This window comes from Strigops habroptila, chromosome 5 (genome assembly GCF_004027225.2).
Source record: "Strigops habroptila isolate Jane chromosome 5, bStrHab1.2.pri, whole genome shotgun sequence".
In the NCBI taxonomy this organism is placed as follows: Eukaryota; Metazoa; Chordata; class Aves; order Psittaciformes; family Psittacidae; genus Strigops; species Strigops habroptila.
The window spans coordinates 51,603,842-51,675,930 of record NC_044281.2 but is presented as its reverse complement, the minus strand read 5'-3'; the positions used below and the strand labels follow the sequence as shown (position 1 = coordinate 51,675,930).

Sequence of the window (72,089 nt, the reverse complement as noted above, 5' to 3'; positions counted from 1 at the left end):
GTTTGTCTGCTCGATGCCAGTTTGCAGTGTCACTACAAAGCACTGACAAACTTGCAGCACACCATCTGTTGTGGTCAGTCAGCCTCTGTGGTGGGCTGGCATTCGGCTGGCTCTATAGTCAGTAGCGGGTGCTCAAATTTTCATCCAAGCCAAGCTTTGAAGTGACCTACACAGGAGCACTTGTGGATGTTAAGGAACATATGAGCTCAAGAAAGGGCTCAAATTCACATTTAAAACATAATCCTGGTGTAGTCTATGTGAAATAAGCCATTCCAGTTCCAAAAGAATAGGTGTCCTCAATACCAAGAATTAGCAAACTGGGAAGGGTTGGCTCTCTTAAAATCCAGTCACCAAGCAGACATAGGGTAGAAGCCAATTTCTTGGATTTTGTTCCTCTGTGTCAGAATCACGATCCTGTACGTCAGAATCACACCACTTTGGTCAACAGGAAAGCCTGAGTTGTGCCTGCAGTGCTTGGTTAGCTGGAGGGTAGCTCTGAGAACCTCTCTCAAGCTCTCATGCCATTAGTATATTCACTGAAGACAAGCTATACACCCCTACAACCAAACCCACGCAGTATTTCACATGGCTCGTCCCAGCTTAGCAGTGCGAATAACAGGTTCACACTCTGTGTTAACTTCATAATTGCCTTCAATTTTATATTAGCAATTAGGTTTCCTTTTCACACATAACTTGTCTTCAGACAGAGCAACTTCTCAGGAAAATAATTAATTTACAGCAATATTACTTAGTTGATCCAGCTTGTTGGTTGTGCCTTATTAATGCCTAGGTACAAGACTGGGTTTTTTCTTCATTCTGACAGGGATTCTTGGAGTTTTAGTGAGCAATTAGTTTAAAAAAAGCTGTCCTGGGGAGACAGAATTAATACTTAAAAACCCAAGTCCAAACTTTTAAATCTTCAACGTGTCTGTAATTTTGCATATTTTTTAATTCATTAAAAGATACATTATTAAATAACAATCTTACCCAAAATGCATATCCGCTATTAAAATAAAAACTAGTAGCTTTTTCTTGAATGTTTTACAAGTTAATTAAAAAAAAAAAATCATTTAAAGTAAAAAGATATCATATTTCAAGAGATCAAAGAGTGTTCTGCTTAGCAGATGATGCTTCCAGAGTTGTTGGGGTTCGTTTGTGTTGGATGGTTTGGGTTTGCTTTTTTTCTTTTTGTAGAACATTTTCATAAAGAAATTTCCCAGAGCATAATTATCACAGGAGTTTCCATTTGGACTTTCAAAGAACTGTTGGCAACATCAGTTTCTTCTTTTTTTAGAGCTGGTGGGAGCCATAACTAGATTATTGGGGTTTTTAATATCTATAAACTGTGCAATACCTTCTGCAGTAGGAAAAAATAAAGAAGTAACAGCAGTCCATGAAGGCATTATGTGTAACATAGCCCAAACCAGAATCTCACTAATGTGTATATAACCTGCTTTATAGAACCATATCTTACCAAGCTAAGGGCTTAATTATTATTGATTAGTTCTGCCCACTGTTCCAATATCAGTCGTTATTGGAATAATCTCCATACCCCTCATTAAACATGCTTCTGTTTCTATGGGAATGCATTTTTAAATAAGAAGTGCAATTTGAATATTATTGGTTGTTCAGGCACTTGGTACTGTGGTCGCCCAATCTGTCATAGTTAATCAACTCTCATCTCTTAACACTGGCTGCAGTTATCAATGAGTTGAGGATTAATATTCTGGGCGAAGCAGATGATAAATCATTTGTATATAATTAGTGTACAGCAAGGTTACAGCTGACATGAATTTTTATCTTAATTATGAGAGAAATTTGTTCCATTAATTTAATTTAGTTTGCATGAGTGGCTAGACACCTAACAAAGTTAATCTTACACCTGTCATTACAACATTAAGGAGAGTCTCATTTTCAAGCTGTAGACACAGATACTCTAGCATATAAGGATAATGTTGCTCATTCTGATGTGAAAATAGATGATCATAGACAGAAGATATAGAGCCTACTCTTTTTAAAGTCTTCCCAAAGGATTTATGTGTGAATATTACAGATTCAAATCCAGTTGCCACTGTACTGAGTAGACTCATTTTCCCTCAGTCTTCATTCTGTACTTCCCCATGAAAGAAGCATGCAGTACTTACAAAGAAAGGGAAAGATTTCCCCTTATTTTTATAGATACGTATTTGAATTGCTTTAACTATATACATATAGTTAGCATGTGACAACACTGTAGCATTTGTATGGCACAATATCTGCGTTAAGGGCAATGGTAACTAAATATGTGCTGCCTGCAATCCAGCCTTCATGTTTCTGTGAAAAAGAATTATTCATAACTTCATCTACTACCCAAACGGCAATTACGCAGGCATTTCTGAGGTTTCAGCACACTGAGTAAACCTAAATTCTGTGTTAATTATCGAAGCAATTATCAAGTCTGATAGATCATACATGATTGATAGATAAGGTGGGGCTGTTTGGGTAACAGGATATGGTGTTAGTTATTTTGCTAATAATTAACCAAGCACCTAAATGAAGAAAGACCATTCATGGTATCCCTTATAAAAATGTTTATCTTTATAGATTTGTTGATTATAGTTATTTTATTCTGGTAGGATGATTTCGGGAAAAGAAAAACCAATACTCGAGCCTTTTTACAGCTAACGAGATGAGACTGAATACAGTGGAGATGGAAATATAACTGAAAATTGCATTCTGCACTAGCTTGAGTCCAAATACATATTTGTAATACAAGCCATAGTCTCCTTCACATTTGCAGCATAAAAATAACCCTCGAACAGAATCATTAATTGAACAGTAACTCAGATTAATGTTTTGTAATATTAGTTCACAATTATTATTCTCAGCTAAGGTCAAGAAGTATATAGTTGGATATTCACAAAGAAATGACTGATTTAAAAACAAAGAGCTCTAATGGAATTCAATAGTGCTTTTCAGTCATTCCAGTTGGCATCTCTATTACCTGAAATGATTCACAGTCCATTATGGGAGCTTCCATGCTAATAGAATGTCTATCTTCTGTAATACAGACACATCAGGGCACTAACTGAGAATCTGTCACAATGAATTTCATCTAGATTTCACTTCATCTCTTCATGGACTGTAAAATTTGCTCTTGTACAATGCCTAAATTTACTGTGGGTAATTGAGAGAGATCTATAGATGCAGCACACGGTAAAAAGCAGTTTTCCAAAGATCTATTGTAAATTATACAGGTTTGGTTCAGTTGGGAAAAGATTACGAAGTGCTGGGCACCTGTCTTTGCTAATTAAGTGTTTTTGGTGAGCTCTGAAAATATTTAGAATGGATCATGGTGAATAGAAAAGTGAAAAGAGCAGCCTGGTAAAAATGTCTCACAGATAGAAAGGCAATGAAAAAAGCTTTTGAAATTTAAGAAGCCCCCCAAAGAGGTAGCTAAATGAGTGAAGGTAGGCTCCGTTACTCCTTGTAAGACTTACGTATCATATCAAGTAGACCCATGATATTTTTTATTTGCCTTGTGTTTACATAGTGCAAAGTGGGATATTACCCACTTAATCTGACTTCCTCTAGTTCTTTAGAAAATCCTTCTTAAACAGAGCAGGCAACTCCATTTTATTTTTGCGACTGAGATTATTCATCCCTAACTGAAAACGTTGCTGTTAAGTTCTATGCATGGATTGTTGAAAAAAAATTAAAATAACATCTAATGCGTGGCTCATTTTTTTTCCCAGCTGAATACTTACTGCCCTGCTCATGAAATAGATATGCTGAACATTTACAACCCTTTTTTTTTCTTTTTCCTTTTTTTAAATTTTACTTGTTTCCATTAAAAGCTAAATTAAATTATTGGTATCCTTACTGATCACAGACTTTAATATTTGTTAGCCAATTACAATTGTGATATATTCTATGGCTTTTTTCCTAAGCCACAAACAGAATAATAGCATCACGCTCCACTGCAGGTGAAGTGATCTCAGCCCTTACATTAGGAGAAAATCAGAATGGTATGACTGCAGTTCATTACTGAAATAGGTAACTGATGAACTGAAAAGACAAAGGGCATTGTTAAATGAAATGTCATTATTAGAGCTGCTCATGTTTAACAAATGTACTGTAAGTTAATTCAGTAGTGTTTTCTCCAAAGTTCTCTATAGGATGTTCACCGTTCATGCTTATGTTCTTTACATGTTCAAGGTATTTTTATTTTCTTTGAGGAAACAATGCTAACTAATCTTCAATAAACACCAGTTAAACTGTTGCAACAAATGATATGTCAAGTTTTGTTGAAGGTTTACCTCTAGAGCTATTGCTCACCCAGTGATCTCTGAAAGAGAAGCCTTTTTGAATGTTTTTAAATATTTATTATTATGTTTGAATAAATGCCTTGTTTTCCTCAGATGAAAATGAAAGGTAAATTCTGAGTTTCATGGGAAAAAGATTTAGTCTTTAGGCTCCAATTCAGCAATCTATGACTATGCAGCAAAGCACTTTGGCACGTGTTTAATGTCAGGACCTGAAGCATCTGTTTTAATATGTTGCTGAATTGGGGCCTTAAAGAACAAGCAGAATCTTGGACCACATATTTTAAGGGCTGTGTAAAAGTGATGTTCTGATATTAAATAAAAAAACTGTGCTTTCAGCATCTGTGGGAAACTGTTTTCATTGCCCCAGAAGTGATAAAAATAATTTATAGACCTCAGTATTTTTCACAACAAGGAAATGACCTCAGCTTTGGCAATCTGAGGTAGTTAGTGAAGCTTTTCTGCTACATTTATGGATTTATTTGAGCTACATATTCTTTGACCTATATTTTAGATTTATTGGCAGATACATAAGTCACAGTAAATAACCTAAAAAGCAATTGATGTGCTGCGCAATTTGTGCATGGATTGATTGACAGATTAAGAAGGGCTGCTTCTTCACAAGAGATTGAGACTTGTGCCCTTGCTTGCTATAAATATATCTGCTGGGGTGTCACACACAATTTTTAACCAAAAATTCTAATATAACTGGAAGATTAAAAGCATATTAAGACTGTAGTATGTGTAAATATGAGCTTGAAAAGAAAATATGTAGTTATGCATGCTACAGTAAGGGCAATCAAACTCTTGAGAGCAGCCTTGAAGCCCTCTCTTCCCTGAGCAGTCACACTGGCTCAATACCTCAGGAACAGAGCCAAGTCTGTGTTGCAGAGCATTAATGGTCTGAAAGAGAGGGACAAGAAAGGTTCCTCTCCTTCTGCTATTGCAGTATTGACATTCAGATTACCACTGTTAATAGCTGAGGACTTCAGCCTGAGCTTGCTAATATCTTGAACTGGTTTTGAAATTAAGATCTGGGCCTTGAGTGCGGTATGCAAGGCACTCTTCAAGTGCTTTGCATAATCATACAGGATTGAGTAATTACCTTGGTACATGATGGAGGGAGAGTCGTGCTGTGCTTCCTCAGGTGGATCAAGCACTGAGCAGTAAATAAGGGAAATAGATACTCTTATTTGATGGTCTAGCATCTGATGGGAAATCACAAAGCCTGTTTTTTTTCATGAGACTGCTATGGAACTAAGATGTAAATGACATTAAGTAGATATCTCTAATATCTTTTCATTCCTTTTTCACTTTAGGTGAGGAACTTAAAACTTGCAATCAAATATCTATACTGACATCTTCATCATTTGCCTGCTGGAAATTGGAAAAAAAAACATCCCCCTCTCCCATCCTTCTACCAGAAGTGAGATTAATTTAAAGTGTAAGGCAGGGCTGTAAAAGTTACTCTCAATCTCTTTGTTCTTGTGGCTTTAAATTGATATCTTATTAACTCTTTCACACACCTTCTTTGGCAGTAAAAAAAAAAAAGCATTATAAAAGTTATAAAGCAACCCATGGTGACATATCTTCATTCTCTCAGATGCAGCACAAGATGCATAATAAAGAATAAAAGTTTACTCACTTGAAACTGAGCTTCATCCTCATCTGTTCAGCTATGCATAGGTTTTAAGTATGGATGTAAGAAAGAAATGGTAACAGATTCTATCTGTTCTACTGTTTCTGTGACCAGAAACATCACAAACAAAATAAACATGACTTGGATTACAAACAGCTATGGATGAATTAATATTTTCTGCTTCCTGAATGTGCCATGGGTGATCGGTGCACTGGAAATGAACCTTGCACTGTCTGAATATGCACGGAGCTCTATGAGCCCTCAGCAGCAACCCCATCCACCAGGCAAAACACGTTTTCCTGAGTTATTGCCACCATTTGTTTAACTTCACCGCCATCTGCTGTTAAAAAAGGGAAGCTGTACCGCAGGCCCAGGATGTATGTGTGATGTGATGTGCCCAAGTATGGATTGCCATAGCACTTCTAACTCTTTTACTTTTGGTTGTGCTGCAAAGGACAGGAGGCAAATATTTGACCATTAAGTCTTGTGTCCCACAGGACGCTATGCTGCCGCTACCATTGGCAGGAGTTCTTCCAGTAGATTAGGAGATGCTGTGTTCCTTCTAAAACTGAAGGAAGCCGAAGGAAGTACAGACTGCTGCTTGATGCTATCCTATGCATGCTTATACCCTGCCCAAGGGAGCATTTTATCACCCTCACATCTTGTGAAGACTACAGCAACACCGACCTAACGCCATCATTCTTTGTGCACGTTTTCTCTTCTGCATCTTCTTCCCCCTTTTGGTCTAGAGAGAAAGCATTCCTCATGCTCCCTTCTTTTCACAGCACTATTGCCCTGTGTTCTTTCAGTCAGACCCTGGAAAATCCCATCTTTTCCACCTAGCTTAGAAGAACAGCTCGAAAAGTAAACAGTAATTATAACATCTCTTATTCTGTGCAATAGAAGTACCAGCAGTTTATTAGGAAGAGAGGACCAGACCAGATGGATCATCAGCTCTTGTCATTCAGTATGTCAGATAGTTCCTTCCAGTCCAATTTCTTGATGCTGGTATTTTCACTGTATTTAACAAATAGAAGTACACGCAGTTTGGGTAATAGGTTGCACCCACAAAAAAAAACAGGCTATACATAAAGTCTATGAATTGAAAAAAACGTAGAGTTTGCTTATGGAAAAGATGTTAAAAGTGGGATATATTCTACCATTGATGGGTACAGTTAGAGATAGGAATATGTAAATGCATGATATTTTCCATTACTTCCTATGTACATTTATCCAGCTTTGACTCAATGACTTAATTTTTTGGCCTGATTCAATAAAAAGCAACAGAAATCTTTACTTCAGCCTCAGTAAGCTTTGGCTGAGGCTTTCAGCAAAAATACTGTGCTAAAGGGCTACTTGAAGATTAACCTAAATACTGTGTTTAGATAATTAATCTGGTGGCCTTGAAATGTAAATGATATTATACAATTATATACATTTGTTACAAACAGATATTTTTACTCTGCAGTGTTAGGGATACACTCTTGTCAGAAGCAGGTTAAGCTCTAGTTAAACTCTTTTCCCACGGCAACACCTACAATCTCCTTGCTTGTCTGATTTTATTTTTTTTTTTAATTACTAAAAGGCTTGATAATCAATATAGTGGTAGAAAAAGCAAGATACAGTCTATCTCCTCTTATGCCGTAGCAATAAAATTGCAGTTCAGTCCTGATCACAGAATATCTGTTGCTATCAAAGCTAAATTATGAACTATATGGCTGTAGAAAAATGTAGCTCAATTTTCAGATACTCTGCTAAATGCAGGCCTGGCAGTTAGAAAAATCTTATTTTGCCTTATAAATGGAGTGAATTTGATATGGAATTTAGTGAAGAAGCATCAGAATGAAACACCAACATGCCAGTTCCCAAGTAGAACAACATCTGTCAGGGCAATTAGATTTGCATGAAAAAAGTATTATCCAGCATTGGGTTACCTGTTATCACCAGAGTATGTTCTGCTGGTCAGAATGTATTAACAGTCATACTCATGTCCAGATCACCTGAAAAACCTCTGTATGAGACATGGAACAAACTACTCTTAAAAGAGTTAAGTAAAACCACCTGGAAAGAGGTTGGTCTAGAGCTGACCAAGGAAAAAAGGTCAGAGATATGGGGGGGTGTTTCTTAATTTTATTTATTCTCTCCATAAGGTTAAAATGACTGTTCTGACTCTAACTCTTTCACCATGCATTTCTTCTTTTCTTTGGTTTCCCCTATGAACCGAGCGGATTTTCCCCTATGGATATGCACTCTTTTGCACAACTACCCAGCATACCTGCAGGCAGACTTTGACAAACCAGCATCTCTTCAGAACTGGCTCAACACTTGAAATTCTGCCTCTGCTGGCAAATTCAGGGTACTGGTACTTCTGTCTTACTGCATGGAGTTTGAGCCACTGATTGCCATCTCACTTTGGAAGCTCCAGTTCACTTTGTCTTATTGAAAGCAGACTTGGGTTTTCTCTCTCTCACAGATCAGCACAGACCTGTTTTCTCTGAGCAACTGTGAAGCATGCTGCTTCACTTCATATACACTTCCAGAAATAAAGGCAGGCGAATCCTGATGTGATGTTCTGATAGAGAATATGCAGCTCATTTCATCCTACTTTCTAAATCAAAAAATTGCAGGATTTTTTTCTGCTGTACAAAGGGAGAAGTATAGGAAAAGGATTGACTACAAGGCAGCCAGCTAGGGAAGCAGAGACCGATGAAAAAGAATATGCATTGTCAGATTTTTCTTTAAATCTGCAGTAAAAAAAGAGCTGGCAGAGACTCTAGCCAGGAAAGGTGAAAACAGAGAAGTGGCTTTAAGCTCAGCAGAACAATAGTCAAGGTTAATTATTCACTCTGTGGAAGTTATAGTCCCCGAATTAAAGGCGGCAACTGCATCTGCCACTTAGAAGCAGTTGCTGGATTCAGTCATTTCTGTTCCACATGAACTGTGCTAAACTGCCAATGTATAGCAATGCTCAGTGCTTACTGCTCAGCTTCCCACCACCCCTAGGCTTCCCAAAGTGAAAGGAAGTAATATCTGCTAAGTCCATGTGCAGGGAATGGACAGTTTTATAGGGTGGCATTCTAGTTTACAAAAAATCTGTATAAGAGAAGCAACACGTCTCTGCAACCACAGGTCATCATAGCCAGGGGTACGGTGCTAAAGGAGTACCAGTGAGTTCTAAGACCAGGGCCAGGTGACAGGAAGCTGGAAGAAGTTATATTCCCTACATCGAAGCAGATTTAGGAGAGAAGAGGGAGTTGCACATCTACTTCTTATATATACTAAGCAAAAGTAACACCGATCCCAAGAAAGAAGGCAGCAGCAGTGGGAAGCAGAGCTTGCTGGAGCTTTTAATACTTGCTTTGTGAATGAGTTGTGATTTTAATAACCATTCTGAACCAACTCTACCGGACAGTGTATGGCATAGCCCAGGTGTTTGTGTACCTGTAGGAACTTTTCTCCTAATTTCAAAAGTCATGGAAGTTAAGAAGGCATCCCCTTTCATCTTCAGTTTCTAGAAGGCATAGTCACTGATAAAACAGCATGCTTTGCGGATATGCAGTATAACTCCAAACATATTACTTCCAGCCTTTCAAACTCACAAGAATATGATCTACTGGAGACAGTGGAGAAATTGCTGGGAGAATTCTACAACAAAAAGACCTCATTAGCCTTGAACTATTAAAAAATCCAACACGGTCACTGGAGTCAGACAAACTGCTGCTTTTGAGTTGACTGATAAGAAAAATGCTAACAACCTTAGAGGTAAATCTTTGCCCTAAGTGGCCCTGCACAAAGGATGTGAAGCTGTGTAATAAGGCATTGCCAATTCCCTCCATTTTTATTATGGGCCTTGCAATATACGATGTTTGTTTAAAGCCCAGCTCCCAGAATCAAGAGATTAGATGAAAGTCTCTGTTTTAATTAAGGAACAAACAAGAAAGGTTTTCTTCATTTTGTGGTTGCTGGAGAAAAAAATCTCCAAGGGTGCAAAACCCCCCAAAAGCGAACAGAAAAAACCTTGATATCAATATATGATTTAGATATATTAAATCATCTGATTTAAGTTGATCACATTATTTATGGAAACTGAATTTTTAATGTCCATTGTTTAATAACACTGATACTAATCCCAAGAGGAGGTTTCTTTTTTAAATGGCCCATACTTTAATTAACATCAAAACAGCTTCAAAGAGATTCAAGCTCAAACCAGTTAATTCCTTTGTAATAACAACTGTGAAGGAAAAAAAAAAAGCAAGTAGCACTGATAGCTGATATTGTACCTTTAAGATTGCAGCTAAGCAGGATATGCAATATAAAGACAGCATGAATCCATGGCTGTTTCCAAACCAAGCTGCCACAATGACTGACATTATATGCACAAGGTAATGGCAATGGTATCACCCTGTGGCACACAGAAAAGGAAATAATCTTGTCTGGAACACATAAATCTGCCAAGGAAGAATCTTCCCCTTCTGCTATGTGACATTAGGTCTTCGCAAGACTGAACTGCAGATATCTGATTCTAAAAGCAAGAACCCCCACTGAAGTTGCCTCTCAGTTGTAAACAACACACCTTTCTGGTCACAATGGCATCTGGTCTCTCCGTTAGAAAGGACAGAAAGCTATCATGAATCAACGTAGCCTGCTATTGCCTCTGCACAAGACAGCTTCTTTCAAGCTGCAGAGAGCACTGAATGTGATGAACCTTCACTGTGAATGTAGCCCTAAAAGGCGGCTTTTTAACAACTGAGCTAGAATGGCTTCTAGCTTCTTCTTGGATCTTCTAGACTTGGATCTCTCTTGCCTTCTATTTTTGGCTTCTGGCCCTCTGAGAAGCTTTAGAAGTCCTGTACAAACTGGAAGCTAAAGCTTTCTCATTCTTTTGGGCAGCAATGGGCCTCTTTTCTAAGTTACCATTTAGTATGATTGATTTTTCTCTGACTCAACAACTAGTGCAACCTTCCTCAATATTGTTCACTGTACAAAACAGTGGACTTACCAGTTGGGTGTTTGTAGTACAGCATGTTCAACATTGAAACAAACTTAACACTTCTAGTCAGCATCACAGGCCGAGGTGGTGGGAGGCAGCAGGACATACCACTTTTCTTTCAGGATAATCACCATACGCTGTGTGCAGGCTTATTCAGACATCTGCACAATTTTATGATAGGTGACATTCTGATTATCATCTTTACGCTTTGAAGTGTAAAAGTGTAAAGATGCTTTATTGTGTTATTAAATAAAAGATGAACTCTACATTATGTGGACCAAGGTCATATGATAAATTTAAATAAAAGTTGGTAATTATATGACCATGTTTTTCATGAATGATACACTTGAGTCACATGTAACAGTTAAGAACTTCCATGGTTCTGACATTCTTCACCTTCATCTAATTTTTGGCAGGATTCCCTGAGGTTTAGGGGTTTTGCACAGCTTTTGAAGTGTGAGAGAGTTAGCCTGCACAAACCACAGCCTTAGAAAAACAGTTTTGTGCAGTCTAAAATTCCAGAAAGTGTTTTCTAAGCTTATTATAGTTTCTAACTGCATTTAATAATTCCTAACTAAACTCATATGAACTTGCCCTTGAACTGTAATAAAATGGGTGCCATCATCATTGTGAAAAAGAACATATTCAGAAAAATAATGTATTTTATTTGTCACCACATTCAGGTTCAATTTGTGCTGAAATTAGCTATGATTTGCAAATCACAGTCAGGTTAAGATTCATCCTTTTTCCTTACTTCTGAATAGCTAGAATGGCAAAAGGTAATTCATTTTTCTTAATAATTGCTTCTGTGGAAAAATAAAATCTCTGAAAAGACAGCTAAGCAAGTTTCTCGAATACTGTAAGAAAATACTTGGATCACACACAGAAAAACCTTGAAATGTCCAGTGCAGTGGAACTTGGGACTACATTTCATGGTGCCCATAAAATCTGCTCCAAAGCCTCCTAAAAAAAATTCAGAAAATGTTTGATTCAAATTACAAGAACTTCTCAGCGATTTAAGGGACAGTAGAGATAGGGTCACTGTCAGCTCAGATTTGTTTTCAGGAAGTTCAGTCCTGTACTCTTATGCACAATTGAATAATGAAATAAAACATTTTAAAACACATTGAGACAGGTTTTCCAAAATACAGGCCGTACATCATGAATATATTTTCTAATGGCAGCAGAATATAATGATGTGCCTGGTGTCACCAGATGGTGCTCTTCCACCATTTGTCAAAGTGCCTTTGCAAGATTTGATTCTTAAAAAGATAGGTTGTTCTAATGGCAGTTCTGGATTATGCCAGACTCTACCGCTTAGAAGTAGTCTGAAGATGGAGGGAGTAGAGTGAATGGTAGCAAAGTTTGCTTTTCATTTAGGGTAAAGTTGCAGTCAGGCTAAAATTCCTGAAAAACAATGTTCTGTGAAACTGTTTCATTTCAGATCTCATACATGTTTAAATTACTCAAGTTAAACTTGATGTCTACCCAGAAAATATATAGCTAATTTTTCTTTCTGCAGGCAAGCTGCATGGTAAAGCAGCTTGTGAATGGTCCTGTATATCTTGAAGGTGTGTTATTACTGCCATAATGAGACACTAGTATAGGAAGAAGATTAAGGATTTATAAAAGTTAACATTTTTCATCCAAACTGTTTCATCACAAAAGGCTGCAGATTATTTTAAAGTTAAATTGTTGATGCAGTGATTGTAATTCACAGAAATGGTGAAGTTCTACTTACTGGAATAAAAGAGAAATCAGATAAGTGAAAATGTATTTGTTCAGTACTTCACATGCCTTTCCACTCAGTCTTCAGCCTATTTTCCTTTTTGCTTAGTTCTCTTCAAGGTTAAACTTCAAGTGTTCACCTTGTATCTCTACCTTTCCGTCCTTTCTACCTCTACATCACTGACACTTTCTCTTGCTCGTCTTACTACTTCCGCGCCTTTTCAGTTCTCTTTCACAAAAATTGACATGAAAGAAAAAGCCAAAGAAACTCCTTCACTTGAGATTTTCTTTCTCTTGGGAGTGAGGTGTACCTGGTGAGAAGTCTCTTACTGTTTTAGATTATCTGACTCTGTCAGAGAACTTAACTGTTCATTCTTAACAACTATTTTAAGTGGAGGATGTGCCATACTATTATGACATAAAGAAGCTAAAGTCTAAATCCATATATTTTGCCTAAAAAAGGCACAGAGAAAATATATGCCTCTGCCGCTTTTTAAGGATTTGTTCCAAGACAGCCAGCAATCCAGCAACCTTTATACTTTTAATCTTCGAACACCAAATAAATTTTAAAGTGTGATTCTGTTGGGAAAAATTTTACCTTTTAAAAGTATATTGTAAGTTCCTGAGCTTTTTGTTTTCCAACAATTCCAAATCAGATTTGCCCAGTCTAAATATAAGATCAAAACAAAAAAATTCTTCCCAGTGCTACATCACAGACACAGCTGCAATCTGAAATTTAGTATCCTGGCCCATATCGAGGACTGTGTGATGCACTTACAGAGTAACTGTTCTCATTTTCTTTGTATCTTCTTAGGTAAAGACCTGATGACTCAGTCTTAATTAGTTGTTCCATGGATAATACGTCAGAAAAACCCACTTAATTCTCCCATAGATTAATTTTTCTTGACTGTGACACCTACAGATGATCCGAGACTTTCAGAAGAGAAGATGTGTAATGGCACTGTCCCAAACAGACTTTGCTATGAGTAATTACTCTGTGTTAAAGTGTACTGCGCCTCTCCTTAAGTGGACTTTGCAATGTGCACCCATGTAGAAACTGAGAAACTCCTCAGCAGCCTGATTTTCAAAGTGGGCACAGTAGGTGCTCTCTGAAAATCAAGCCCCTCGTAAAGTTTCTCAAAAACTGAAGTACCCAAAATGACTAGTTACTTGCATATTCTGACCCCAGACTTGAGTGATGTGACCAAAAGAGAAAGAAGTCTGGTAAAAACTTTAGTATTAATCAGATACTTCGTTATAATATTCTCTTATTCTTCAGACAGACTGCTATGAAAGAGCTTGCACAGATGAAACTGTAGAGGACCAGCCACCAATTTTGTCAACTTCTGTCATGTAGACTGTGATGTGTTTGGGTTTTTTTGTTTGGTTGGTTGGTTGGTTTTTTACCAGAACATCAGCATTTTCACTATTGGACTGTCTTGTCCTCTACAAATTCCCCAGGCCATAAAATTTTGCCTTTTCCTCCTGCTTAAAAAAGAAACTATCACTTGGCCATTTGCTAACTACATCACCAGGAAGGTGACCATGAACAGGAGCTTCTTCTGTTTTCTCATCCATTGCTCCCACTTGTTTTACCAGTGCTTGCCTTGTGTATGGTTGGGATGAACTAACAGCTTGGTGAGCCAAAAATATTCATTGCCAATCTTAATAAAAAAAAATTAAAAATTACACAAACATAATTTTCAAGAAAAATGTCTTCCTGTCTCCCTGAATATTTTAAACTACAAAATGCTGAGAATAGGAATCATTCAGAGGTGAGACTGAATAGGATCTTCGTGAGACTGTACCTTCTAGATGTTATCAATGGATGTGAGAGTGGGCATGTTTAAAACATCACTATTTAACGTTAGATGTTATTGCTGAAATGGCACTATACCTTGCAAAATATATCAGCCTGTTTGATGGGATGCAACATTCTGCTGCAGCCTCTAGCACAATGGCTACTGTAACAGGTCTGTGACTTTTTCATTTCACAGTGCACAGTCTCACTTCCACTGATGATAATTGGGAATTTGCAATTGCCTACTGAATGATTCCTTTTATCTACTACATCTCAAACAATAGATGAAGAGGAGCTGAATAACTGTGAAGAGAAGGGATATGACAAGAGAACAACTAAAAAGAGAAGAAGAAATGTACGCAGAGGATGATATGGCTGCTGAGCCTGGCAGTATTGTTAATTCCAGAAATCTAGATGGAAACCTTCATGGCAGAAGTCATTTCATTAGGGATCAGGAAGTGATCTCTGTGCTGGAGCTGCCAGGCAACAAAATAGGTTGAAACCAGAGCTTGTCCAATAGATGAGCCGCAGAAAACAATGCAAAAACTGAAACTGATTGTGGAACTGGGTTCAGTCACCTACTGAAGTTGGCTTCAGCTTCTCCTGTAACTGGGCATACAACTCAGAAGATGCAGTCATGGCATTACTGAGGTCCATAGTCCAATGCAAGCAATGGGATCCTTTCCATTTACTCCCAAGATCCAACCATGACACTTCATTTTATGGTATACATAAAAGAACATTTAGCCCTAACAAAAAGATGCTGTACAAAGGACCATTGCACAGGGAGCTATACTTACTTTATCTATCATGCAGAATTTATGGAAATAAATTCTTTTAGACTCTCTTAGCACAGTAAACACTGGAAAATTACTTAAGTCTGTCTATTTATTTATCTAACTGTGTATGCCCAACAAAGAGTGAAGCCCTTGCTGTTGCTATTTTAACCCCATTTCACGTCTTAATTCTTGTTACAAGAAAAACTAAGTATGTGCTAAAAGATACACTGAAACCTATTTTCAGTTGTGACCAAGTCTGGCGCTGTCAGAAGTCCAGGCTGAACAGCGAAATAAATCATGTGGTTATAATAAAAGGGAGGAAGCTCTTTAGCCCAGCCTCATGGGGTCAAGATTAATGAAATTCAAAACTCAAGACAGAACTGTTCAAAGCAGCTGTATCAAGAACCAGAGCTTGCTTACCTTCACAGATCAAAACAGAACAGGGAAAGGGAAAGCTGAACCTGCTAGAGATTTGCAAGCCCAAATCTAAAGATCTGAAGGAAGGGAGGTTTGTCTTTTTTAGATGGTACCCTTCTTGGGACTATTTTTAAACCTAATTGGTATTTAGAAGATTGATTATCTGAATGTCATAGGGGACAACAGCTCTGTCTGGATAACTGGGTGAATTTGCATACCAATTAGGTATTGGGAAGCAATGCCTTTGCAGAGTGTTTTATTGAGGTTCAAGTAATCAAATATGAGTTGTGATGACAACAGATACATTATTTTCCTGCCTTTCCTTTTCATTTCTTAACCATGTACCAGGAGAAGGAAAATCCCAGCCTTCACTATAAAGGAGAAAAATGTTTCCAGTCCTTGTCTGATACTCAGTTACTACTTAAGTCCCTAGTTTATACTACCCTTGGCTTTTTATTTATCCTTTTTCTTTAACACGTTTCTTTGAAAAAGATTTTTATGACCATATCATGGTTCAGGAAGCTTTTTTCCAAGTTGATGTTTCTTTTCAGTAGTTATCTTAACAACCTGTGCTGGCCGCTGCGTCTGAAGGTCACATACATCTCTTCCTAACGCTCTTCTGTTTCAACCCTTCTTCTCATCCCTGTGTTTTGTTTCCTTGTTTGTTTGAGTCTTCCTCTCCACAACGATCAAATTAGAGCCATACAGTTCTCTGTGAGAAGGCAAAGAGCAGCAAACAGTATTGCTCTGGTGAGCATGTTAGCCTGTGGGGCTGCATAACAGTTTTGTGCAACTCTAATTAAGACATGGCCTGTGGTTACACCAGTACGCAGCCCGGGCCAGCCTGGCATATTTTTGCTTTTATTATTATTGTTTTGGTCACTCTGTCAGGGCAGCAGTTGGTGTGGACTGGCTCGGGTATGCTCTGCTGTCCTCCAATGGATGGAAACAATGCTCTCGCTTGGCTTTTCTTGTTCCTTCACCTCTCTGGATGTTTCCAGTCACAGCCTTACACAGTTTATTTCTTATAATGCTCTGTGCACAGCCAGGAGCCTAGAAATGGAACACCTGGGGCAGGTGTGAAAAGAGACCTCTGTCAGGTATTTCAGAAGCTGTCATCGACAAGAAAGGTTACCCTGCTGCCAAGCTGTGGATTAGTTTACTACCAGACTGTGGTCACCCAATAAATCCTTGTGCATTGGTGCAATTGTATGGGTGTTAGCAACCAAATGGTGCCTAGGCACAGCCATCCAGCCCCTGGCACTACCAACGCACACCCATCATGCTGTAGGGCCTGCATGATGGGTGATGCTGGTGAACCTGGGATGGGAGTCCAGGCACCAGCACAACAGGTCCCTGCAGGTGAACAGGCACTCATCTTCTTAACAGGACTATGCTTAGACATGGACCCCACAACATGCCTGCTGCCCTGAAGCTGGGGCAGAACCATATTAAGGGGGTGCAAAGGCTCCTGAGCATGGGATCTCTGTGCTGGACAGAAAAACATAGTTAAATCCCCCTCAGCTGTTAGGTCACCAAATGAAACCCAGCTGCTATGGAGGACTGTCAGCACCCTGTGGGGCACGAGGGGCCATGAGGCATCTCTCAGGTCAGAGAGCACTCAATAACTTCTCCTCCATGCCAGTGAGAGGCCTCAGGTCCCCTCGCAAAACAGAGAAGGAGAAGGAAGAGAAGAGCGACCACCAGCAGAGCAGAGGCCAGCGCCCGTGTCCAACGGGTGTACGCAGGGCAGGAAAGGGCCATGCGCGGACACCGCCCCCGCGGCCCAAGCGCGGCGGTGGGCACAGGGACACCAGGCGGAGCGCCTAGGGGCGCCGCCCGCGGGCACTAGCGGGCGGGGGCGGGACGGCGCTCGGGCGGTTACGCTCCATGCAGTCAGTCACATGAGCCGCCGGGGAGCCGCGCAGCCCCCGCCCTCCTTCCCCCGCACCCCTTTGGCCGTGAATGGCACGGCCCGGATGCGCTTGTACGCAGGGAGGGTGCGGGCGAACCATTGAGCGGGGGCGGGGGAACCCGGCAGCCGCCGGCTGGGAACACCCCTTCGCCCGGGCGTTGCGGCGGCGGCGGCAGGGGGGGAAGCGGACGTGACAGGCTGAGCAGCTGGGCGCAGGCTGCCGGAGGCGGAGGGCGATGGTTGTTCCTAGGGGACAGGAGTACCAGGCTCCCCAGGAGGTACCGTATCGGCGTCTCCCCCAGCCTCCCCCCCACCTCAGGTTGAGCAGCGTCGGCGAGGCGCGGCTGCCTGCTGCTTCGCCGGCGCCTCTGCACTGGCTTCCCCGGACTCCCTGCCCGCTCCTTCCCCTCTTCGCCTCCCCGTGGGCTGGGGCTGCGCCGGCAGCCCGGGGCTCATGGCTGTTGAGCGGGCTCGGCCCTGCGCCCGCCCCGCGTGCGGCCCGCAGCCCCGTGAGGGGGTCCCTCGGGGCGTGGGGAGCCGGGCCCCTCTGCGCCCCGTTCCCGGGGGGGCCTGTGGGGCTGCGGGCAGCGCCTGTGTGGGTCACCTTCTGCGCACCATGGCGTTTCCTTGTCCCCTCTGCTTGCGAAGCTTTCCGTATTTCCGTGGGAGGGAAGGGAGAGGAGAGGAGGAGGAGGAGGAGGCCGTCGGAAAGATTTTGGGGAAGAGGGAGGTGGGGGGGGGTGTGTGTGTGTGGGTGCATCCCTGCAGCCTCTGGGGAGATCCAAAGCTCTGTTAGATGTCTCTCTGGTCTGGGTCTGAGGTGTTTAGGTGCTCTAGTAAATCGTATATATTCTTGGAGCTGTGGGGTTTCATCCTATAACTTAGGGACAAAAGTGCTTTTACAGGGTTGCTGCTCTGATAAGGCTTTGGAGCACTGAAACTATCCAGGCGGCTCATCGGAGTTTACTTTTTCGTTGCTGCTGCACTTTGCTTAAAATTGCATTAGCCAAAAAGTGGAATTTCACATGAACTTCTCCTCCTGTTTTTGTAAAAAGGTTATAGAAGCATTAAATTAAGGTGTATGATTTTGTGAACCCTGAAATTGAAACAAGTGTGCAAAAAGGAGACTAAATTAACTGTCTTGTAACAATGGTAGCAATCTGTCTAGCTGGAGGCAAGCAGTAGACCAGAGGTTTGAAGAGCAAAACCAGATTAAAGTATTTAACTGGGTGAAAAAAAAGTGATGTTAAATCCATGTAGAAATGCATTACCTATGTCTTTAATGTCTTTCAAATTAACGACCAAGTTGCTAATGGAAGTCAAGTATTTTCCTGTTGTATGTCTGTGTTAAGATAAAGTTTGGAAAACGTTCATGGAAAGAATGAAAGAGAAACACTGAATTAGTGTTGCATTGTTCATTTGTCAGGTTGAAACGAGAGAAGATGAGGAACAAAACATCAAGTTGACTGAAATTTTGGAACTGTTGGTGGCTGCTGGGTATTTTCGAGCCAGAATCAAGGGGTTATCACCCTTTGACAAGGTGAGACCAGTGCAACTTTTTTTTTTTTTTTTTAATTTTCTAAGTGTATGAGGATTAGATGTTTTTTGCTGGGCAGTTTAGCAGTGCTAGGTGACTTTAAAGAAGAGGCTTGCAACATAGGAGGCTTTCCTATCTAAATAATTCTGCAAATGACCCAGTTTCAGACAGATAGGACCTCCTCAGTCTGAAAAACAGTTTTGTGTAGCAAGGCCTGTTTTAAAGGAGACAATTGGATGCAGCTAATTGCTGGTGTGCTTTTTTGTGGGTGTTACGGCCTAAGTTGTAGTCATGTATGGGGAATTTTGCCCTTCTCTCAGCTGCAGTTAGAATAGCTAGAAAGACTTGATAATTGGAGATAACGTGGTAATTTTAAAAAGAAATATTAATGAGAAATGAGGAAATACTTGTCTTGGGAGGTCTGTGTAAGAATGGAACGGTTAGGCCAGTGAGATTATTTTTCAGCTGTTTTTACATATCTTTAGAATGTCATGTACATTAACCTTTCATTGTCCTAGAAGGGAAGTATGTGATACTGACAGTGAGCAAAGTTCAGGTTGAAAAGAGACTTCTGAATCATTTGAGTGCTGACTCTGTGAGAAATTCCTGAACCAAGTTTTGAAAACACAGAACTACAGCAGCCTTTAAATGGACTCTTCTGTTTTCTGCTGTTTCTTTGATCATTGCACAGCTGTACTTTTCAATGCAATTTTAGTTTCTTCAAACTGCCTGGCATTACTGACCTTAGCTGCTCAGGAGTCTGTACATACGGAGACAAAGTGGTTCCAAGAAGACCGCCTTAGGATGTAATATTGTTGCGTTTATGTGTAGAAATGAATGCATCAGGTTTATACTTGCCTAAATGCAATTGCAAAGTTACCACTTCATGACAATGCCCAACCTATACAATAATGAGAATTGCTGTTGAAAATGATCTGGCTGCTAGTGTAAAAGGGGTACTGGTTAACTCTTGCAGAGGGTAATGAGAAGAGCAATGTGTTACAAAAGCCTGTATAGAACATCCTAAGTTGCTGTGTGATGTTGGTAACTTATTCCACATTTTAATCCCTATTTCTGTGATTGCCTTTGCATACATTTAGGTTAACTTGCATATGTTTATGCAGGCTGTCTTTAAATATTTATGTAATTTGTGTAAAGTTGATGAAATGGCTTGGGAGTTTAAATATGCCTAAGTAGCTGTAGGAATAGGGCCTGAAATAGAAATTTCTGCAGAACTGTGGGTTTTCATTACTATGTTGATACTGTGCCTAGCATTTGGTGTTGCTTATGTCAGCAAGCAAAGAATAATAGTAGCAAAGTTTATATATAAAAAATAAATATATGAATACAGAAATTATGATCCTTGATAAAATTTTTATACAGTCACTTTTTAAAGATCATGTAATTTAAGATACTGCTGTGTTTTGTCTATTGGTTTGGATTTTTTAATGAGCTGTGTCAAAACTAACATATATAGCTAAGAGAGGAATTTAGAATGTCACTAACTGCTGTTTTTTTCTGTGTATGTTTCTTCTTGTATATGTGAATTATATGTAAAATTTATATGCTATCTATATGTATTTTAGTCTCCGTACAAGAATACCAAGGATGGAGAAAGTACTAACTGTAGTTTCTATAATAAATAAAGCCTTTAAGATGTATTTGGTTTTACCTTTTCAAATTAAAATGGAACTAACCATGCTGTTGCTCCTTTGGTAGGTGGTAGGCGGCATGACGTGGTGTATCACTACCTGCAGCTTTGATATTGATGTTGATTTATTGTTTCAGGAAAACTCTACTATTGGTCAAAAAATGTAAGTTGGTTAAATGGCAGGTATGGTGGGGGTTTTTTATCTTCTTGGAAAAAAGTGGGTGATATGGGGGAAAGTTAACTGATACTTGCTTGTTTATAAGAAAGGCTTTTAGTCCAAGCTTCCTGCTTTTCAAGGTCACCTGTTTGTAAAACACTGCACTTGTTTCTGGATTTCTCAGACTGTAGTTCTACAAACTGTAGAACCAGAAAAAAGCTTATTCCAAAAAAGGCAGTGCTATTTCCCTCTGTGCTGCCATGTTCTTATATCCCTACTAAGCAGTGAAAGTATTTGTGTGGCTCTACGTTGAACTGGATTGGGAACTGATCCAGATTAAAACCTACCAAAAAAAAAAAAAAAAAATAAAGAAAATAGTTTTAACATGAATCAGTTCCTGGATCCAGTTCTTTATGCAGCTGCGCAGATGCTTGTGCTGGCACAAGGGGATGATGCAGAGGCCAAAACAAAGGGCAGAGGGAGACCATGCAGCTTGAAACTGGAGTACAACATTAAAAGACCTTCATTGAGGTATCTATATCTGAAGTTTTGCCATGTAAATAACCTCTGATTCGCCTTTATGGCTTTGGGTTGTAGTTGTAGGCGTCAGCGAACAATTTGAAGCATGATACTGTTGCTGAAAGAGTTACTAAGGAGGAGTTCCTTCCTCATGGTGACCCAATGAGACCATTTTGGATTGATTTATTTCTTATGCATGGAATTTGCTCATAAGCCAGCTAATTCCTGTATTAGGGAGGATGTAAATGTTGTTTATGCTGAGAAAGGAAATACATTCTAAACTACATTATTGCTTTATGCATTTCTGTGACAAAAGAGCCATCATTAAACTTTGCAGGAAATAAGAGTAGCCTGTCAAGTTACAGTTGCATGAAGAGGACTGTTTGCTCAATGTAGTTGAAAAGAATGTCCTTCTGTGCTGTTTTATTGAAAGTCATTTAGCATCGGCAAGACTGTAACACATTTAGAAATAAAGATTTCTAATAAGATACTTAAATCATCATGGATAACTAAGTACATAAAGCATTGTTAAGTGCATGGAATTAAGAAGAGACTAGGAATGAAGGTGGGTTTTATAATTGCCAAGTTTTTGTAATTACCGTCTTTGTTACCCTTAAGAACAGCAGGATAGGAAATAGCTAAGTTGTTCTGAAAATGTTCTGTTATTTTGCTGGCTAACTGAATGCAAAACTAGCAAAACAAAAATCAGGCTTCTCTCCCAAAACAGCAACAATTATTTATTTGTAAATCTAAAGTGTTCAGAGTCACACAAGTATAGGCTGTTTTGATGTCCTTGTAATGTTTATATCGGTGGTGGGTCAGTGCTTCTGTGATGTCCTCAAGATAAGGAAAAATTAGGTTGTGTATTCTAAGTATTAATCTGAAGACATTTTGATGGTGTCCTATTATTTAATTGCTGGGTTGGAAATAAACATGGAAACATACATTAGGAGAGGATCTTGCATCTATTGCCTTATAAGAATTATGTCAAGGTTTTCACTTTTCTTAAGAAGTATAACTTTTCAGGCTCTGTTCCTAGACTTTGGTCTCTGCCTCATATCTCTTGCTCACCTTTGTTCCTCCAGAGTACTAGCTGTGCATTTAGGCAGTACTGAATGTCACTGAAGTCAGTACTGGACCAGTTAATTTTTTTCCTTCATGGAAAAATAGTTTTCCCAATAAAGTGGTCATCCTCAGTGCTGACATCTGCTTTACAAATGTGCTTGACAATATTGGCAGCAAAGAAATAGAGAAATAACTTGCCCTAAAATAAGGGATTCAGTGGAAGCAGGATGATGATCTTGTCAATGAATCCCTTGTGTTAGGGTAATCCTTTTGCTTTACCAGCTCTTATCTAAGCTGTTAGAACAAGATTATTGCCAGCAAATTCAGTTTTACTCACTTCAAAACTGTGAAGCATACTGTGTATTTAGCTTTTAGGTGCAATATATATTTAACCTCAAAATTTCAGTAGTAACTTCAAGATATATTCGGGGAGTTATGCTAAACAAATTTTTAAGTCCTGCATTTGATTCTGGACTTTCTTTGCATGCATATCATTTACTTAGTAGAACTGTTCTTAAAGCTAGTGTTTCTTCGTGTATGCATGTATTATAATATGCAAAGGTGTTTGTGGATATATCTAACATGGGTATTTCATCTGACCAGACATGCAGATCTTAAAATTTTGTGTGCAGTACTATAAATGAAATCACAAGCTAGGAGCCTGCAGGAGGGGTTAATCGCCTCTTCACAGACTAATTATAGTACAATTAAAATCTATTTTTTAAATGGAAGTTTGGTTGCTTTTCACAGCTGTATACAGTGGAAGCCACTAGAGGGAACCTTCTAACTTCTAACTGTGTTTGCAAAAATAATTTGTAACTTAGAAAAGAAAATTGTAGCATACATACATATGTTTATTTGTTGTTTTATCGTAGTGCCTTAACTGAAAAAATTGTGTCAGTATTGCCAAAAATGAAGTGTCCTCATCGTTTGGAACCACATCAGATCCAGGGACTGGATTTCATTCATATATTTCCTGTTATACAGGTAATAGTTCTGTGATATTTCAATACCTTGCTGAAAAAGGCCAAAAAAAACTTGCATAAAGAGTTTAACAAAGATATGTATTATTATTTGGCTCTTTATTTAACTTTGGGATGAATAATTACAGAGAAGTAATTTAAATAAATGTTTTTAAAGAATTGGGTGACATTGTGGATGATAGTATTCTGATGTATTGTTTGATCTATATTTAAGAAAAACACAAACCAAACTCTTTACATTTTTTGAAGTAGAGTCAGATTTTGCAGTTAGGGAATGTCTCCTTAAAAAAACCTGAAGTTTAAGCTTGCTTCAGAATCTGATAATGCATTTTGCCACACTAGAAAACAGAACAAATATCTAGCAGTCTATATTTAAGCTTATGGAGTAAGTTACGCACATAGTCATTCAATCAAAAGAATAAGAATAAGGCAAAAGCCAGCTGGGCTTGTTTCTTTAAGATTAATTCATCTTTCATTTGTATCACTCTAAAACTGTATGGGTGGAAAAATAAATTGCTCTGACCTCACTTGGGGTACTGTGTACAGTTCTGGTGTCCGCAACAGGAAAAGGACATGGAGCTGTTGGAGCAAGTCCAGAGGAGGGCCACGAGGATGATAAGGGGGCACTTCCTTATCATATCCCGTATGAAGGGTGCACCTTCATACGGGAGCACCTCCCGTATGAAGGCAGACTGAGAAAGTAGGGGCTGTTCAGCCTGGAGAAGAGAAGGCTGCCTGGAGACCTCATAGCAGCCTTCCAGTATCTGAAGGGGGCCTATAAGGATGCTGGGGAGGGACTGTTCCTTAGGGACTATAGTGGTAGGACAAGGGGTGACGAGTTCAAACTTCAAACAGGGAAGTTTAGGTTAGATATAAGGAAGAAGTTCTTTACTGTGAGGGTGGTGAGGCACTGGATCAGGCTGCCCAAGGAAGTGGTGAATGCTCCATTCCTGGCAGTGTTCAAGGCCAGGTTGGACGGAGTCTTGGCTGACATGGTTTAGTGTGTGGTGTCCCTGCCCATGGCAGGGGAGTTGGAACTAGATGATCTTAAGGTCCTTTCCAACTCTAACTGTTCTATGATTCTATGATGTGATCCTGTTACTGTGTATCAGTTGAGCACCATGAACTGACCATGTGCATGCTCATAGTTCTCCATTTTATTAAGGTTTGAGCTAACACGTAATGTGTTCCGGTTACGTGTAGTATCTTGAGAATTCTTGGTATGTTGTTATCATTATTTTTAGTTTACTTTCACCTGCACAAGAAACGTAACTTTGATAAATAGGGAAAATTAAGACTGTTAAGCAAGCTTCTTTTTCATCAAATATCTCCTTACATCATGCCTGTGAAAGGATTTAGCAAGAGTTTAATATAAATTCCAGCTCGTAAGAAGTGGGAAAACTTCCTGTTGTCTATTTCTTGTAATCTTCTAGTAGGGAGCTTTGAAGGAAACCCACATTCACTGCACTCCCCACATAAAGTTACATGGTATGTGCTACTGTTATACAGGTTTCAAACTGTGCTGATGCTGCCTGAGGTGGAAAGTTTGTCTCTTGTTAATGTGACTTTTTACTTCTAAACTTGTATTTTCCTACCAAAAAAAAAAAAAAAAAAGTCCCAACCCACAATTTCTTGCCCTGGTCACTTGATGGTATTGAATAGTTATATTTATCAAATACAAGATTTTTTTTCACAGGAAAAATAATTCTTCTGCTAAAGTGAGAACATGAAATATTCTCTGACCTGCTTGATCAAAAATCCCACTTTGGGATATTTACCTCTAGAAAGGCAAAACATTAATTCTGAGCAGGGAGGAAATCAGCTTCTGGATTTCTCCGAGAGCACTGACTCTCAGTAGCTGTCCAGTAGGTGGTATATCTAACCCATACTTGGTGAAGAAGTCTTGATGAGCTTAGCTTTTTGTATGTAGAGGATTGTTTTTAGAAACTGTGGCTTTCTGACAGGTCCCTATGAAGTTCTGCCCACTCCAGATACTGTTAGTTCCTTATTCATCCCAACCAAGAGAGGCTTTCAAGAAAACTTTTGTTGGCATCACTAGTATATTGTGTTTTGAAAAAGACCATAGGAGAGCTATAATAGACTGACCATACTATGACATGTAGGATTTATGTATTTGATAATGACATTTTACTCAATACCCTGTGAAATTCAAAATTTCACTTACTATCTGTAAATCTCAAATCGGTCCCCAAATAATACAGAATCTCTTTCATCTACCTGGCATTGTATCCCAAAAGCTCTTGCACTGTGCAAGCTAGTCTGGTGAACTTGACCGGAGGAATTTAGATTAATACTTCCCTACAGGAAAAAATTAGATTGAGCTGGCTCACTGCCATAGACTGTAGCAGAACTTCAAAAAAAAAAAAAAAAATTTTTAGACTAAAAAAGATTCCAGGAGGCAGAAATGGTGCTGTTCTTACAAGTAAATTCTGCTTATATTCACAGAGAAAAGTATGTACACAAACTTGTGTTGAGATGTGTTTTGTAATTAATAGTCTGCATTTTCATCTCTCTCGTTGTCGTCATCTTCCCCTCGTTTTCCGGGGGTTCATAGTTATAGCACAGAAAAACAGTTGCTGGTTCAAACTTGAATCCCAAGATTGATCTGATCTCTTATGTGACCTCCTGCATAGGCTGTCAACAGCCCACAAGATTTATCATCTCCAGCATTATTTAAAATGTACTTCAGTCTTCTGTGGCTTTTTGTGTGGTCTTATTAATGTCAGAAGTCTTTTTTCTTATGTGTGCTTGGTTATTCTTGAGCATTTCATAGGCTTGAAGATATGTATTTTCATGGTGGAGCTGTAGTTTTTGAAAACAATAAGTGACCTGTAGTAGGAAAAAAAAAAAATATTGTAGAAATGCACATAACCTGGCCATATTGGCTTCTACCTGGTGTACAGCCAAGATTAGTGTGATAAGATAATGTTCCAGATGGTTTCTTCTGTCAGAGTATAATGGACTAGTGATTCAAGACAGGTTCAGTGTTGGGTCCTGGCACTGAGAGCCAAGAACATTTTCTATTCAACTTCTAATTGCTTCAAATTCCAGTAGAGCTTCCGCCCATCTCCTCCCACTCAGACTGACAGAGGTGGGTGCTGTGAACAGTTCAAGCTTGCTTTGTAGGAGGATGCCTGTACCATAGCCCACAGACTGTATAAAAGCCACCTGGACTATCTGTTTTAAAGTATGCTCCCAAGGGCTTCTTTGGAGTAGAGTGGGATGATTGGAATAGGTTGCCCAGAGAGGTTATAGAGTCTCCTTCCCTGGATATATTCAAGAACCATCTGGACGCAATACTGAGGAGTGCGGTCTAGGTGACCCTGCTTTAGCAGGGAAGTTGGACTAGATGACCTCCGGTGGTGCTTTCCAGCCTCAAGCATTCTGTGACTGTGAACCCTGTATGCATGCAGACACATTTTTGTTTACGTGCTGTAAATGAAATGCTTCCTAGAACTGAGAGATTTCTTATGTATTCAGTATGACCTGCTCAGTATGAAGACAAGATCAATAGCTTTTAAAGTACAGTAGAGTTTTTGAGTTTTTTGAATGTAGAATAGGATGTACATTGTGCAGGCTGTTACACCTGAGCTCCTGGTTTGGGTAGTTATGAGGTGTGCTGACTATTTCATGGTATAGATGAAAACAAAGCCAGAAAATTAACATTCCTTTGTTTCATGAACTACTGTGTATTTTTCTGTATTATGTATTACTCTGTATTTTCATAATTACACTATTTTGCATTATATTAATGTTATTAATGTTATTAATGTTTTAACAAGTAATAATAAATACTATAGCTAATAAAACTACTTAGTGTGATGAAATGTACTTTTTAAAAACATACTTTTAGCTTAAGTAGTAAATTTCTTCTTGCTAAGATGTAAGTCTTATGCAACTCAGATTTTTGGGAGGGCACTTCAAGGTTTTTTTTGGAGGGTATATCTTGTGGGTTTTTTCCTTCCTTAAAGGTGCAGGCTAAAAGAATAATGCTTAAAGTGGCCCATATCCCTTTCTATTCCACAGACACTCTTCATTTTTCTTGTTTGGAATGAATTTATTGAAGATACAAATACTTGGATTACAGAAATTCATTTGGCAAAATTCCAATGAATTTTGGTTAGGCTTGAGAAGATTTCGTATGGTTTTGTTTATAAATGAATTTGTCAAGTAAGAATTCCTAGTAGTTGAAATTCACGATAGATTTTCTTCCCATACTTACTAGAACAAAAATAATTAGAATGTAAAAGCAAGTCAGTATATGAGAAGTTACATTGCAAGCTAAAAAAGGAGAAATCATGCAACAAAATAAGTAATTTTGCAATACACTATTTACAAATAACATTCAGAAAAGTGGTTTTTTTGGGGGGATACCAAGCTCTGCTCTAGTGAGTTTATAAGGCAAACCAGTTTGTTCTTCTTTGGACTATCGAATCCCATTGTAGAGTGAACAGTATGGCTCGTTGAGGTTTGTATGGTTTGATATAGTTCAGCAAGATGAAGAATATTTAGGGTTTTATATGTAAAACTGATTAGAAGAAAAAACGTGGTTTCTTAGCTTATGCTTTATCCAATTGCTTTACTGAGCTTTTTAGTACATAGAAAAAGAGCAAATGTGAAGTTTATAAAATAGCTAATACTGAAGCACTTTGTTAGAAGTAGCTTTCTGAGTTACCATGTTTACAAATAAATGTTCTTGTTTGTGTGCTTAAAATATGCCTTTAGTTTTTATCATATATTAAAACCAATTATTGATGTTTGCTGCTGTTATTTTTCCCCTCTTTCAGTTAATACAAACTTTCTTTTTTTCCAGTGGCTGGTAAAACGAGCAATAGAAACAAGGGAAGAAATGGGAGATTATATCCGTTCTTACTCTATATCACAGTTTCAAAAAACTCATAGACTACCAGAGGTAAGATTAAGCCAGTTCTTGTTTCTATTATGCCAAATGCTTAGGTTCAGTACCAGCTTCACAGCTCTGAAATCAGCACAGTATACCGGATCTGCCTTTGCTATTGTTTTCATAATCAGTTCTAGAGGAATCCATGTACAAGTTCAAAATGTTATGAGACAGAGAATTCATAGATACTGGTTAACTTTTGCTTAATAGTTGCCTTAGTTTTTCTGCAATATTTGGTACTTTTCTGTAAGTCTGGCTTGCCAGGTAGGTTGCTTCTGGAACGTATACAGAACTCTGCAGTATATACAGTAGCCTGACTGTGTGACTGGAGCTACATTGCCTGAAATGTGTTTGAAAACACCTGGCATGCTGTGGAGAAGCTAATCAAGCTAAATCAGAATTGATGTGTTGTCAGCGTTCTCCAACTTGGGTTTTGTTTTAGAGTGTTCAAAGTCAGCTCTTTTCTCCCTGTATCCAAATGCTAAAATTTGTTCTTGAAAACTAGATTCCTGAAAATCTTCATTCAAAAACTGAATTTGAGGAAAGACAGAGAGGGACAGGTTTGGGTTAAAAGGAAATACATTTGTCTCTGTAAAATATAATTGCCAGAGGAATGATAGGTACAGTTTTATCTAGAAGTGTAGTGGTAAGAGTAATTTTACACTGTTTGTGATACGTTAATCACATTCCTTCTTCTAATAGTCAGATGGTGCCTGTTTTGAAATTACATGCTTAGAACAGTGTTATGATCCTCTCTTCTTCCTATTCTGCAGTAATGATACAAAGTTTCCTTGGTGTAGGAGAAGAGCTGGAATAGGCTTGGATTTGTGCCTTTAGTGCACAGTCCACCAGTTCTGTTCATGCATATCCCAAGGCAATTCCATATTTAAAACCTAGGACCCAAGATTTGTTTCTAGTTCAGTAACAGCATTAAAGGTAGATGTACCTAGTATTGGGAAAGACAGCTGGATTTTATTAGCTTCGGGTGGTTTGGATAATATTGCTTAGGTTTTTTTATTGTTTTAATGCTTAGAAACTAAAATAACAGTAGGGGAAATATCTCTTTTCCACATTAAACCCATCCTATCTTCATTTCTTCACAGTGTAGAAATGATTTGAGACCCCAGTAGTGGGCTGGGATTGCATTTGTGTCATGTACTTTATAAGCAGAGAGCAGAAAGACTGTATTTCTGGATACAGTTTTAAAGATCTACCACCCATCTGATGAGGGAAGTAAATAAATTTCTATGTTAGAGGAAATCACTAACATTTCACCAAATAATTCAGTTAGAAGCTATTTGACAACTTAGTTTGCTAAACTTATTACAATAGTTGAGATTTAATCTCCGTTCCTGGTATTTTTAATCACCTCCATTAATGTCTTGCAGGATGATGAATTTATGCAAAGAAAAGAGAAGGCTATCAAAGCTGTCACTGATATATTTGTAAGTATTTTAGATTTTTTATGATCAACAAACTAGTGGGTTTAGTAATGCAATGGTGGTGGTTAATTCTTTTTAATGCCAGTCCTGGGTTTTCTCATGAGGAGGTCCCAGTTAAGTTACATGTCGAGCTTCATATTTAGAACAGGTCTCAAATGCTGCCATATTAGAAAACCTTTTAGGTGTGCACTGTATGAATATATAATCTGTATCAACAGTCTACATAGAGAATACGGAGTTCCATGCTATCAAACAAAAGTCACAAGGTAGCTTACAAGCTGTTAAACCTTCAGCAGACTGTTTGCTTTGAAGCTGTCAGCGGTTGGACTGTTTGTCTTTATATTTATCAAAATGGTGATGATCTCAATTAAAATGTCTGCATTTCAGCACTCGTCATTTTACTCCTTGTAATTAGCAGTGAAAATACCCTACTTTGAAAACGTTTTGTTCAAGTAGCACATGTTGGTTGCGAAATGTAGTGTCACCTCTTGTGATTCCCTAATATGTGAGAAATGTTCTACCTCTTCAAATGCCTTTCTTCTAAACCTTGAATAAACTTTTTGTATTTTTTGAAAGCTTGTTCATGAACACTACAAGGAGTAATATTTAAAATACATAGACTATATCACTGTCTCATACCTGAACTCAGATGCCTAGCTAGGACTTGATAAATTCTCAGGCCACCATTTGAGAAGGTATGAGAAATCTTGGTATACTTTGAATGGGATACTTCCAAGGCTCTTCAGTAGATAGGAAACCCCACTCTTCTGAGAAAATCAATGCTACCTGAGCCAGCAATGTGCCCTTGTGTGTGAGAAAGCCAATGGTACCCTGGGCTGCATTAGGAAGAGCATTGCCAACAAGTCAAGTGAGGTGATTCTCCCTCTCTACTCAGCCCTGGTCAGGCCTCATCTGGAGTATTGCATCCTGTTCTGGGCTCCCCAGCACAGCAGAGACATGGAGCTCCTGGAGCAAGTCCAATGAAGGGCTACTAGAGTGATTAGGGGTCTGGAGTATTTTTCATATGAGGAAAAGCTGAGGGAGCTGGGCCTGTTCAGCCCATAGAAGAGAAGGCACATACTTACTTCTTACATAAGAAGATACTTACACACTTACAGTGTATGTAAGTATCTGAAGGTAAGGTGTCAAGAGGGTGGGGCCAGGCAATAGGACAAGAGGCAGTGAGTATAAAATGAAACAGGAGGTTCCACCTGAACATGAGGAAGAACTTCTTTATTGTGAGGGTGATTGAATGTTGGAATAGGTTGCCCAGAAAGGTTGGGAGTCTCCTTCCCTGGAGATACACAAGAGCTGTCTGAACATGATCCTGAGCAATGTGCTCTAGGTGACCTGGCTTGATCCCGGAGGTTGGACTAGATGACCTCTGTGGTCCTTTCCAACTTCATCCATTCTGTGGTTCTGTGACTTCAGGTGGCTCTAGCTAGACACCCTGAACTCTTCATCCATGGATATAGGTATTAAGTGCCAATATAACAAGCTGTATGATAGCTTACATAATGGACCACACAAGTCATCTCACTCTTTTTGTCATGTTTTGGAGGTAGTTGGTTTTCCATATTAATGATGAGAGTGCTGTTGAGCCTAATACGTGGTTGAATTACAGTGTATATTTATAGAAAAAACATTGCTATGAATGTCTCCAGGCGATGACCAATGCAAATCCCTTGTGGATCTATTTGTATAATTACTCTTGCTTTGAAATTTTCAATTACAGTCTCTGAGTGTTGTTCCCCATGGTTTGATTGGGTTTTTTAATTATTAGCAGATATACAGTGAGTCTTCTGCACCAGCCAGCAATACTTGTCTTTCTAGTGAGATCTGTTTCCCATTTTACAAGTTAGCTCCCCTTGTGAATGGCTATTATTGTTTTGTTTGTGCACGTTTATAACCCTTTAAATTGAGAGAGAATGCAAATCCATGTAAGAAAACAGATTCCAAATGTGTGTTGTATCAATTAGCACTTGAAATTCATTGAGCTTCTGCTTATTTTCACCTTTCAGGATAATTGTCCTAATTTTTGAAGTGATTAAAATGTGTCCATTTTCTGCCTGCATTGTCTTTAACTAGCACTAAGGATTCTGTGTCCAAGTGACTGATACCAACCTTGTAACTGAAGAGACAGAAACAAAGTAATCACAATGCTGTTATGAGACATCAGGACCTAGAATTTTTGATGTAATTAAAAAAAATACAGAAGATACTTGATTAACAGTGATGACTGGATCCCTTTGATTGCTGAGGAACAGAGGTGGTTTCAAGGCTTAGTTTTTATGTTTTAATAATTTGGGGGGTAAAGTTTATTCTGTTTTATTAATGCATTTATTTGTGAGAACTTGTCTGAAAAGAAGGAATGCAATCTACTTTCAGTGTGCAGTTACCTAGTAAATGTCAGGTCCATTCAAGCGGCTTGTCTAAAGTCCCGTGGTGCTTAGTTGGGTTTCCTTTATGTATCTTCCTGTATGTTTTCTGGAATTGCTTTTTGGTGCTTGAAGAGAATGACATGGCAAAGATGAAGCAGGTACATGTATGCCAAATCAGGTGTTTCTTTGCTGGTTGAAGCCAGTGAATTGGTTTTCACTTATCCGGTATATTAGGGCTGTTACTTTAAAATTTATAGGTTGTGGTCCTTGAAGTGGATATGCATGTGTCTACTTCTGCAGCTAAGGGAATAGTTCCATTTTCAGGGTCCAATAATGAAACAGATAATGGAAAGCAAGGCAAACAAGATACAATCTTAAAAGTTCGATAGTATTTTGCACCACTTGGCTACCCTGTCTAAATAACTCTGAATAGCTCTCCTGAGTTTCGATCTATCTTCAGGGTTGATAAAGGTGTATTCTGTCTTTTCCTCTGGATCACAGATCTCTAGTTTTTAGGTGCATCTTCATGGTAGATAAAGTTTTGACGTTTGTTGTTTTGACATCATTACTCAGGGTATTATTAGACAAACACCTCTTTCTTAAACATGAGCTCTGTCAGAATTAAATCTATTATAACTACAGCTGGCACCTGATCTTTTTAATGGAAGATTAGTTCATGAGATTTCTTAAGGCATTAAGGCATGAGTGCAGTCTAGGAGAACACACAAAGTGAATTTTCAGGGGAGAAAGTGCAAAGCTTTCCAATCTATCCATAGGAGCTGGAAGAAGGTGGCAGCTATTATATGAAGGCTTTCTTGCAGGTCACTTTTGTATCATGCATTGGAATCTAAAGAGAAATCCACTTTCCTAAAAGACCACCAAGTTTGAATGATTAGTGGGTTGTCTGAATTCATTATTATAACTGGTCTAAGGACCTGTCCTTCTCTCCTCAAGGGGATGATACAGTGAGATTTATGGTCATGGTCAGGCTGAAAGGTTAGAAAAGGGGTTATTAAATGTTAATAATGGTTATCGGAATAGGAGCTATTGCTGCTGAAAAGTGACTGACTAGTGGATTCAGATTATTTTGCAGTGGTCTTGTTCAACTACTCAATTCTCTCATGCCAAGACTAATGTTTATGGTATGATGTCTACACTTTGTATAGCACAGGTATAATATAGAATGCCATCATAAAAGCTTGCTTTTCTGTAGGTGTGAAAGTACATTAAGTGGGAGATTCTTGATCATAAAAAGTTTTTTTGTCTGACAGTCAAAAATGTAGCAAGATTTAATACCTGGAAACAAAGATGACAGAAATTGAGATCAGAAATAAAGTAAAAATTGCAAAAGATAACTGACAAATTCAGGAGACACTTGCCAAGGAATACTATGTATTTTCACTTACTTACTAGTTTGGGATTACATGCCTTTGAAAAGATTGAAAGCTATTTTGGCAATGTTATGGTGCAGGAATTGCTTCTTGAAAATAATAGTTTGTGTTTGTACAAAAAGTCAGTTCAAGCAAAAAATAATCTTTCTTCTTTTGGAATCTTTGCATTTTCTTACATTGAACCTTTTGTGCCATGTGAATAGAATTTTCTGAAGTTAAATGTATATGTGGAAAGACCAAGCTTTGATTTCAACTTTGGGTTTTGTAATGTATATGTACTAAGCATTCTGGCCCTCAAAGGGTTCATATATTTCAATTCATATATTTAAATTAATATATTTCAAACATATGAATTTAAAATTATATGTAATATAAATTTGAAAGTACATTTAAACGTATTTTAAATTCATCTCTTTAAAGTTCATATATTTAAAATATATGAATGCGGAACAGACCAGAAGAGAGGGTCATGTTCCTTTTTGATGTTGATTATTTGATGGTGGTGATGAAGTTTTCCTCTGCTGTGATGAGGGCTAGGATTTCATTTCAGGAAAAGGAGAAGAGAAAATGTCATTTAATTGATTAAGGGGGACACCTAAAAATATGAATTGGAGTAAAAAAAAAAAAAAAAAACAAAACCAAAAACTTTGAGATCACAGGTTCTCGTTTAGATTTTTTCGATATCCTCACTATCAGGATAGCACTAAATACTAGACTTCAATCAACCCCAGATCTTTATTCCAGCAACAGAAATGTTGCATTACAGACTCACTGCACCCTAATCTTTCACCAAACAAACAGCAAAAATAATTCCAGTCAAAGTAAATGTTATCTTGGTTCCAAGTGCTAATCTGGTGAAAGCTCTCATGAGAGAGAAAGGATCGCTGATTATTTTTTGTTTAGCTTTGGCTTGTTTGTGCCTGAGTTAGAATAATTTTTCTAATGTTGTTATATAGACTTTTGTAGTGGCACAGTTGATCTATATGGAAGGAGGTAATAAAAAGGTACTTTAATATAGGCTGTATTTACAGTGCTATAACAGTTGCATCTATGTTAACAGTCAGGATAATGGCTCTTTCTTTTTTGTTCCCATTTTGTTTTTAAATTTGCAGTAGCTCTATCAGCACAAAATAGTACTTGTGAATCCTTGTTTTATTTGATGGGCTGTTGTCCAGCTATAGGGTCACTTTGGGATACCATGATATCAAATTATTTTAATACCAAATGTCTTAAGATATTTTGTTCTTAAATTGCAATTAAATCTGTTTTAATTCCATTGTAACCTGTGATCATTGAGTAAATAATACTTACATTTAGTTATCAGAGATTACAAATAGTATTAGCTTGTAAAGGAGGTAGCATTTCTAGACAGTGGCATTATCGGCTAAATCATAGGGCTCTTTTTTAATAGATATTGATTGTGTTATTTTTTACTTTTCTTTCAAACATGATGGAGGAGATGGTTGAAGAAATCATATTTGTTGTTAAATACCCTTTGTAATTTTTTAAAATCTGGAAAGACACATCTTGTAGCAAATTGTTTAGAAGTAAATTCAGTGAGATTTTATCATGTAATTCCAAAAAGAGAAAGATGTTTATTTGGGTAAGTATATGGAATTGGAAAGCAAGCAGTGATATGTATGTCACTCTAGATAACAATTCATTTATTTCAGAAAAGCCTTTTACAAGCTCTGAATTCATTCGCTGTCTTTCAGGAGGTTTACAAACCCCAGAGAAAATATAAACGTCAGAAGGGAGCTGAAGAACTACTAGATGAAGAATCAAAGGTTCATGCTACACTTCTGGAATATGGCAGGTGAAAAGCTTCATTTAATTATCTGTGGGGTTTGTATTGTGTGTATTTAGAAGCATTCTGTATAAAATTTGCATTGTGGTTTTTGGGTTGGTTGATTTGTTTTTTTTTTCCCTGCTAGAGAATCAAACTGTTTCAGATTTACTTGTTTGGTTTCAGATTTTGTTTGCTTACCTTATAAATTTTTGGGGACTGGACAGTCCTCACATGTGTGCACAATGTATCCTATGATGGGAGCCCAAGTTCTGACTTTATGCTCAGGGTATGTTTATTTAACATACTTGTTCTTTGCTTCATAAAAATAGCTTAAATTCATGATGCTTCTAGGTAGCATCTGTCAATCAATGTTCCCTCTTTGTAAGCCATCCCAGAAAGAGGGGAAAAAACCAAACGAGTCTTGCTGTTTTTCTAATGCCAGTAAAGAGTTAAGCTTGATTTACCTTGACCATTCTAGAGTCCAATTCCTTCCTCCCCAGTGAAAATGGAATTTGTAAGTTGGTAACCGAGTCAGGAATTACTCTACTAGGCACATTGGATTTGTTTCCTGACTCTTCAGCAGAAAACATGCCTACTGAAATCTCTAGACTTAGATCAGGTCATTGATACATAAGTGCTCACCACGGGAATGTTTTCCATATGCTCCATACCAAAGAGCTGGTATGGAAAAACAAAGTCCTGGTGTATTCTTAATCTGTTTATTTATAGTTCTTGTACTGTTTCAATGTCATTACTCCATATTGGTGTCAACAGACATCTCCCAACAAAAAAAGTATAAACCAATTTATGACCTTTAAGGGATTTTTTTGTGTATGGTTCTTCTAGAGTAATTTCTGGGGGATGGGGGGGTTGTTTTTGTTTTTTTAAAGGCAAAACTTTAAATCACTATGCAGCTTGAAAATAGAAATAAATGAAAGATGTTTTTTATAGATTCTTACAAATCGCTTTAGCTTTAGGTACTGTGGAACAGTTGAGACCTACGTAAAACTGATTTCTGCTGGAAAAAAAAGATAAATCTTTAATATAAAAATCAGTGAAAATGGATGATGGAGAAAGTTGAAGCACAGAGATAGGAAATAAGAACAGAAAAGTAGGAGGCATTGAAAATCCAAAGGAACAACTCTTCTGTTGTATAGTGTGCATCAGTACACACACATGAGGAGTCGTTTGGGATTGATGAGGTAACCAAGAAATTGTGAACTTTGGGGAAGGAAAATACCTCTTCGAGTCAGTATTTCTGGAGATGATCTCGATGGTATTGCAGAGCCCTAGCAGAAGAACAGAGGGAGAAGAGGTATTTGGTGTTGGAAGGACATTTATTTAAATTGGTGATACGAAGGACAGTACTTATTGAAAGACCATACAATTATCTATTTGATATGAAGAGCTTAACATTAATTGGATGGAAGTTGAAGAAAATAACTGCTGGATTTAAATGTGTTCTAGTAATGATTTCTTAATGAATTCTCAAAACATAAAACTCGTGATCAGAAAACTATCTTTGATATAGTGCAAAAATAAAGAACATCTGAGAGAACGGCAGTAGTGACATACACAAATATCTGCTTCACATGTTTTGGTAGAGAAAGAAACTCTTAGGGAAGGTCATAGTATGTCTACTGTGAACTTAGTAATAAATTATCAAGAGCACAAGAACTCCAAGATACACACAGAAATCTGTGGAGGCCGTGGGGATTACTGTCCACTTTTCAACACTGTTAGGGGAACTAGAATGCTGCTGAAAAAGGCAAATCCTAAATGTTTGTTAGATTTAGGAATAGAGTTGAAAATTTTCAGAATTCAAATAGCTAAAGTGAGCCTTTCATTCTTTTACTGCATGCAGACTGCAGTCGTAGAAGATCATGAGTAGAGGATTTTTTTTTCCTCCAAACTGCCCCTTGGTTGTCATCCAAATGGCTCCTGCTTCTGCAGTAGTTAAGGAATTGGGCAAATAAGAGCAACAGTTGTAGCTGTAAGTTAGTCAGGAACATCACTTCTTTTCACATCTGTGTTCATGCTGGGTTTAGTGCTTTGTAATACCAAAGGTGATTGCTCATATCTAAAATTTCTTTCTGTCTTTTTTCTTTAAGGTAGTATTTCTGAAATAACAACATAGCTCAAATGGCAATTTTCTCTCCCTCAAAAAAAAACACATGTAAAAAAGTCTATTTGAATATGTAATTAAAGCTCTGAATGCCATGCTTCAGAAAGAAACTATGGATTCATCAAAGCACACAAGCATGAATGTTTTTTGGAAATAGAGATTGTATTGACAATTTCCTGAGGCCTTTCCAGAATTCAGTTGTATATAGCTAATACTAGCTCAGGAATGACTTCCAAATGGAAAGAGAGCATTGCTTTTTCCTTTCATGAGCATTATAGGACAATATGAAATGTCTAGATTTGGAAATCATAATGGAAAGAGTAGATGGAGCTGAAATTATTCTGCAAATATGCTGCAGTACCTGCTTATTTAGTTTATTTGAAGCATTCCAAAACTAACCTGAACCTGGCTGTTGGTGCATTTCTTATGTTGAAAACTGATAGAAACTTAATGCGTTGTAAAAAACAATGTGTTTCATTTTGTTATTGTCCTTTTAGGAGATACGGATTTAGCAGACAAGCAGGAAAAACGGAACAGGTAAAAAATACATTATTTTTTAATACTCAAATTGTGGGAAGAATTACATTGTTTTTGCTGAAGTGTTGGTTACCATAAGATCTTAAAGGAATACAATAACTGGCTACAACCTCTATTATTACCATTTCTTAAAAATGGTAAACTGGAACTAAAAACCTGCATGCCATGAAAGATGCAATTTACCTTCCTTTTAGAAAGGGTTTCTTTCATTTGTATTTAAACATCACATTTTGCAAACTTTTTTTTTTTTTTTCTCTCTCCTTAGAAGAAAGGGAGTTTGAGTTTTTTGTTTGGTTTTGTTTTTTAATGTGAGGTAATGACATATCCTGTCTGTTTAATGAGTAACTTTTAACTAAAGGTTCCATGATGTGATCATTAAAGAGTTTTTCCTTTTCTTCTCAAAGAATCATTCAGCTTGGCAAGAAATTTTGTAGGCATTTATTACGTAACATGTTATTTAATGTGATAGAGAAACATGATAGCATGCCGTAAATAAATCATGGTGCCTCTTGAAAAGTAGCATCCTTGCTGTGCTTTTGATGATTATGGAATCATAAAATGTCCTTGTCAGAGTATTTGCAGTTTTATTATTTCAGTGCAGATATGGCTTTGGCTACAAATTTTTATTACAGACAGAGATAGTGAAGAAATGCAGTAAGCATGTTGCAGACCCAGCCGTACATTGAGTATATTGACATTGCTCTTCTTTATTATCTCAATAGTCCACAGACAAATTTAGCATTTAAATTTTAGAAATGGAGATGTTTTTCCAATCTAGGCGTACCTTTTTCTCCTCAAAGTAACTGCCAGACTGCAGTCATGTTTATAGAGTTGATTTTATTTCTTCAAAAGCATTACTGACTCTGAAATATTGTTTATTAGATGGTCATCATGCTTGCTGTGTAAGTTAAGTCTCTAGTAAGGCAGAAGTGGAAGATTATTCAGGCTGGTAGTGCACTAGAGTGGCCTAGAAATTTGTCTGTCACCACTTCTTATTAGTCTTCTCACTGAACTAGGCAATTTAACACTTTATGTTGTATGTTTGTGATATTAAGATAGAAAATATGTTTTATGAAAAATACCTAACCACTTTCTCTTATATTCTGGGGTAGGTAGTTGTCTTGTGAGGTTGGTTGCTCTCAGAAGGCTGTGGAATAAAGGATCATTGCCCCAGATGTGCCCAGATTAAGCTAGATACCTGTCCTGAACAGCTGGAATTCTCCTGAAATCAACAAGGGTTACATTTCAGTTAGCATGAATTGGAGTGTGAGGATGTTCCAGCTGAAATGTATTCATAAAAACAGAACAGCTATGTTGCAATTTTCTTCTTGCTGTCCTTCTTAATACTTTAGAATACTGGAACTAGATATAATGTTGTCTTAATTCTTTTTTAAAAGGCTGAAGACAAAAAAATTGCAGTACCTCCAGGGCTCGCAGCAGCAGGAAAAGCTGAGCCTTGTGATGAAGACGACCTTCAAGCTGCTGAAGAGGTGTGCCGCATAGATAGTAGGCATGGATGTTACTAACCTGGGGAAAGGGCATCAGTTATCACTGCATGGTCCTTCTCTGAAAGAGGGAAAGTCTCTATGCTTTGCTGAAGTGAGAATTTTGTCCCACAGGAGAATATGGAACCTGAAATTGATGCACAAAATTAACTGTTTGTTTAATACCAAAAAAAATCAGCTTTTACATTGGATCTGAGTGGTTTTAAAAGGTCAGGTTTTAGTTGACAGTGGCAGCTGAATAGTCTGAACCTGTTCTACTATAAGGAATCTTCCTTAAATTTGGTAATTTCAGCCACCTCTTCTTTAACTTTCATAGACTTACTCTTTTATTACATGCAATAAAATATGCATATTATATGATACTAATTGTATATATGTGTCCTTGTCACTAAGCAGAAGTAAGTTAAATGACAAAAGATAAATTATGATGTGTAATTCCTCATATTTTGCCCTAATCTTATATTTTGCCCTAAGCTTCGCATTAAAACTCTGATGACCGGAATGGCTGCAATGGCAACAGAAGAGGTAAGCAGCGCTTGAAACTCATAGAGCTTTGTTTACACTATGGTTGATTATGGCAATTATTCCTAAAATTGGGTTAATGATGAGTCTGAAATCTTGGAATGACAGTGTTTAAATTATCATGAAGGGAGTGCAAGAAAAGATGGTTGAATTATGACGACAGTAATTTTTATGAGGCTGATGACTTACTCATTTGCCTTGAAATGATGAAAGCAATATAAATAAGTGCCTCTTTCAAATGGTTTCTGCAAGGAGAATTTCAGGGGAAAGACATTGCTTTGCAGCTACCCAAGAGGCAGTGTGATCTTTATATCTTCTGAAGATAACCAGAGAAGTAATTATTTTACTGAGAAGAGTGAAGGAAAATTGTTTGCGTTTCCAGGTGTTTTTCAAAGCACCTGATAAATATGTACAAACACCACCGTTAGTCTAAAACACTGAAAATACTGTATATGTATCTTGCTTTCTTAATTGGTTGTAGTTAATGATATAATGGAACCTGGCTGAGAGGACTGGGGAGAAATTTAATTGTACACCATTGTTTCTGTTTATGCTGAAGTCACAGAAGCAAAGGTAGTAAGTAGTCTAGTCTCAAAGTTGACTGACATGCTTTCTACTGAAATCCACTGTAGAATTCAGTTTTGCTTGAAAATTGTGTTTGCACATCCAATTTGAAAGGTGCATTCTTTCAGCATCTGTATTGTCGTAGTTTGGCTCCAAATGTGGTCTAATAGTGAGTTTTATTACTGCACATGAAAAATTCAGTGTACAGAATAGAATTAGGTAGGTTTTTGAAAATCTGAGTTCAAGTTTGCTAAAAGGTTGTGAGAAATTTCCAGTTTCCATCAGTGAAGTTTTTTGGGGGTAGAATGGTTTGTGGTCTTTTACAGTTAGAGATTATTACCCAGTGTGAAGGTTTTGTACATTTCTGTTAAAATTATAGCTTGGGAAAATTGCCATGTAAAAAGCACAAGCAGTTCCAAAATTCCAAATTTTTTCTTGACATAATTGCAGGGCAAATTGACAGCAAGCACAGTTGGCCAGATTGTTGGACTCCAGTCAGATGAGATCAAGCAAATAGTGTCAGAATATGCTGAAAAGGTAAGTGTGTTACCTGATTGTGTTTGGTTTATCAAGTTGTATTTGGTAGCTTGTTAATTTAGGCCTTAAGTTTCAAACTTAATTTCCATGATTTTCTTGAAACTGCACTGTTTCATATATGCTGTGGATAGCACAGTCAGGATTCAGGAAAGTATTTCAAAGAGATTTAAATGTGCACAAGCTTTTGGTGTGTCAGTACCTGTTCCTGGATTGTGTTTGATTTTAAGCACCTGGTTAAATGTTTTAATCAGTAAAGAAGGGCCTAAGTTGATATCTGTTCAAATAAAAGGCCTACACTCTTAATGCATTTTAAAGTGTTCAGTGTTAAGCACAGAAGTTCTGTGGTCCTGCTCAGAGAAAAATCTAGGCCTTCTCCACTCAGATTTTCAGACTCTGGGATCTTACTTGTGCTGGGCTCCAATTCTCAGTCGTGTCCTGGGTCTCTAGTTCTGAATTTAGTATCAAAACCAAAGCTTTGTTGCTTTTAGAAGTCAAGGCGATTAAATGTGCTTGTTAGCTCCGTTTATTGTGTTCAACTCTGATTATTTTTACAGTAATGCGAAAAGAAAATCTGGCTCTTCAAGCAATTAACACATACAATACATCACTGCCAGATATGAGTTATAGGTCGCTCTTATTTGTTCAATAGTCATCTCATATTTCTTCGTTTTTGTTGACACATGAGGTATGGAGCTTTCCCATTTGGGAGATAAACCCTATAACTCAACAAAGTCTATCGCAAATTCTTGGCCTTTCTTTATTAAAAGGGATTGGAAGAACAGAAGCCCAAGGGTCATATTTCAATGTTACATTTCTTCTGTTCTGAGAGAAGGCAGCAGGGCCTTGACTATTATAGTAGAACAATGATTAATACTCTGGAAAATAAGAACTGATTCATGTCAAACCAAAAATATATTGCTTTTCAGATCTGTTAGATGTGGCCAAACAAAAAAAATTCTGTGTGCATGCATACACCCGGAAAAAAGAGTTAAGGATGTTATCAGTTTATTGAAGCATCAGCAGTGTTTGGATATATAGAGTTCCAGTAGTTTCAATCCCTTGTAACTATACATAGTTTAAAGAACACAGCAGTGCTTATTTGTCTACCAGAGTCTTCATAGATTCCCCAGTGAAGATAGCTGGCAAAGAAAATTCTAGATCTGATGTTGCCATGTGCCAAGACCTTTCTTACAAGGTGGCATTTTTGCAGAAGGTCAATGCATACACTTTTCTGCATTTGCCTCTTCTTTCTGCTGCTGTGTTAACTTGCTGGGTAAACTGAGAGGAAGATTTTAGTTGTACCTCACTTCCTAAAAATCCTGGCAGAAAATGAACATGGCTTTTATCTGTCTACTCATCACCAGCTTTCTAAGGCCAATTATTCAAAGTAGTTTTAATTTTACTGTGTTAGAAAATTTACAAGTATAGTCATAGATCACAAGTGGTTTTGCTAGAAGTAGCATAGGAGGAAAAGTAAAATGAGGGAATGCTAAAACTGAAGAAGTGGTGTCTCAAAATTACCCCCTTCAAAAATGCCTGAAGGAGAATCCTCTTCAACAGTTATAAATGTAGTTTGTGAGTTGCTTCTATCTTAGGAAGTTGACTCAGAATATTTTTGGACTTCTAGAATCCTATATTGGAGAATACTGTGCACCCTACACAGCCAGTTGAAGTGGCATACAATAGGCATTTCAATCATTTAGTATGTTTAGGGGTTGTCGTTCAAGGAAAATACTAAATTGGATATTTTTATATTTTTTTAGTTTGAGGAGACCCTCAAAGATAAAGTGAGATGCAGAAGGTTCCTGAGCCTAAATAAAGTGGCAAGGAAAGGTGTCAGCAAATTACATTGAAATGACTGGAAAGATTTACCTTGAACTTTTCTGAAAATAGATTTGAACTGTTCCGAGGCTGGAGACTGTTATTTTCCCAGTGGGCTTTAGACAGTGGACTTCCAATTGAGGCAGTTATGATGGAGTTAGAGACAGATCTAAACCTCTGAAATCTATTTGCTAGTAGGAGGTGGTTGAACATGAAGAGATAAACAAAATTATTTATTGCTACAAAGTTGTGGTTTTGTTCAGACTCTTTCGTTGTTTTTCAGTTGTATTTTATTTTTAAGAATGTGAAATTCTGTAATGATTGAATTCTCTTTAATTATAGGAAAGTTTATAGCACTAATGTGTGTGAGAGAATCTCATTATAAAGAATAACATTAATTGCATGTATTTCTTTCCTCCTTCCTATTTAAAACTTTTACATGTGAACAGTGGGAGGCAAGATTAAAGTCTAGAATTAGCCATTTATTTTAGCTAGCAGTTTTTGAGCTGACATAGGATAAGTGATCTTCATGCATAGTTAATATGGTGTTTTAACTTAAATTCTGTCATGGGAAATGAGGATACTACTGTTTATCTTGTTTATTTGGATGGGCTATATCTTTTTAGGGCAATTGAGCAGTTGCAGGGAATGCGGAAGAATGCAGAAGTGAGTCTACACCTGATGGTGGTGGGGATAGTGTGTGCTAACAAAGTTGAAGGATGTATCCATGTATCCCTTTTTGTCACGTGTAATTTAAGTTCTTGTTTTGAGATAGAGTATCAAATTAAGAATCTTAAACAGTCAGACACTAGCGCTCAGTTACAGCTTTCCTAAATTATGTTCAAAAGGCAACTGCTGTTTTAATCTAGTAAGAGACCAGGTAACAACAGTATTGTCAAAAGCAAAGTAGCTTCTATAATTTGTGCTTTCTTCCTTCTCTGCTGAAAGATGCATTTTTCTCCGCAAATTGGAACCCAATTCCTCAGTAACCTTAAAGCTGTAGTGTTGCTGCAGAGCAGATCCTTAGCCCACTTTGCATGACACTTAACCCTAGCTTTTTCATTTGCAGACCATAAGGATTTTTCTGCAGAAACCTCTGTATTATAGTGATGGTTATTTCCCATTTTCAAGAAGTAAGCTGTAACAGTCTGCTTCTTGAGACATGACCTTTTCTTCATGCCAGAGATGTACTATATGAATTTTAACTATTTTTGCAAGGTCAGTCTTGGTCTGATTTAGCTCATGTTTCTTTCTCTTGCATTTCCAGTTTTCTTGATTTGCATGTTATGCATATTAGATAGGCTAAATGTATGGTGAGCAGGATGGGGTCTTAGATTGTACAACATGATAAGGGAATGTGATTTGGCTAAATAATGAGAAGAATAAGTACATCTGAGTGTGTATTTGTTGAATAGTTCAGTGTTAACAGGTGTTGTTGAGAGGCATTTTTCCTTTCCTAACAAATACAAAGGAAGTTTGTGAATTGCTGGGTTAAGATGTCAGAATTGGTTTTTTCTTTCTGTGGATGTAAAAGTACAATAAATCATTAAGCTGTTCCTCAATATGAATAACATAGAAAATGGAGAAGAGGAAGACAGGTTTTACCTCTTACTTTCATTTAAAATTAAGCTGTTAAGGAAGCATCTGCTTACCTATCTGCCTCGAGTGGATATCAGCAGCAAATGTGAGTGTAATGGTACTTCTTGTACCATTTTTGCTGATTATACATTGTACTGCTTGTCAACGTTTGGTAAATATTCAAAAAGCACTTAGTATTGAAGTCTTTGACAGACTCTGCAAATTAGCACCTGTAGTACTTGTAAATTAACCATTTTGCTAACAAAATACTGGAAAATGGATTAACTGGAAAAGAAGTCTGAGTGCATGAAGCAAATTACCAAAACAGATGGATGTATTTGAGTGAGGACTTCCAAAAGATACAAACAATGTTTAGGCAAATAATCACTTAGACATCTAGCTATCACTGATTTTTAATCATTCTTTTGTCTGCCACAAATACACCATTTCTATTACGAATGCTATTCCTGGTAAAGAAGGTTTCTGGCAGTTTTCCTTTCACAATGCAGAGAGAACAGGATCCAAATGGTTGTCTTCATTATGTATTTATGAGACGCTTTCTTGGCAATGCATGCTGGATTTAGTAGTTTTCAAAGACTGGCGTCAACAGTAGACACATGCATACGAAAAGAAAAGAAACCACTTAGAGTGGTAAATATATCCACTATGCTGAGTATGTCATTGTCATACAGCATAAAGATACATCCAAGCCAGTATTTCAAATCTACACAATTTTTCAAGTTCTAGATCTACTTCTTGGGGTATGGAGCAACATACCTCATCTGATACAACAAGTTCAGTAAATACCACTGCTTGAGGAGTTTTTTCGACATGTTTGTAATTTTTTCCGTTTAAGAACTGAGTGTACCAGGTTTAACTGTAATGCGGATGCAAAAAATTTATTTCTTCTAGTTTACTGTAGTATTTTCCACCCGACGCAGGGCACCTGACTTTACTTTTAGCTTACTTTACCTATCACCTTTGGGATATAATTCAGTTGTTCAGCCACTTCCTTATCATGATGTGAGGAAAAAGTGGTAAGTCATTCTTTCTGTTATATAGTGGGACACAGTTATCACAGCTGTGTCCCACTTTGGCATTTCCTGAGCTACTGAAGAAGCAAAGAGTAATGGTGTAGGGTCCATCAGGCTGTTGTTATTGTTTGTTTTAGCAATCTGAGCTTTCTGCTGAGGAGCGACCAGAAAGGCTCGGAGCTGCCCAACAACATAGAAGGAAGGTGGCATCTCTGAATAAGCAGATTTTGCAAAAAACCAAACTCCTGGAAGAGGTAAGTATTGTGTGTGTAATGAAGAAGAAAACATTGATAAATGTAGTTGATCACAAAGTTTTTGCCATCCAGAAAAGATTTGCAAGCTGTCTTCTGTACCATGAATTTGTCATGCTGAACATTCATTTCAGCATTTCTGACTGTCTTGCTTGCACATTTATTATTAAGACAATGTGGCTGGGTTTATATTAGAGAATTGTATAGCTGTGTTTTTGAGAAGAGGGCTGGCTAGCTAACCAAATCATGCTTTCACTTTTTTTTTTGCATATCTCTCTTGGAGAAAAAGAGAGTATCTCCATTTGACTTGTTATCTATAGAGTTGAATTGGCTGTTTTCACAGTTTCAAGGAACAATTTAGCAAGTCTCTCTAAAATATGCCACGGATTATTTTTATCACTTCCTGTCCTTTATATGAGCCAGCTTGTCTCACTGGCTAAGGTAGGCTTTTTTGGTTGCTTGTTTGTTTGTTTGGGTGTGTTTTTGCACAGTCACTACTTGGTTCACATCTTCACATTTGTTTTAGGGGGGTGGAAGGGCTCTTGAATTTGAACAGCAAGAACCGCCATTCCTGTATTTCAACCTACTTGTGCTATTGCCATTTAACCCCAGGAAAGTACAAGTGGGAAAGCTATGCCATTAATGAAACGCCACTTTTAATTATGCGTACTGCTGTAATCAGCATGATGCCATCTTTAGCTTGCAGGATCTGATGAAGATATACTGCGTCAGAGTCAGTAATTGGCAGAGGTTGCCAAAAACCTAATAGTACTTGAGGAAAAATTGTTGCTGATGACTTCTGTCAAGTACCTCACTGCTTCAGCAGCTTTCATCTGGTTTTTCTTTTGTTTTGGTCTGCTCTTGTCAGTAATGTCTTAACCCCTTACATCTTAACTGTTTTTTCCTATTAAATGTTGGTGGTACAGGGACTCTGAAAGATAGGTGTCTGTGTGACACATTTTATGAGACAGTGATATGTTCAGTCTTTCAAACAACAATGATAAAAGAATGGTAGCTTTGAAAGCCTTCCCTGCTATGCTGTAACTATGGGAGCACTAGATTTTAAACTTTCCTGCTCAGCCACCTACTAGACCTGACTACTTCTTTTATTTGTTTTTCAAATGAGAATAAAGTATTCTCTAACAGCGCAATAATTACTTTTATTTAAAAGATATTTATCCCTTCAAAACTCAAATCTCCTTTCAGTAAAGCATATGCTGTGAACCATTTTCTGAAGTCTGTGACTAACATTCAATACCCAGTTTAAATTAAGATATAGAAATAAAGCTTATGCACAAGAAATTGGAAAGACAAATTGCCCATCCTGTTCTTTGTTTCTCTTTTTTTTTCTAACTTTAATAAAAAGCTTCATGAAAAACCAGTGAACGTTCTTCTTAATTTATTTTGTATTAAAAAGTACTTTGAAAGGGTAGAGAATATTAGAATGCATTTCTTTTGGAACATGCTGAACTAGTTTTGTTCTTAAACTGATGCATTTCTGTTTGTGTTGCCCTTTGGCATGCTGGATCTGTTCAAAACCAGCATTTTTTCCTAGTCAATACCACTACAATTATTATTTCAATTGTATGTTGAGCGCATTGAGTGTAAACCATGTCTGTCACAATTCCTCTCCATTCTAGAGTGGAATATTAGAAAGTATTATGATATACGATAATTACGATATTATGATCTGAAATTAAATATACCTTTTTTTAAACTTTAGGTTGTATTCTTCTAACACTTTGGTAATATCAGTTTTCTATGTCCGTTTATGTCAATCATAACTTTACTGTTTTGTCAAGATGATAGTAAAAAGTCAAGATGTTAGTAAAAAGATATTGACAATATCTAGCATTAAATGCAAGCTGAAGTGTCAGGCTTTCAAAAATCATGATATGGGCTTACACACAATTAAATTCTGTGTGAATTCCCATGTTGGTTTGAGGTTTTTTTCCTGAAGTAGAAAAACAAATTACAGTATGAGATCATTCAATTTCAGAAGTGGGGGAAAAGAAGAGGATGTTCATTGTATCCTAAGTCATTGCAGTACATTTCTGTCACACTTTAACTCTTCTTTTAAACACAAAAGCTATAAGACAACTACATATGAAGGGAGATACAGATGTGCTGTGTGTATATTGTAGAATGGAGACAGATGAAGGCGCTCTCACAGCATCTGCACTGAGCTAGCAGGTTGCAAAGCTGTTCCAGATAGGCCTTGTTTGTCATGAATGGCAATGGTTTAGCACTGCCTCATTGCAAAAGGTGGCACATTTGCTCAGGTTTAAGGATGTTATAGTACAGTTCTACAGAATTTGGTTGTGTCCACCAGCTTACATCCATCTGCAGTTTGTCTGCAGGTAGTACGTAGACATACAGAAGGCATGCTCAGTTTGAATGTATGCATGTATTAGAACACCACACCACAGCCCTTGCATTTTGAGAACAGCTCGTGTTCTTGGAGGCAGTTAGCTGAAGTTTAACTTTGGGGTGGACAAGTTAGGTACATTTGTGTAGGAAGAGTAGCATTAGGAAATTGCAACAGCTAGCTCAGGTTTCAAACAATGAAAATGTGCACTAGCATACTTCTCCAGCAGAGCTGTTGCCTTGATCTTTCTTGCCTCGTTGAGCTGTAGGAGAGGCTGGTAAATGAGCTTAGCAGTTGTGGGTGGCTTTTGCAGCTGTTCTGTGCCATTATGATCTGGAAAGCAGAAAGCTTTTGTTTGGTTGGTTTTGTTTGGGGGTTTTTTTGGGTTTTTTTGGTAACAGGTGGCTCTTACATTCTAGAAAATTGTAGCATAGTGTGGCTACTGTGTTAGTAATACCGAATATGCCTGTAACTATGTGTATGTTGAGTGGGTTACATTTTCCTGCCTGGTGCAAGTAATTTCCTCTTATCAGTTTCCCAGACATATGAATGCTGTTGGGGTAGGGTAGAAACATGGTTGTAAACCACACAAACTGGTAGAGTCCTTACTTCATTACAGATCTGCTTTTAACTGCCAAACAAACTTCACAATCCACAGGAGAAGTTAAGTATTTTCCAAATCTGTTATCATACTATTTGTCATTTTAGTAGTGGAGGGCCCTTTAACTGGGCTGCTTATTTCCACTACATAACAGTCTCAGTGCTATGTGGTTTTAGATGGGGAAAAAGTACTGACAGCTACAAGACAAATACAATCCTTTTATCACTTTAGTTAAGTAAAAAACTCCTGGCTGGGGTTTTGGTTTTGGGTTTGTTGGGTTTTTTCTAACCACTTGCCAAAGACAGCTTTTGAACTTAGTGATAATCAAGACCCCCATTTTAAAAAATGATTGTGAAGTTCTGGCTTTAATGCTGCAGTAAGTTTCAGCAAGAGTTCTTATAACAAATGTTCCTTTACCTTTGTGAGATATGGACTGCAGGCTTAAATTTATCCCCCCCCCCCCCCCAAGTAGTTAGAATTCAGTCTATTGGTGAATTATTGGTGAAAAATATGAAAAAGCTCTCTTTTTATAAATTCAGATGTGGAAAAGAATGAGTGTTGGGTCACAGCTCCATGTTGTGAACTGCAAACTAAACCAGCATGAAAAGAAGTGGAAAAGAAAGCTAAATGTGCATTTCTTTGTTTGCAGCACTTCTGCTCCAGTTTTAACCCATGTCCCATTTTTATTATTACTATTTGCAATGTTATCTTAAATCATAAGGACGTTCTTAAATCAGGAGGATCTTCTAAAATTGGCCTCTCTAAATTATTTGACAAGTGAAATATGCAGTGACATTTTCTAACTGCCTTCTTACTAGACTTTCCACAGTTACACAAAAGAAAATCATAAAGGAGCTTTCTTAATTGGTGTGGATATGTCTGTGGTATGGTGCCATGGCACTTTTATGCAAGTCTCAAATCACCCTGACTTATCTGGAGAAGTACAGAATGTGGCTCTCTTCTTAGCCTGTTATGAAACTAGGCCAGTGTAACCAGGCTAAATAACCTTGAGCAATTTAGCAGAGATTCTATCCAGTAAGTTACCATTCTGTTGGCATCCAGACATCTAGAAGGTCAGGTTGAAAATGATTGCTGTTATTAATTAAATATTCAATCAGAGTTCTTGCAATCAAATGCTGTCAGGGTAGATGACAAGAAAAGACTGTGTTTGATGGTTAGCCTATTATTTAATAGACAACCATTATTAACAGGTCAAATATTGCTGTTCTCCATTACAGCTGTAATTAGCATGATTTTTTTTTTTTCTCTTTTGTAATAGTTGCAAGCTAAATGTACTGATCTGCAGGCAAAATGTACTGAAGCAAAAAAGACGTTAACAGAGGTAATCTTCTTTGTTTTTCTATGTACTTATTCTAGCTGAACCATTTTTGAGAAGCTTTGTGTGTAGAAGGGTGTATTAAATGGAGAAGACATTTGGCAAAGCTAAGTACCATGAATCACTTCATGTCTAGAAGTGTATTTCAATTTATTATTAATTGCAACCCTTAGGTTAAGAGTTACAGTGAAAAGCTGGACAAGAAATTGGCAGCCTTAGAAACAATAGAATCCCAAGCAGATTCTAGGTAAGTTTCTTCCTTTGTGACCTTTGGAATTCTGAAAATTGATGGTTTGAAAATTAATCATTCAATGTTTGTTGCTTTATCAACCTAAACAAATAACTACAATTTAGAAATTAGCTTCCAGCTTGTTTTCCAAAGACAGGAAAATATTGCCATAGTATTCAGTTGCAATGAAAAGTGTCAATCTGTAGTTAAAATAATTGTAGGTGTTTAAAGCACAAGAACCCTAGATACAGTTGATAAATAGATGAAGCCTTCCTGATTTATTTTCTTCATATTTGAAGGCTTCATCTCACATACATTAAACAGGAATCTCTCTCAAAACTTCCGCAATAATGAGGCCAGAACATAGCAAAACCATCAAAATACTCAGTGTAATACTACATTTTTATTTTAACCTTGATTTATCAGTGGTGATATTTGGGTTTTTAATTTACACAGATTTTATTGGAAATTTATTTAGAACTAAGCTTGTTCTAGTGTCTTTTAGTTTGCCATCTATTTAAATTAGAAACTGAAAATCTAATGTGGTTTACTGGATCTTCAAATTTAGCATATTACAGAGTCTGCGAGCACTGGTGGCCATGAATGAAAACCTAAAAAGCCAGGAGCAAGAGTTCAAAGCACATTGTAGGGTAAGTTTTAGTTTCTTAAATAAGGATTCATTTAAAACTTTGTAAATAAGCATTATAATTCTTCCTGATTTGTTGTCTTATTACGTGTCCCTGTCTGTCACCTGTCCCTGTCGGGTGACAGTAAATTTTACTGTCACCTGACAGTACTTTACTGGTAGTTTTAGGTTTATACTGAATTCTGCCACCAGCTTGATTTGCAGCAGAACTATGAACAGTTGCCCAGTTCTGCAGTATGTCATATCTGCAACAAGGCTGATGTCCAAGGAGGATGGAACCGGATTAACCAGCACTTATCCTGTGCCCTGAGGCAGGGAGGTATAAAGAAGGCTGCTAAGGCATCTGAATTAGTGTGGCCTTCAATGTTCTGCCATGCCTGGACTCTTCAATACAGGACAGTTTCTAGACATAGAATGCTGTATCAGCCATATACTGGTCACAGCTGTGGCTTTTCTTGCTCCCATTACCATCCTGCTGAGAGGAACCTGGGGTGGGTTGACAGGGAGCACTAAAATCTAAGTTTGAGGCTGGGCTGTGCTAAATACCCACCTGTGCTATTCACACCTGAAATAGGTTGTCTCTTCTTTCATAGTGCAGCCAACGGTGACCTGAGGAGAGGTAGACTGCCAAAGAGGAGGGCTTCATGAAGGGTCCTAGCTAGGCCCCACCAAAAGAGACCAGACTGAGATGAAGCTATTGCAGTTTTCAGAGCGTGTTTCAGTTTTACCACTGAATTGCTATGTTTTGCTGCCCTGTTTACTGCTGTGTTTATGGACTGCCTAGAAACATGATCAGAGAGAATAGTTTTCATTTTCTTCTATTTGAACAACAGTGGATGGGATTTAATAGAGTGCAAAGAAGTAAAAAGAAATAGCGCCCAAAGGCACAGACTGATCATAGGAACCTTATTTTCCCATACATACTGCTTTGGAAAGTACTAAAGGATTGTAATAGAAACTGCAAGTTTGTAATGGAAGCCTGCAAGTAACTTTAGGTTCATTCATTTTTTACAAATGCTGTATGTTGCAGTCCCATGTCATGCTGATATTACTGTAATATTTCTTTGCTTCCTCAGTTCCTTTTTCCGTGTCACTCATTAGTTGTCTTACTTGCAAATATACTAGATCCAGCTAAGAAATAAATCTGTTCCTGTGTTTGATAAAAGCAGGCATATAATGTTTTATATAATGAGTAATAATGGATGCCTTACACCTAGGCAGGGAATGCTGTTTAATCTTAAATTCAAATATAAAGTATATGTCAGCTCATTAGAGGTATATGTTGTCAAGCTTCCTGCTCTCCCCTGTTAAGAGGATAGGTATCAGTTAAAAGCAACATTTTTTTTCTTGTTTTAAAGGAAGAAATGGAGAGACTTCAACAAAGTATTGAGAATTTGAAAGCTGAGGCAGTGGAAAATGGGGAGGAACAGGTAATAACAAATGTTTAAGTTTTTATTTTCAATTTGTGCCTTAAAATGTTGATTCAGGCCCTGCTTACTTTCAGGGCATTCTCATAAGCATTAAAGTATCTGTTGCATTCTCTGAAAAATTCTGTCCCCCTTCCCTACTGGTAAAGCCACAGTTCAGGCTAATAATCATAGAAATAGAGCAGACTGAAAATAGTTGTAGTATTCTTCATTGTTCTTGCAGAATCCATGGGCTAACTTAGAGATGCTTTTGTGTCTCTAACTTCTTTATAGTACCAGATGGATGTTGTGTTAAGAGCAGTGCATATCTCTGGCAAAACCAGGTCTTCCTCAGAAAGCATGTTTATTTTGTTTGGGGTTTTTTTTTTGGTTGGTTGGTTGGTTGGTTGGGGTTTTTTTTTTTCTGAAATGTGGATTTGTTTGAAGGATGAAAGCACAAGTTTTCAGTGGCTCAGTACATTGCATGCCATGAGTAACTGTCAGAAGTTAGGCTTTAGCACAAGTGCATCCAGACTGATGCCACTGAATAATGCACAGAAAAGGAAAAGCTTGAATGACTTGTATTTTCAGTGTGTAAACATTTGATATATTAATGCCTTTGAGATGAAGTAGGTTACAGGTAGCAAACAGATTTTCATGCTGTTCTTCTGAACACAGAATAAAAAATTAAAATGTAAACCTAAATCTTAAATTTTTAAGCAAGAAAAAGATAAAGTCCACAATCCAAGAAATTTACAATATATGTCAGAGGGTTTATATTATGTCCTGGACTGTGTTTGTCCTTAACTCCTCTACTAAATCAGAGTATAAACATTCAGACAATGAGTACGGGCAATCTTCTGATGCATATCTTCATTTAAAGTGTGACTGTTGTAAAGCAGTGGAAAAATTGACAAACCTTAAAAACTAAAATATCAAAGGCTTAAAAGCTAGCAAAATGCACTTGTTTACAGTAAAAGATGTCAGGTTTTTAATGCAGATTATGAATCATTGTTTTAAAAAAAATAAGAGCAAATGGTGGTGTTACTGTGGGAGCCATTAAATGGGAAGTAGACAAATACAGTAAACACACCCAGTCTGTGCATTTTTGCACTGCAGCTCTCATGCTTCTGTAATTCACAGTTGTTCTGGGTTCTTAAATTCTAGGAGCCGAATAAGGTTATAGAACAGCAGTACAAAACTGAGAAAGATAAGCTTCAAAAGATTCGTCTGTTATTGGTGAGTAACTCTGTAAATTTACTTGTACACAATTATTGATGTTTTCTTACCTTGTAATTTCTAATATTACTTTTTATTGGGTTTTTTTTCTGTTTTTAAAATTTTTTTTCTATCACAAATCAATTACAAAAGAAATTGAGCCTCAGCCAATGCTTTTTTTGATTAATTATTTAGTAACAAAATATTGCTGGGGGGGCTTCATCCATTTTAAGAAGAGAACAAGAAGAGGCTTTGTTTTCTCCCCTTCTAACTTTCTATTCAGGCACGAAGAAACAGAGAAATAGCCATTTTGCAACGCAAGATTGATGAAGTACCCAGCCGAGCTGAGCTAACACAGTATCAGAAGAGATTTATTGAACTTTACAGTCAGGGTATGTATATCAAGCAGGACCATCCTGCTGAAGGCTAAAGCCCTGAAAGGAGGGCAATTGCATTTTTAAGCGTATGGCATATAACAGCAGCACTTGCTAACTTTGTGGTCTCTTAAGGACCTTTAGGTATTCATGTTATACACCCTATTTTCAAGGTTTTATAAACTGGCTAGAAGAATTTTGTAGAGCATGAAACTTGATGCGCAGGATTTCTGGAGTAAATTTTGTCGGCGACAGGTTCAGTCATTTTCGATAATGTGTATTTAGAAAGTCCTTAATTCACCGTGTACAAATGAGGTTGCAGTAAATTTGAGGTATGTTTAATTAATTGCTATTAACATTAGATTGTTTGCATTGTTTTCATTGACATGAGATACCTGGTTCTGAACCAAACTACGTAAAAATAAATATCCTGCAGTATCATGGTAGGAATAGACTACAAATTGTCTTTAACTTTTTTTATGATAAGACGTTATAAAACAGGTAAATGTGCTCAGCTGACTTTTTGGATAGGTGTGCGTGTGCTGTGCACTCGCTGTGCATAGATGGTATGGAACATACAAACTGAATAAAATTTTGAAATTATTCTATTAAATTGATAACAGACCAGTATATTTACTGGTATATATTTGATGTAGCTTGTGTATTAGCATAGGCTAAGAGAAGTTTCTACCAAGAAGAACTAGCTAGTGTTCTAAAGATACTTTGCATTTATTAAACACGTGTGTGAACCAAGCTCTTGAACGTTGAGCAGTTCTAAAATTTTTATCTAACTTTGCAAATCTTTGCCCTGATGAAGCATTTCTGGTGACATAATCATGTGGTATCTTCCATGTGTTGTCTGACTCAATGCATGGAATAGATGCACTTCTTTAGTGAGTACAAATCCAGTACTTCCTTCCCCCCACTTTGCTTCTTATGTGCTGTGCAGTTTATTTAATCAAGTCCAGCTACAAAGACAACTTTGTTGTCTTGCATTAAATTTGCTACAGATGTTTTCTCTGTCATGGCTAGGTGACTTCAGACAAATAATCTATGCTCAGAGCATCTGCCTGCTCAGAAGATGGGGGCTTCATTTATATATGAAGCAAAGAAAGATTAAGATCAAAGAGACTTATGAAGCTTTGGGTGTAGATCTAAGATGCTTTGAACTTTATGGGACTTTGTTTTCTATAGTACAAAATATGTGTAGTTACCTATGATAACACACTGCTCGGTTGTAGCCAGGAACTTGCACTGTACAAGGCTAAGCTTTTGGAAAAATGCCCTGAAAACCTCTAGCAAGTCTGCCTATGAATTGTGGTATTATTTAGAGGCTTTTCATTCAGCCGGATTCAGGTGATATTTGGAGTTGCCAAAACCTGGTATTTTTGAACTTTGATCTAAGGGGTGTTGGGACAAGACAATCTTCAGCGATTCCTTCCAACCTCAGTGATTCTGCAATTCTGTACTAGAATTTCCTGCTTTATTTTTGATCTAACTGAACCTCTTTCCTCAAAAACATTAAGCTGTGGTTTCAAGAGAATCAGTGATCCAGTTGGCTCCTTTTTCCTCTTCTTGCTTTGTCTGTCTTACTTTACGTGGGCTCTGGTGTGTGCCCACAAAGTTCTATAAGCTGGTACAACTTTCTAACCCAGTGGAAGTCTTGAAAGTTTTCTTCTGAGTTGGTATGTGGAATCCACTCATAAAAGATGTGTGACTACCAGAGCTGCTGCCAGAAAGTGAAGAGCTGCAAGAAGGAAATGGTTAGGGAAATGCATCTTCCAGTCCCGTGAAAAACAAACTAATAGAGCGCACCAGAAGTAATCCTGTTGGAGATCCCTGTATTCGTGCAGTTCTTCAGGAAGCAGCTTTATTTCAGCATTTGGAAAATCTTTGTGGAATGTGCTGAATAGCCCTTACTAATTTTTCAGCCTATCCCAGGCTTTCCTGCATTTGTCAGTGCTTTCAGGCTCCCAGTACTCAGTATGTTTCTTGAGGCTACAGCATGTGTAGAACATGTGCCACAGTCATACTGTAGCAATGAGAAAGCTCTTTGGTCCCTAACATCTCATTACTGCAGAAGTAGCAGTCACTAAAACATTAAGCTTTGAGCTGTGGGTTGTGGTTGGGCTTCAGCTGGAGAACAGAATTGTTCACATCAAAAGTTGGTATTTCTTTCAAAATTTGTATGTTCAGTGACGTTGTGATGTGGGAGGGGAAGTCATGCTGTCTCTAAATGGTTCCATTCAAAAGCTTAGTCTAGCATATCAGTTCAGTAAAGGTTTTAGTTAAAGATGGGAACTCATTAGCCTTCAGAGTTTAATGTAATAAGCATGATTTCACTCCAGTTTATCTTTTTTAACCCATGCATTTTTTCCAGGTTTAGGATTCTACACAGTGCTTAATGTATTAGCCATAACAATTTTTGCCAACTCTTCTTCTCTGTTGAAGTCTTCTCTTGTTAATCACAAATATTTTAGGTTTCCTTAGGCATTGAAGAACCAAAAAACAGATGAACACTTTGCATATTTGAGTATCAGTCATCATCTTGTAGGCCCAAAGGGAATGCATGTTTGAGCCTTGCCTTCCCCACTGAGCTATGACCAACATCTGCTATAATCACCTAAACCAAAAAGTATTTGAAAGGAAAGCATTATTCAATTCTATCAGCATGACTAAATTGTAAAAAGAGAAAAAAAGGCTTTAAAACAGTAAGAGGTTTCTTGGGCATCTTGCACATGATTAACTTGAAATATGTAGTATAGTGCACTTTTTTTCCACACAGTGCTATCAGATAATGTTTCCTATCTGTCCCTGCTGAGCCTGTGCCTCTCCACCACAATTGGCAAGCTATGCGAGGGCAACTGCTGGCAGCACAGCAGTCTGTATGGTATAAGGGTAAAGCTTATGAAAGAAGGATGAACAGACAGTGGCAAGGAAGCGCAGCTGGTAGTGCCAACATATGTTCTGTCAGCAGTTGAGGCTTAATTTAAACACTGAGCTGTGGTGTTCTCATAAATCTGATAGCTGCAAACCCTGCTGGAGACTACATGCAGAGGGAATATCCTTCCAGGATGTATTAAAGTGTGCCATTATTGATAGTGGAAAGTATGTTATATAAAGCCTACGAAGTATTTTTACAGATTCCATTTCACCTCATGCTCTTTTATTATTCTACCCTTTTTTTTGTTTGCAGTCTCAGCAACACACAAAGAAACAAAGCAGTTCTTTACTCTTTATAATACGCTGGATGATAAAAAAGTGTATTTGGAAAAGGAGGTAAGAAAATGTTAATCACTGTTTTCTAAATATTCAGTCTGTGGAGAAGGAGATAGAGTTTTTACTTGGGTTTCACCACATTCTGTTGTGGCAGAGCAGAGTTAACAGTCTAAGTAAAAATGGAACAACCGGCTCGTAAGAATATTTCTAACATTGAGGGGGAAATGGTCTGTGCTGTAAAAGAAGTGCTATTAGTACAGCATGTTTAAACTACTCACTGCATTCACAAAACATGAGTAACATTTGATTAGCATATATCTGTGTCTTTGTATTACAGGACCAAATTACCCTCTTCTTTTCTCTTTTTGGTCACAATCTCTTATTGTGAACCAATGCTACAGTCAGTAGCTTTTGGAGAGCAAGTTCCAGCTGTTGTCAGCAACGTCAGAGTTAGCTTTTAGGGTCTGAGCCTGCCTACACTGAAGTTGCTGGTGATTCTACTCGATTGGGGTCAGAAGAGTAGTTTCCATGAAAGCAATGTGGGTTTTTTTCCCCTCCCTTCTCCTCTCCCTCCTATATAGAGTTTGCCTCTTTCTTGGGGGTGACTTAAGTGATTTTGATTTCCTCTCTCTTTCTTTTTTTTTTTTTTTTTTTTTTTGAATGACAAGCAGAGCTTGCTAAGAATTATGACATTACTTGTAAAATATATAATGTTTTGATACTTAGAATCATAGAATGGTTTGGGTTGGAAAAGACCTTAAAGATCATCTAGTTCCAACCCCATTGCCTCAGGCAGGGACACTTTCCACTAGACTAAGTTGCTCAGGGCCCTGTCCAATCTGGCCTTGAACACTGCCAGGGATGGGGCAGCCACAGCTGCTTTGGGCAACCTGTGCCAGTGTCTCATCCCTGTGCAAGAGTGGGTTGTATAATAGCTGCCAGGAGTCCTAGCAAATGCCTTACCTAAGTCTGTAAGAAGATTATCACATGCTTTGTTTTCCTGTGGTTTTCATTGGTTTTATTTTCTTATTCTAAATAGTGAAATGTATTCATAATATATAATACAGCAAGTTGCAGATAACAATATACCAGGTTTAAAATACAAGATTGAGGAGCAGCTATTAAATTTGTCTTACTTTAACTTCTCCCCCAGGTTAGAGTTTAATGCAGATTTTTCTTTTTTTTTTCTTTTTTTTTCTTTTTTTTTTTTTTTTTTGTGACCAGGCTTGCAAATTTAAAAAGCATATGAAAATTGTTTTTGTAATAGGCATAAAAAACAGCCAACAGAATACAGAGCAGATGTATTTCATTGTTGTGTAAGTTGGGAGTACTCTTGCAAATACAAATCAGTGTTGTGGGAGTAGGGGATGTTTGCGTTTTCCATAGTTCCAGGCTTTACTTACATGAATATAATTTCAAAATACAAATAAATTAAGAGTTTTTTTAGCTTGATGTCAATCACAAGAGATTTCTGAATGCCTTCTGATGCAGCCTTTTTTAAATGTAGAATATAGTTGAAGTTTCCTTGTGTTGCTTTCAGTATTAGAACAAGGTTTCAGCATGTAAATATTGTCTAGTAATGTAAGAAAGATGCCTTTGGCATGTGCGCCTCACAAAGATTTCTGGAACACGCTTGTGATTTTTCTTGTCTTGTTTCGTTGTTGGTTTCAGGGTTTTTTTTTCCCTTTCTCCTCACAAACCCAACTCTTTCATAAAATACTCTGAGCATAATTGCTTTAAAATAACAATAGTAGCAACTGTTATAGTGAAATTTTGGCTACAAAGGTTATAGTTCTGATGTGAAAGGTCTCTTGAATATGCTTCATATTTTAATCATATCTTGTGATTAATTTTTTTAAATTATTTTAAACTTTTTTTTTCATAATGTCTTTGACTTGGGGTTTATACACTGATTTTACTGTCTGTAATATAACACATTGGCACTCTTACTATGCAATAGCTGTGCAGTATTACTTTTCATTACTTGAATTTTTTGCAGTATAAACTATAATTACATTCTTAAACTCACGCTTATTGGAAGTGTCTTGAGGCAGGGATGTGGACGTGGCAAATATTGATGAGTCATGCAATAGTTCCTTTCCTCTAAGTAAATTTTAAGCATCTTGGTTACTTTGGAGTCTGTTCAGAATTTCTGTTTGAATTTTTCAAAGTAAGGGCAGGAAGAACTGCAGGTTCTTCCATGCACATGCTTACTGCTGTCTCATTCAGATGGAAGAGAGATTTAGATTTGGGAGAGATAAATTTAGCTTTCCATAGCAGTGGAGCAAGTTATTCTGCTTGCAGAGCTCTGATTTGTTTAGTACAGAACACTTTCAAATATTCATCAAAGGGAGAAACTGCTTGGAAGGTTTAACCACAGGAGGCTTGCAAGAAATATTCAAAGCCAAGAGACAGAATCACATTAATCGCTACTTGGTGAATTTTAGTACTCTCAGCAATATGGAGAAAGCAAGAAAAAAAATCAAAGATGGTTCCATGGAATATATTCTATGTATGATTTAATTAGTTGGGAGAGTTTATACTGAGAGCAACAAAATATACTTGTGACGCTGTTATAAATTTCTGTTACTGTCTTAATTCCGTGCAATGGTAGTATAAGAGAAGCCATGCATGCAAAATGCCGTTCTGTACTTTTTAGAAGTTTGTCTTTTAACGGCCTGTAAAATGCATATAAGCAAAGTAAGTAATGATGCATGGCTGTTTGGGGAAACCTGTAAAACTCATCTGCATAATGAAAGCAGTGCAGGAATTCACCTCCTGTTCCTGCACAACTTCATGAGTCTTTAGAGTAGTGTGTGGAGATACTGTTCTAGTCTCAGAAGCAGAAGTGGGGTTTTTTCTGTTAAGGTTTTTTTGTTTTTTGGGATTTTTTTCCTCATGTTTTGGGCTGATGAGCTAAGTTGCAGCTTCTTGACACAGCTATACTGTTAATAGCTTCAAAGCTAGCACCTTCAGTACTGTTAATACAATCTGGGTTACTTTTGGGCGGTGGGGAGTTACTCCTTGGTGGTTTTTTTTGTGGTGGTTTGGTGGGGTGTGTTTGGTTTTTTTTTTTTAAATATATTTCTTCATTTGTTATACTGTGTGGTTTGTAAGTATAGTCAGGGATATGCTGAAGTGAAACAGTTTTCCTGTATCACTACAAGTAAGACTAATTATGCAAACCTAACATAGCCACAACATTCTAGATGTGAGGAAGAAATTCTAGATGTGAGGAAGAGATCTTCTGCAATGAGGATGGTAAAACACTGGCACAGGTTGCCCAGAGAGGTGGTGAATGCACCATCCCTGGAGACATTCAAGGCCAGGCTGGATGTGGTTCTGGGCAACGTGATCTAGTTGAAGATGTGCCTGCTCATTGCAGGGGGGTTGAACTAGATGACCTTTGAAGGTGCCTTCCAACCCAAACTATTCTATGATTCTGTGATATGCTTGTGCACTGTCACTGTTGCACACTGGATGAGTACCTGCAAGTTACTTGTATGTCAAGTTTCAACACATGTTGAACACATGTATATGCCATCTTACTTCACTGCTTTAGTTTGGGAAGTCATCATGCTAGAAAATTCTCAGTGGTCTAATTGGGTGTCGGTAAAATTAAAAATCTCAGTTTTGATTCCAACTGTGATTCCAAGGCTTCCTTCTGCTTCTTCTTATCCCCACTAAGATACTGGGATAGAATTTACTAACACAAAAGGATTGCAGTGTTCGAGGCCAGGTTTGACAGAGTCTTGGGTGACATCGTCTAGTGTGTGGTGTCCCTGCCAGTGGTAGGGGGGTTGGAACCAGATTATTTTAAGGTCTTTTCCAACCCTAACTATTCTATGATTCTATGATTGTGGTTTCTTTTCTAAAAGTAAGCTTATGGTAATTTTCATACAGCTGTCTTCTTGTCAGGGCAATATATATATATAGTCAATTTTTTGAACTAAATTTCATTTTGTTGTCCATGAAAAGTCATGCCAGAGAGGACAAATGTGTATTTTTTTTATTTTTTTTTTTTTTTTCCTTCTAATTCACAGGTTAACTTGCTGAATTCTATTCATGACAACTTTCATCAGTAAGTAATGGTTCTTTTTCTCTTCATAGTTGCAATGACTCACATGGCTGTTTGGAAAAATGGGAGTGGGCATGAGTTACAGAGACTAAAAATTTGTTAGAAACTTTTATAAACTAGTTTATAAAATAGTTATATAGCTTAATTCTGTTTAAGCCAATGTTTGGGGAATCACAGACTTGGAATTACCTAACTTTTATAGCCAACATATGTTTTTAATCTCTGGCTATTCAGTTGCAGTTGTGGAAAGAAATCATTTAGTCATAATTTTCCTGGCATTAATTTAAATATTCTTCTCTATTTTTGAAGTTGTGGTTATTACATTAGGTACAAAACATTAGACTCGGATATATTTTTAGACATGTTTCTTATGGACTAATTCTGTGTTTAAAGGTTTTGATGTAGTGTGAAGTTTTTAGGTAAAATTGTGGTTCCTGTGGAAGTTTGAGCTCAGATATCAGTCTGTGATGCAGGCAGCATGTATTTTTCTCTAGGGCATTTTGATTTAAAAAAAAAAAAAAAAAATCCAGTATGAATTTTTGAGGAGAGTCATGAGGGAGGGGATGCCCATTTAATAGTTTTAAACAATTCTTCCTGTTATATCATTTTCTAATTTTGTTGTGAAATTCTAAGCTTCTTTTTTGTTGGTTGGTTGGTTTTTGTTTTGTTATCCCCAGAGTAATTATCTCTTTACTTGCTTCTATCCAACTGCTTCCTTCTGTGTTTAGTCAGAATTTTTGATTTTAATTTTTTTCCCCTGATTGTGATGTGCCAAACTTTTAATTACAACAGAACACAGGAATTAAGTATTTCAGATCTTTTCCTTTGCAGCAGGGGTTGTAGATCTGTTTTGCTCAGTGATGAGATCCTTTTGATTCTGTCCAGGCAGTAGAAACCGATACTGTAATTGACAGCTGGGTTTTGGATTGTTTGTTGGGTATTTTTGTTGGGTGAGTGGGTGTGTGGGGATTGCATTCTCTTCCATTTATTTTTAGTCTGTTTAAGATATGTTACAAGTCTAAAATTACTTCTTGGCTTTCCCTATTAGGGCATGAAATTATTTTTTAGAATATTTGCCTATCATCTAGTCCTCTACTTTCCTCCTTAATATTCACAACAGCTAGTTTTAAAAGCTTGTGCTTTTGGTTAGCTAATAGCAATTTATTTCTGTACAACACATGAAAGAAAGGAAGGGATTTGAACTGACAGGGAGAACACTTGTGATGAGCTCTGAAGTCTCCCTTTCCATCTCTTTGATAGTTTATAGCAGCTGAAGAGCTGCAGTGCTATCCAAAATCAGTGACTAAAAAGATGAATTCTTACACAGAACACTAAGCAATGTGAATTCTTGGATGTGGGTAAATATGTAAGACAATTGTAGATGAGACACACCCCACATCCCTGTCAGTTATCTTTTTTTTTTTTTTTTTCTTTTTCTTTCTTTCTTTCCAGAGCAATGGCATCTTCTGGTTCTCGGGAGCAGTTTTTACGGCAGATGGAGCAGATTGTAGAAGGCATCAAACAGAATCGAATGAAGGTCAGAGACTCTTCACACTTTCGATGCTAAAACCTGGGAATTATTTCAGAAAAGCCTCGTGGATAGCTGTGCATGGAGAAATCGATTACATGAGGTGCAAATTAAGCAAGCAGATAACAAGTGTTATTTCTTTTCACATTCATAAGAAACTTCTCACCACTAAAATGTTACTGAATAGAATAGAGCAGAGGTATCGCAACGATTCTCTCCTGACAGGAAACTTCGTTATTGGCAGTGTAGTGATGTAGATGCTTGAAACAGCTGTACATCACTGAAGTCAATGAGAATTCTTCCATTTGGATTTCATGGAGACAGTCAGACCTGTGTCTCGGGTACGGTTTCCCAAGCAGCTGGAGCTGATTGAAGCTTCTTGCTGTTGCTGAAGAGGGTCAGCACCACCTCACAGAGTCCCAGCCATCAGCTTCCCTTGTGCCAGTTGCAGCACTCATCTGACATCTTGTTGAATCCACTCAGGTGGTTGGTTTTGTTTTGTTTTGTTTGTTTGGGGGTTTTGGGGGGGTTTTTTGGGTTTTTTGGTTTGTTTGGGGTTGTTTTTTTTTTGTTTGTTTGTTTGTTTGGAGTTTTTTTTTTGGTTTTTTTTTTGTTTGGGTTTTTTTTTTGGGTTTGTTTTCTTTTTTGGTGTTTTTTTCTTGGAGGTTTTTTTTTGTTTGTTTGTTTGTTTTTTTATTGTTTTTAACCTGATTTACAAAAGGCTCAGCATGAGTGTGTGGTGTCCCCGTAGCAAGTGAAAGGGTTTTGTGTGGGAGCAGAGCCCCAGTGCTCAAAGATGACAAAACTGCCTGTGGTAACATTTGGGAGCTATTTTGTAAAAGCACAGCCTCAGTGGACTTGTGTTAAGTAGCCTTGGGGCAATGCAAGCATGAGGTCCAGCAGCGGCTCCAAGTAAAGCTGTCCACAGGCTTATTTGCATACAATGGATTGGCTTAAGTACTTCTTGGTAATGATGGTTACTAGCTTGTAGGATGTGGTTCTGGGCAACCTGGTCTAGCTGAAGATCTCCCTGCTTATTGCAAAGGGGGTTTGGACTAGATGATCTTTGAAGGTCCCTTCCAACCTGAACTATTCTATGATTCTGTGTTGCTTTACTCTTATTTCATATACGAACATATTAATATTTTCCTAAGTCACATAAAAGGGCTCTGAGATTCTTTCCTCTGTAGAGCCAGAAGATTCTTGGTAGTGGATTATAGCTGTTTTTTATTTGAGTTCAAATGGAAGTATCATAGACTGTGAATCAGTAGAGAGCATGTACTGAAAGTGCAGTCCGTCCAGGTATTGGGCTGTTTTATCTCGACAGCTAAATAAAAATTTCAAGTACCAGGTATCAGAAGCATGTGTATATAGGAAAAAAACAGAACAGGATGTAGCTCAAGCTGTAATAAAGCTTTTGCACTAATAAACTAATAAACTCTACTCTAAAAATATATGACGTTCACTATAGACCGCTGTGTTCAAAGAGGTGGCTAGTTTGTTGCCATTTTTTGCAATTAATTATTTTTATTTGCTTGACATCTTATTTTCAGAGAGGACAAAATGTCATCAGAAAGGATAGTGATACTGGTGGTTGTATGTGCGGATCATCTTTCTGTCTTCAATGCTGTTAACATAATGACTGGCTTGGCATCAAACAGATTATGAAAACAGAATGGTGCAGTTCTGACTAGTGAAGATGAGCTTCACTGTGAGATAATTACACATCTTTGTTTTGGAAGAATGACATTATTTTAATGGCTGCAGCAAGCAATCGCTCCAAATTGAAACTGTCCAGGAGTTCAGTATTTTGTCTTCTGTCGTCTTCTTCGTTACATGCAGAGAAACGTGTAACGGCCAAGGAAGTATAAGGAGTGAAAGCAGACTGAGAGGTCTGCTGTGACTGACTTCATGTTCTTGCAATTGAACTCTTCAGTCTTTGAAGTCCATGAAATCATTCTGGACTCTCTTAATATATTCCCAAATGGAATCAAAAGTTTCAGCTGCTGCTTGTACAGATAAGGGAGAGGGAAGTGAATGGGAGCTATCATGTCAGATGGCTCTTTATTTGGGGGGAAAATACAATTTCAGCATCTCTGACGGTTTTTGAAAGCAATGGCAGCTCACTTCACTTGTGCCTCATTCCTGCACCAGCAGTTTAGCCACTGGCATATTGTGAGAGTTCATAAGTGACATTTCATTCCCAGGTACAGATATTTGGGTCAGCCGGAGATGGCAGCGACAACTAATGGAGAAAAACATTTTCTGAATGAAAAAACTAAGCTTATCTCTATTGAGGGGGAAAAAGAAAATTGTTAGTGATGGAGTAGATAATCATTCGCTACCTTCTAATAGTTGATTTCTCAGTGAAGATACTGACAACAAATGGATGCTCAGAAAGTTTTAACAATTCACACAATTCCTTGGAGAACAGCTCTACAGCAGAAAGGAAGGTTTTCTTATTCTTCGCCTCGGAAATGGCTGTTGGATGACTTTTTCAACAGATAGGCTAGTTGTGCACTGCAAGGGTTATTCATCCCCATCATGGTTTAGTCTTACCTATTTAACCTCTATCTGCTGTGCATTCAAAGTGCTCACAGTGAGCTTTGTGATTCACTCTCACAGTGCATCCACTTCACTGGTTTTCTATACAGCCTTATACCTTCTACCTGAAAAGAAACTTCAGTTTGCAAAGCCCATAATATGTAGTTGCATTGTAAAAGAGGCCTAAGGAGAAATCAGACATGCTTGCTACCAAGAAGAAGTAACTTGCGAACAAGTATTTCGGTGTGATAACAGATACTCAGGAGACTTCCTGAGGACAGAGAAGGCCAGTTTCTAGTAAGAAGAGTATGTGGGGAGGTGTGTGATGGTCATGCATAAAGGAAGCAATTTATCAAAGGATAGTAATAGGGCCTTATCTTTAAACAAAATCTAGGTCCTAGGTGTTCTAGCAATGCTGGTTTTAGCCTCGTCCTCAAAGAATGGGATGCATGTGATAATGCTTTTTTCTGCATTAACACGTGATGCTGCTGCTTCCTCAAGCATAACTTTAGAAGCATACTGGTCCTGATAGGTTATGTTGGGAGAGAGTTCCTGATCTGTTGGACAGCAGCTGGCTTTGTAAAGGAGATATAGCTTGTCAGAAGTGTTCATACTCAGGGAAAGTTTGGGATCTGCTCGTTTCTTTTAGGCATATCAATAAGATCAATGTTGATATGTAAATCTAGAAATGCAGCAAGTTCTGCTGCTGTGTAATTACGTGCTTGTTTGGGCTTTAGGGGATTCTTGCAGGTTTTAGAATTGCATTTTCCCCTATCAAAATTTAGGAGGTGAAAGCCTGTCAGAGAATGCAAAAGTAAATTTTGGGGAGAGGAATACAGCAGGGCTCTTTTTTATGTGGTTATGCCTTAGCACTGGAGGGAGGGAAAATGTACTCTCCAGATGAGCACCAAACTTGTTTGTGATGCTCTGATGGAAGAACTTCATTAGAACTATCCCTAAGAGAAGGCAGCCTGTTCTAGAATAAGAACCAATCCCCTTCACATTTAGAGACTGAAGTTATGTTTGTCACAACTTTGGCACAATGAGAAAAGAGATTTCTTATGAGTGGGTCTTGAGCAAGAACAGCATTGCATAGGAAGGCAAAGATGTCTCCTGCCCTCCCTGTTTGATACAACTAACAACCAACCAAAACGAGATCTCAGTGTTGCATCAGAAATCTTTCTTTTTTTATTGTGTTGGTTTTGTTGTTTGGGGGGTTTTGTTAATAATTTCACTGTGTCATTGTTGCAATAGGCTTGTTCAGTGAGCAAGATTCCTGGCTTGCAGAGATGCGAGCTGTAGTTTAATTCTGAATGCTACCACTAGTACTGCTGGTACTGAGACTTCGGTGTTAGGTTTTTAATTTAAGAGCTGGCCTAAATGTTCGTTGCATTTAAAGCATGAGCCAGGGTTATCACTTATGAAGCATCTGTCTCCCATTGTCTGTCGTAGATAATTGCTCCTTATACAGTGTATATATATGTGTGTGTATGTTCCTTATACAATGTATGATCTCTTAGCCTTCCTGTGTATCAACAGATGGAAAAGAAGAAACAAGAAAACAAAATGCGAAGAGACCAGTTGAACGATGAATATTTAGAGCTTCTAGAGAAACAGAGGCTTTACTTTAAAACAGTGAAAGAATTTAAAGAGGTAAGAACATTTTTACTAAACTGTCAGGTGTTCAGTGACCCATTTTTTGGCTTGACTTGTGCATTAATATATGCACAAGATTCCTTGATACGATGCTTAGTGCACCATGTTCACAATGTCTCTTGATGGTCATCTCCACATGCTTCTTGGACTCTGAATTTGATTCTGGAAATTCTTTTTTCATTGATAGACTAGCCTACCCCTCCATGTTACAGGGGAAGGAGCATTTTTTATCGAGCAAGCTGTATGTTTAGGTTTCCAAATGGAATCTCTTGAAGATCTATGGGCAGTTAGGTATTGGAGCAAAGATGGTTGTGGAAATGCATGTGAATAAGGGAGGGAATCCAGAGTCTCAGTAGTTATAAATGCCTTTAGGAACCGGCCTTGTTTTCTAATCACTGTGAAAGCCATGTTTAACACTTCGTTAATTTAGCCTTTTCCGAGCTTTTCATCACAATATGCTTCTCTTAATTATTGTCTCCATGATAATGAATGACAAAGTAGTGCTGCCAGGTAAAATAGTCATTTGGCTTCAGCTTTTTGAGGAAAAACACCTTTCTGTAGTTTGTCCTGCTTTGTTCTGAGACGGTTCCTTCCTGGTTTGGGTGATATACTCTAGGAGATAGGTACTGTTCAGCTACTATTCTATTCAGCTCTTCTGACATACAGAATTTTACGTCCTAGTTGCAGAAGTTAGGTGGATTTTTATTTTTTTTTAATAGTAATAAATAATGGATTTTTCTTCTGCTGCCTTGTGAGGGACTTCTACTCAACCTTGCTATCCTTAAAAATAAATGAAGTTGTGGTATTGAAAACAGGTGGTATGTACCATGTAAATATATTTCTTGACCCAGAGTTGTGCCCTGAACACTGACATTTTTGCAAACTGTCTTGTGAAGTTCCAGGTCAGCTAAAAGTAATCTCAGTTTCAAATGTATTCAATTTGTAAGTAAAAAGATTTGCTTTAGCTGCTTATAACAACTTTACTGTGAGTGAGGGTGGTGAGACACTGGCACAGATTGCCCAGAAAAGCTGTGCACGCCCCATCCCTGGCAGTGTTGAAGGCCAGGTTGGACAGGGCTTTGCGCAACCCTGTCTAGTGGAAGGTGTCCCTGCCTGTGGCAGGAGTTTGGAACTAGATGATCTTTAAGGTCTTTTCCAACCCAAACCATGCTGTGATTCTGTGAACTTCAGATGAATGGTCAAGCAGCATTCCTTTTGACTTGAATGTCTAATGAATGAAAGTTTAATGAATATTACCATTTGAATAACATTATGGATGAATCAGAATTATCTTCAGCTCATCACTCACTCCAGACTACTTGGAGATCACTCAAAATAAAAGGGTTTAGTTTTGCTGATGTGAAGATGTAACTAGTAAAGAGCAACTGCCTCCTTTTCTGTTTGATTTCTCTTAACAGGAATGCCGTAAGAATGAAATACTGCTGTCCAAGCTGAAAGCCAGTTCTTCCTGAAGAACTTCAGCTGGTGAAGTTTCTAGATGATTGTTCAGTCCATTGAATCTCTTTTGTGAGGTGACAGTTATAACTGCAATGTAGATATATATAGAGATATATATAAAATATATATATATACACACAGCTATAAAAGTGGTTTTTGGGTTTGGTTTTTTTTCCCCAGTATGTATTCAGTTTTACATTCCTTCATCACTGGCTGTATTCTTCATTGTTGCCTCCACTGCACAGTAAAGAGTTAACACAGTACAGCAAAATAGAAATATTGTCTAATTTTATTTATATGGGTTTGGGTTTTTCCCCCCCACAGTAGGAACAGTGGGGATGTGTTTTACTTTGGTTTTAACACTGAATTAGGTCAAGATTCTGGAATAAGTAGATATGTACTGTGTAATATATCCAGTACCAATAAGATGAGCCCTGCAGAGTGCAGTGGTTTGTTAATTTTGGCTAAAAAATGGGATTCTTGAAACTTTCTTCACCAGCTAATAACTTCACATTGTTTTATTTTACACTCTAGCCATAGATAAGATTCCAAAGGAAAAAAAAAACAATTTTTAAAGGTTAACACGCAAGAAAATGGAAACTTGCCTTGCATAATTCCTGGTGTAAAATTATAGATCTATATTTTTATAAAGTTTAGCTGTTGTATAAATTTCTTTGAAATTTCATTTTTATATATAGAGAGTGTACTTGTTAAATTAATAGCTCTAGGAAGAAACACTTTAATCACTAGGATTATCATTTTATGCCTGACTGGGATGAAAATTAGAGTCAAGTCACTTGTAATATAGGAAGAAAAAGATTCAGACTTTCTGCTCACATGAACTGATGTTCACCTTTGAAGACAACAACCTATTTACCTGCTGAAGATTTGCCCTTGAAAGTTTAGAAACTTTGTGGAACACTTTCTGAAACATTTTTATCTGTATATACAGTGTTTTGTAATTCAAACAGTGCTTTTTGTACTTAACATCAGGATTTTGGACTGACTTCTTAATGTAAATCACATCTTCAGGAGAAAAACCCCATGTTCTTTTTCCCCAGTAACACTGATGACAGTGCTGTTTGGTTACTTTCTATGGCAGCGAATATAAAATAAAGGATGTTTGGAATCCAGTGACCTTCTGCTATCGTATTTTTAAGGTGGAACTTGCTTTAGAAGCCTTAATATGCTTTTGAATTACAAGTGCATTGAAAGATTAAGTGAATGTTGACACAATTATAAGGATGTTTTCATGTGCCCACAGCAATTGGACAATTTTCTCTTTGGTAAACTTGGTGTTCTGGTATTTGGCACAAACTATCAAAGGAGGTCCCTGGAAGGTTTTATTTGTTCTCAGTGGAGACTGCACAAGTTCATCACGCTACAACGCCTGGTTCCACACCTTTTGAATGCAACAGAAGGCTTGGTATTAGCATGTGAATGTATGCAAACTCTGTGGCATTGAAAATGGAGAGGTATGGGCATTTGTTAAGCCTTGTGTAAGGAGATTGTTCTGTGCAGGTAGGATGCAGTGAGCTACCAGAACTGTGGTCGATGAGGTTCAACCCTCTCATAAACGAGACCATGGTTTTGTGGCATTCTGAAACACTTTTCCTGGTCCTTCAGTACAAACAGAAAGAAAACCTTTCTACTGATCCAGCTTGTACCTTGCTCTCCGACACTAGTTAGTGACTGGATATCGTTATTCAAAAAGTCAGTCTTCCTAGAGCTAGTAAAATGGTGAAGGCAAAATTAGATGCCAAGTACCTTCAAAGAAGGAAAAAATTACATTCAAAGTTCCTCCAAAGAGATTCATTTGCACTGAATGCTACTTGCAGACTTTCTGTAGTCAGCTTTGATATTAGGAGACATTATTTATGTCTACAGACTTTGCCCGCTATACAAACTGTAATTCTCTTTCTCATTTGTAAATCAAATAGTTTAACTTTGGTACCAATATAACCTGTTTGTGAATTCAAGCTATGATGTATTTGCATTCCAGGCATTTAAGAAAAATAACTTGAATGTGCATATCAATTTGGGATTTATTATTTTCATCACAATTGCTGCAGTGTCAAGCAAAATTTCCTAGGTAGGGTAACTAAAGAACCTGTGTGTAGAATAAATGATGTGATTATTTGTTCAGTGTAACATTAAACTTTATCCTTACCTGCTACAAACATAGTAACCTGGAAACTTCAACATGGAATGTAAAACATTAGATTCATTGCTTTGGCTGGGAGCTAGTGATTTTGACTAAGATACAAATCTGGGGTTTGTGAAGATCCAGTTACTGCTCACAGCAAATAAATCAGAGTCCAGATAATAACTTACTGTAACAAGTCAACTTCTTTGTACAATAGGTGGAAATCGAGGGCAGGCAGATGCTACCTCTGCTCTCAGACCCCACTATGAAAAAGAGAGGAAAGAGACTGGAGAGGTATGCAAGAGTTACATCACTTGTTCCTTGCCTTCTGTCACAGGCTGTGTGTATATGGGGGGTGCTCTTTCTTCTGGTACCTGGGGAGGAACCAAAATGAAACAGACACTTCTGCTAACAGCCAGTTTCATTCCTCCTCATGCGTCACTTAATGGCTGTCAGGCTTAACTGCTGGATCATGCTGTCCCCCATCAGTTGTAGTGTGGAGGAATAAGTACACATCATGCTATGACTATGTGGGGAAGGTGGATTTTGGGAACTGTATCCAGGATGCTCTGATGCTATAAACATGGCAATCCTGCCAAACCGAAACAACTGTTTCTGTAATTTTGACTTTCAGTAAAATGATGACAGCTTTTTGTCGAGGTGAAGGGCAATGTCAGGAGGTAACTTCAAAGCAGAGTTCTCAAAGGAGTGAGGGTAGTGCTTTAAAGTGGTTATTTTCCTTTAAGTCAGTAAGCTTCAATGCAAACCATATCTTTGCTGGAGATTCAAAGTCTTTTTGCATAGTTATTACATTAGGGTTTTGATCTACAAAATTAAAAGCATTTTCAATGCCCCCAGTTTGATGACTGGAGCTGTGCAGCTGAAGCACTAGCATCTGGGAGTGTAGATGTGTCTGTGGATGTTGTGTGCAAAGGACTATACAAACCTAGAGCAAGCAGAATCTGTCTTTATTCTGCATTTCAGCTGGTTGCAAGGGAAGAACAAAGAGTTTATCAGAATTTTACCTCAGTATTGGTGGATTTTTTGTGACTGTTTAAAGGAAAAGATCTTGCCCTAAATTCATTTTGTGTTACCAGGCTTTGTAAAATAACATCTACTGGAGTTGTAGTAAAACTTTTTTATTATTATTATTTGATAGACCCTGCTAAGAGCTTTAATTTGCATTTCAGTTAATTTAATGATTTTGATATGGTGAATAGACTGTTGTAAGACTGCTGTCCTCTTCAGATGCTGAGACAGTCTCTGAACTTAAGGCATACACTTACCTTTTAGACTGCAACACCTTTCTTTAAATGCAGTTCCACAGGCACACTTGTGAAATACCTTTTGAGAGTGAAATCAGTGACACACACCTAATCCAAGCGTGACACAGCAGACA

At 37.7% G+C, this 72,089-nt stretch overlaps 1 protein-coding gene across 3 annotated transcripts; it reads left to right on the top strand.

Annotated features, from left to right (window-relative positions):
* Window positions 1-17,599: 17,599 nt before the first annotated feature.
* CCDC93 (coiled-coil domain containing 93) lies at window positions 17,600-69,681 on the top strand. Of its 3 annotated transcripts, XR_003991569.2 has the most exons (24): window positions 17,600-17,851; window positions 19,000-19,113; window positions 20,830-20,924; window positions 23,378-23,489; window positions 28,320-28,418; window positions 29,795-29,851; window positions 35,336-35,436; window positions 38,032-38,071; window positions 39,469-39,561; window positions 40,051-40,101; window positions 41,113-41,199; window positions 45,770-45,886; window positions 50,132-50,194; window positions 50,362-50,435; window positions 50,986-51,067; window positions 52,422-52,493; window positions 53,637-53,708; window positions 53,971-54,079; window positions 57,258-57,340; window positions 61,324-61,361; window positions 62,811-62,895; window positions 63,112-63,369; window positions 66,970-67,083; window positions 68,505-69,681. XR_003991569.2 is itself a non-coding variant. In XM_030487397.2 (23 exons), the coding sequence occupies exons 1-23, from the start codon at window positions 17,810-17,812 to the stop codon at window positions 68,556-68,558; spliced, it is 1,854 nt and encodes a 617-aa protein (XP_030343257.1). In that variant the 5' UTR covers window positions 17,600-17,809; the 3' UTR covers window positions 68,559-69,681. The 3 variants fall into 3 exon arrangements, 1 of the variants encoding a protein (XP_030343257.1); XR_003991570.2 differs by lacking the exon at window positions 68,505-69,681 and having other exon boundaries at window positions 63,112-63,372; window positions 66,970-67,004; XM_030487397.2 differs by lacking the exon at window positions 63,112-63,369.
* Window positions 69,682-72,089: the final 2,408 nt, after the last annotated feature.

What these genes read in the sequence shown, in the direction of transcription:
- CCDC93 (XM_030487397.2), top strand. Translation starts at nt 17,810, where the DNA reads ATGGTTGTTCCTAGGGGACAGGAGTACCAGGCTCCCCAGGAG. An exon ending in AAACCAAACTCCTGGAAGAG is followed by an intron (nt 45,887 to 50,131) that starts GTAAGTATTGTG and finishes CTTTTGTAATAG; the next exon opens with TTGCAAGCTAAATGTACTGA. An exon ending in GAATCCCAAGCAGATTCTAG is followed by an intron (nt 50,436 to 50,985) that starts GTAAGTTTCTTC and finishes CTTCAAATTTAG; the next exon opens with CATATTACAGAGTCTGCGAG.